Source organism: Cetorhinus maximus, chromosome 21 (genome assembly GCF_964194155.1).
Source record: "Cetorhinus maximus chromosome 21, sCetMax3.hap1.1, whole genome shotgun sequence".
Lineage (NCBI taxonomy): Eukaryota > Metazoa > Chordata > Chondrichthyes > Lamniformes > Cetorhinidae > Cetorhinus > Cetorhinus maximus.
In genome coordinates, this window is record NC_135899.1 from 25,486,357 (window position 1) to 25,557,721 (window position 71,365).

General features: G+C 45.8%; 2 protein-coding genes across 2 annotated transcripts; both read left to right on the forward strand.

Moving 5' to 3' along the window:
• The first annotated feature begins 5,059 nt into the window (after positions 1–5,059).
• On the forward strand, positions 5,060–34,913 carry LOC144695777 (flotillin-1-like). Its single transcript, XM_078566760.1, has 13 exons — positions 5,060–5,595; positions 16,351–16,421; positions 23,163–23,238; positions 23,451–23,541; positions 26,190–26,333; positions 26,600–26,719; positions 27,425–27,520; positions 28,833–28,985; positions 29,685–29,866; positions 31,166–31,211; positions 32,431–32,568; positions 33,553–33,717; positions 33,974–34,913. The coding sequence occupies exons 2-13, from the start codon at positions 16,376–16,378 to the stop codon at positions 34,001–34,003; spliced, it is 1,287 nt and encodes a 428-aa protein (XP_078422886.1). The 5' UTR covers positions 5,060–5,595; positions 16,351–16,375; the 3' UTR covers positions 34,004–34,913.
• Positions 34,914–53,394: 18,481 nt separating this feature from the next.
• LOC144695781 (radiation-inducible immediate-early gene IEX-1-like) lies at positions 53,395–56,564 on the forward strand. The gene is made up of 2 exons (XM_078566766.1): positions 53,395–53,596; positions 55,662–56,564. The coding sequence occupies exons 1-2, from the start codon at positions 53,432–53,434 to the stop codon at positions 55,908–55,910; spliced, it is 414 nt and encodes a 137-aa protein (XP_078422892.1). The 5' UTR covers positions 53,395–53,431; the 3' UTR covers positions 55,911–56,564.
• The last annotated feature ends 14,801 nt before the right edge of the window (positions 56,565–71,365 follow it).

Here is a 71,365-nt window from a genome sequence, read left to right on the forward strand (position 1 = left end):
TTTCCTCATAAGACAACCCTTTCAACCTAGGAATCAACCTAGTGAACCTTCTCTGAACTGTCTCCATTGCAAGTATATGGCTCCTTAAGGTGACCTGTATTCTAGGTATGGTCTCATCAATCTGTACAGTTGTAGCATGACTTGCCTATTTTTATACTCCATACCCCTTGCAATAAAAGCCAACATTCTGTAACCTTCTTAATCACTTGCTATACCTACATTCTAACCTTTTGTGATGTATGTGCAAGGACATCCAGATCCCTCTGTACACAGCATTCTGTCATCTCTCTCCATTTAAATGATATTCTGCTTTTCTATTCTTCCCACAAAACTGGTCATTCTCTCATTTTCCCGCATTTCATTCCATCTGCCAAATATTTGACGACTCACTTAACCGACCTAAATCCTTTTACGGACTCTTTGCATCCTGCTCACAACTTGCTTTCCTACCTATCTATCATCAGTAAATCTGGCTACAATACACTCAGTCACTTCATCCATTAATATAGATTGTAAATAGTTAAGTTCCCAGCACTGATCTAGGTGGCGCACACCACTAGTTACAGTTTGCCAACCTAAAAGTGACCCAGTTATCCCGACTCTGTTTCCTGTTCATTAGGCAATCTTCTACCCATGTTAATATATTACCTATAACACAGTGCTCCCTTATCTTGTGTCGTATGTGGCACCTTATCGAATGTCTTTTGGAAATCAAAATACACCGCATCTGCTGGTTCCCTTTATGCATCCTGCTTGTTACATCCTCAAAAAACTCTAATGAATTTTTCAAACATGATTTCCCTTTCATAAATCCATGTTGTGACTGTCTGATTGCTTCTTAATAATGGATTCCAGCATTTCCCAATGATAGATCTTAGGCTAACTGGCCTAGAGCTTCCTGCTTTCTGTTACCCTCCTTTCAGGGATTTTGGAAGATTATAACCAATGCACCTACTATCTCCGTAGTCAATTCTTTTAGGACGTAGGCCATAAGATCCAGGGGACTTGTCAGCCTTTAGTCCAATTAGTTTACCTAGTACTTTTTTTCTGGTGGCAGCGATTGTTTTAAGTTGCTTCTGCCCTTTTGCCCTTTGATTTTCTCCGATTGCTATTGGGATGCTTTTTGTGTCTTCCGCAATGATGACAGAAATAAAATACTTGTTCAAAGCCTCTACAATTTCCATATTTCCCATTATTAATTCTCCAGTCTCATCCTCTAAGGGGCAATATTCACTTCAGCTACTCTCTTCCTTTTTATATACTTGTAGAAGCTCTTACCTTTTTTTATATTTCTTGCTAACTCTAGTTAACTCACGTCTTCTAATTTCTCTCTCTATTTGTTTTTAGTCAAACTTTGCTGGTTTCTAAACTTTTACCAATCTTCTGGCCTACCAGTAATCTTTGTAACATTGTATGACTTTTCGTTCAATTAGATACCATCCTTAACTTCCTTAGATTGCCAAAGGTGGTGTATCCTTCTTGTAGTCTTTCCTTCTTGAATGGAATATTTCTTTGTTGAGGGTTATGAAATACCTCCTTACATGTCTACCACTGCTTCTCTATCTTCTTATCTTTTAACATATCCCCAGTTCACTGTAGCCAACTCTGTTTTCATAGCCTTGTAATTGTCTTTATTTAGGTTTAAGGCACTAGTTTAGACCCAAGTTTCTCACCTTTGAACTGAATGTGAAATTCACCATGTTATGATTGCTCATACCTAGCAGATCCTTTACTGTGAGACCATTAATTAATCCTCCCTTGTTACACATTACCATGTCTAAAATAGCCTGTTTCCTTGTTTCTTCCAGAACATATTGGGCCTCGGAGTGGCAATCACCATCGGAGGGGGTGGGGCCTTGGGGTGTGTGGGAGTATGGGAACTCAGAGGGTGGGGGGGAAATCGGTCCTCGTGGGGGGACTGGAATAGGGAGGGGGGTCGGTGCTCAGTGGTGGGGTTGGACCTCGGGGGGGTGTCGGTCCTTGGGTGGGGCGGACGTCAGTGGGATGGGATGTGGGGGGAGTTGGTCATTGGTTGGGGAGATGGAGGGGTTTGGACCTTAGGAGGGGTGTTGGACCTCAGGCCGGGTTGGTCCTCGGGAGGAGAGTGGTGGGGGGACACGTTCAGTCCTGGGTGGAAGTGTGGAGAGGTCGGAACGCAGGGTGGGGGTCGGACCTCAGGGGGAAGGGGGTGGGTGTGGTGGGGGGGGTGGGTCTCAGTGGTGAGGGGATGGGTCGGGGGAGGTCGGACTTTGGAGTGGGCTGGAGACCTCAGGAGGGAAAGTGGGGTGGAATCAGGTCGGGTTGGGCCTGCGGGGTTTGGTCTGGGTATGGCGGGGGGGCGCGGGGATCAGGCTGAGTCATGTCAGGGGGGTCAGGTTGGTAGGGGAGGTGTCGGGCCTCAGGCTGGTGTGGGGGTGAGAGTCAGGCCTGCGCAGGTGGAGGGTAATTGCAGGTGGATAGAGCGGTGGGGGGGGGGGGGTGCGAGGAATAACGTGGGGTTGGTTAGTTAGGGGTTGTTTCAGATTCCGCTTGTTATCCCCAACACCCAGTGTGAACTGGTTTTGATACTCTTGCAATGCTTCCCTAATCTCTCCCCAGTTGTGGGCAGCTACTCTTAATTACCAACTTAGAGCACGCATTTGATTGCAGCATGATTCTGACATTAACACAATATACTCTCTGAGCAGAATTTTACGTTCCCCCGCTGGCAGGTTTGTAGTGAGGAGTGACCATTAAATATCTCAGATAGCCTACCCACTGGGCTCCCGCCCGCCCCAGCCCCTCCACAGTTTTACGCTTGGGCGGATGAGGCCTAGACCAGACCTTGCCCCAATTGAGGCCCTTACGTGGCCAATTATTGGCCACTTAAGGGCCGTTTCCCACTCGGGCTGGCGGGAGGAGCTCAGGGGCAGGGTGGAAGCTCGAAAATGAACCGTGTTGAGGCCTCGGGTGGGAAGGGGGTGGGATGGGGGTGGGAAGGGGGTGGGAAGGGGGTGGGAAGGGGGTGGGGTGCCTCCATCAGCAGCCTCTTTTTAATGTCTGGTACCTCCCAACCACTCGCCCTACCTCCACCCCCCCACACCACTCCCCACCACCACCCCAGAAGGTCTGGCCCCTGCAGGTCTTCCCTCCCCCCATGTCCTTTCCACCAACATCCCCAGCCTCCCCCATTTACCTGGTCCTGGACTCCTGGGACTTAGGCTCAGGGGACTGCATCCAGTCCCAGTCCTGACCACTGCTGCTTCTGATGTTGCAGGGATTAGAGAACTGCCAGCCCTCCCTGCAGTGTCAGAAGCTGCAGTAGACAGGACTGGGTCTGCATGCAGGGAATGGAAAACCCACCACTCTAAAAATCCTGGCCTAGGAACTCATCCTTGATCTTCTGAGCTGATAGAGTCTTATAAGTTACTTGGACAGTGTCCCTAATTACTAAACCAATTGAAAAGAGGTCCTTCAACCAAAAATGTTTGAGAAACTCTACACTCTACCATGAGTCTTGATCAGGTGGTGCTGTGAAAAAAGTGCCTGAGCTCCCCCTTCCTGCAGTCTGACAAAAAACAAATTGCAACAACAAATCTACATTACGATCACTGCTAGAAATTTGAAACAAAAATCAGAAAACACAGAGCAAAAACACACCGCCTGCTTCCCACGTAAGCACTTTGCAAAGTTATTATGGGCGGGATTTTACAGTCCTGCCAAACTCAATGGACTTTTGAATGGTTTGCTGCATTTTATGCCGGGGCCATAAAATTCCACCCTATATTTCGATTCTGTCTACTTTCCTGCGCTCCTTTTTAAATGCTATTCACTGGGTCAACCTTGCATGCTAGGGTTTGCTTTTGAAATAGGAACTTGTCCATTCTCTCCACAGATGCAATAAAAAGGTTGGGACTCGCATATCTTGACTCCCATATCAAGGAGCATTTGGAGTAAGATAAGGCAAAAAAAGGACAGCTTACATCAGTTGCCAAGGGCTCAATACTGTAGAAAGCCTATAGGAGTGTAGCAAGTACAGGGGTGAAATTAAAAAGGAAATTAAGAAAGCAAAGAGAGGCCATGAAGAAACATTAACAAAGAATGACTAAAAACAAAGGAAGAGGAAGAAATTAGAATATAGGAGTAAATTAGCAAGAAATATGAATAAAATCAGGCATTAAGTGCTTTGGACAAATCAATGTTTTATAAATACATAAAGAGAAAGGATTACTAAAGAGTAGGGTCAATTAGAGATCAAAAAAGTAACTTCTGAGTGGGAGTGGAAGACGTGAGCATTGCTCCTAGTGAATACTTTATTTTCAGAAAAGAGCGGGACGAAGCAAATATTGTAGTTGAAGAGACGTGTGAAATACTGGATCGGATAAACAGAGTGAGAGAAGAAATACGAAAGTGTTCAGCACCATGAAAGTGGAAAATTCCCCACGCCTAGATAAAACGAATTGCAGGCTGTTAAGAAAAGCAACAAGTGGTACTGTGCCTGGAGTGTCACTGCTCTTCCCCTCCAGGGGTGTGCCTGGAATGACACTGCTCTTCCCCGCCAGGAGTGGCGCTGTGCCTGGAGTGTCACTGCTCTTCCCCTCCAGGGGTATGCCTGGAATGTCACTGCTCGTCCCCTCAAGGGGTGTGCCTGGAATGTCACTGCTCTTCCCCGCCAGGAGTGGTGCTGTGCCTGGAGTGTCACTGCTCTTCCCCGCCAGGGGTGTGCCTGAAATGTCACTGTTCTTCCCCGCCAGGGGTGGTGTGTGCCTGAAATGTCAGGGCGCTTCCCGCCACAGGTGGTACTGTACAAAAACAAAAACAGAAATACCTGGAAAAACTCAGCAGGTCTGGCAGCATCGGTGGAGAAGAGCACAGCTGACGTTTAGAGTCCTCATGACCCTTCAACAGAACTGGTGCTGTGCCTGGAGTCTCACAGCTCTTCCCTGCCACTCCAGGGTTGTCAGTGCTCTTCCCCTCCAGTGGTGGCGCTGTGACAGGAAGACCGGTTCCTCCCCGCCAGTGGTGGCGCTGTAATAAAAACAAAACGTGCTGGACAACTTCAGCAGGTCTAGCAATATCTGGAGGCAGAAGCATTGTAAACGTCTGGAGTCCAATATGACTTCTTCAAAAGCGGTTGCACTATATCTGAAAGAGCGGCTTCTCCCCTCCAGTGGCGGCGCTGTAGCTGGAGGACCTAGGCCCTCCCCGCCGTGAGTGGCACTGTAGCAAAAACAAAAATTGCTGGAAGAACTCAGCAAGTCTGACAGCATCTGTGGAGAGAAGGAGTTAACATTTCGAGTCCAGATGACTCTTGAGTGGCACTGTGACTGGAGAACCGGCCTCATCCCCGACAGAAGCAGCGCTGTGACTGGAGGACCGGCACCTCCTCGCCAGCTGTGGCGCTGTGCCTGGCGTGTTAACGCCCCTCCCCTCCAGTAGCGGCGCTGTGTTGGGAGGCCAGGCCCCTCCCTGCCAGAGGTGGCGCTGTGACTGGAGGATCGGCTTCCAGCTTGTTTGAGCTAAAACTCAATTTTGGGTGTGTCAGTAAGTCTGGAGGAAAACGGAGCTGGAGAAAAGACACAATCGGGGAATTAACAGGAACAGCTGGTGGAAAAGGTGAGTGGAGACTGTCTAACAGAGACACCAGGAACATAGGCCCAGGGATTAGGGACTGGACTTGGATTTGAACCTGAACTTGGGCCTCTTAGCCTAGGAGCTGGAGATTCGGACTGGGGGCTGGGCTCACATTGCACAACAAACCAGGGTCCAAATGCTACGAGGAAGTCGCAACCTGTGTATGAGAAGAAGTAAAGAAATCCAGCACCACTCAGACAGTTTCTTACTGCTACCAGATTGGGTTGTGAGTGATATTTACAATGTTTAACACTTCTGTGGTCACTTTTTGTTTTGCTGTGAATTCTTAAGGCAGGGACTGATAGCACTTCTAGTTGCCTCAGTGCTGCTGTGCTCCTCACAGGGAAAGGTGCAAGAGGGAAGAGAGACAGCAGTTCAAGCAGGAGATGGGGAAAGATTTTGGAAAAACCTGTGGTCTTTGATGGGGGAGAGAGACAGAAGGGCAAAGGGAGGTTTGCAGAAAGACTGGTTAACCGCAAACAGTGGAGTGAAAGGGGGCAGAGAGAGAGAGAAAAGCTTTGCAGGGCTATGGGGAAAACCAGGGGTGTGGGCCTAGCTGAGTTGCTCTTGCAGAGAGCCAACACCAGCAAAGACATGATGGGCTGAATGGTTTGTTTCTGTGCTGTAATCTTTCATCGATTCTATGAGTGTCAGAGTCAGAAGAATGGTTCGGGAGAAGTAGCTGAAGGGCGTTCCTCAGCTGAGGAAGCCAGGGCAATGAGGGCAAGGACCGAGTTAGTATTTTCCCCATTTTGGATAGTTGGGTGCTAGCAGATCCGTTTTGAACAAGCCTTTGGAGTTGATTTGAAAATGAGAGAAATTATGAGTCAAGACATGGGCTAAAAGAGTGATTTGCAGAAAGAGCTGGAATTGCAGAAATTTTTGGTGGTAAAAAGATCTATAAAGGGATCACACGGGGCATTGCAGCACTGACAGTGCAGTCTTGTTCCTGGGTAACAATGGCAGAACACAGGCTGCTCTGCCGAGCTCTTGGCATATAAATTGGAATGGGTTAAGAGTCTGAGTTCCACTGATTTTGACGGTTCATTTTTTATGGAATGCTGGCTGCCAGATAAGCAGGTAGGGCAAATAGCTTTGCCACAGGTGAGATACAGTTTGCATCAAAGCATGCCAAAGCACTGGTTAGAGTATAGGGCTTGCAACCACAGGGAGTCGTTGAGGTGAATAGTATAGATGCATTCAAGGGGAAGCTGTATGAACACGAGGGAGAAAAGAATCAAAGGATATGTTGATGATATGAGGAGGCTTGTGTGAATTATAAACAATAACATGGACATTTAGGGTGGATCGGCCTGTGCTGTGAGTATACTTCGTATTGGTGTCACGGTGTCCGATTTGACCCTGGGGCTGTGCTTTCCACCTCCTTCCCTCCCAATATACTCCTTCAAGACTTCCTACCTCCACCCCTGTAACACTTTCCTTGACTTGACTCATCTGCGCCTTTGTTACCACTGTTCTAGTGGTCCTGCAAAATACCGCGGATGCTGGAAATCTGAAGTGAAAAACAGAAAATGCTGGAAATACTCAATGGGTTGGGGCAGCGCTTGTGGAGTGAGGAACAGTGTTTCAGGGCAGCTTTTTTGAAAGGTCACAACCTGAAATATTAACTCTGTTTCTCTCTCCACAGATGCTGCCAGACCTGTTGAGTGTTTCTGGCATTTTCTGTTCCGATTCGCTCCTGGCCGGCCTCCCATCTTGCAACTTCCTGAAACTTAAGCTCATCCAAAACTCTGATGCCCGTATCCCAACTCGCCCCAAGTCCAGTTCAGCCATCACCCCCTCCTGTGCTTGCTGACCTCCACATTGGCAAAGTCGTGATTTTAAAATTCTCATCCTTTGGTCTTCAAATCCCTCCATGGCCCCACCCCAGACTGTGTAACCTCCTCCAGCTGCATCACCCTCTGGGATCTCTGCGCTCTTCCAATTCTGCCCTCTTTCAGAGCCCCAATTTTCATTGCTTCATTGTTGGTGACCGTGCCTTCAGCTGCCTGGGCCCTGAGCTCTGGAATTTGCTCCCTACACCCTCGGTCTCTCCACCTCGCTTTCGTCCTTTTAAGAGGCTCCTTAAAATCCACCTCTTTCACCTGGTGGGAGGAGGGGGTAGGGTTGCCAACCCTCCAGGTTTGACCTGCAGCCTCCAGGATTAAAGATCAATTATCCAGGACACTGCTGTGTGCAATCCTGGAGAAAAATAGTCAGGACATTAAAAAAAGATTGTCTTTTTTTTGTCATTTTCTTTGAACTTTTTTGCCGGATATAAAAAATATTCAAGGTGGGGAGGGAATAGGCTGTTTGGCTGACAGTCAAGCATCATCCAATTAGGCCACGAATCTTTTTGCTTTCCAAATGACGTAGGAAGGCAATGTGTCGTAAAGGTGGATGTGTTGTCTGACTAACGACTGGAGCCTGGGGGAGAGGGGAGGGGTGGGGGGAGCGTCATGTGATAAAACCCCCCCCAGGAATACATTTAATCACTGTTGGCAACCCTAGGGTACTAAGAGGCTTAGAGGGAAGCAAATAGTCAGAGGCTTAAGGGAAGGAAGGACTAAGAGACCTGCAAGTTTTAAAAGGAAATACTAAGAGATACTCAGACAATGTGGCTCGGTGTTAAATTTGACTTGATGGGCCTCTCAGATGCACCTTGGGACTATGTTAATGGCACTATTGAAATGCAAACTGTAAGATTGCTGCAATGGCTTTGCATCCTTTCAGTGTGGGAAGCACTGGGAGGCTGTGAGGCAATGCTGCTGCTCCAGGATGCATTTTTTTTTAAATGCCAGTGGTGAATGCCAGGAAGTGGGTATAGGTTATGAAAGCAATGCGTGACTTTCTTCTGGAGAATAAAACCGTTTTGTTTCTCAATATGCAAACGTTTATACTGTGCCTTAGGGAGCGGTATGTCCCAATCCTAACAGAATAACCACGACCTTTTAATACAGTTTTGTTTTATTTGTTGGATGTGGGTGTCACTGGTTAGGTCAGCCTTTATTGCCTATCTTCAGAGGGCAGAGTCAACCACGTTGCTGTAGGTCTGGAATCACTTGTAAGCCAGACCAGGCAGATTTCCTCCCCTAAAGGGCATTAGTGAACCAGATGGGTTTTTACGATAATCGACAGTGGTTTCAGGGCCAACATTTAATTCCATCGTGGTTCTGCCATGGTGGATTCAAACCCGGGTCTCTGGATTACCAGTCCAGTGACATTACCACAACGACATTGCCATCACCTCCCCTTATCTTACGACTCTTGTAAGTTTATGTTGAATCAAGTGACTTAAAGTCTTCTGTCCATTTGAGACAGAAGAAAATGAAGGAAATGCTCCTGTCATAAAAGGAAATCTTTTTTAAGTGCTTTGTCCTCGATGATGTCGACCTTCTTGAGTGTTGTTGGAGCTGCACTCATCCAGGCAAGTGGAGAGTATCGCATCACACTCCTATGTTGTGCCTTGTAGATGGTGTATCAATTTCTGGTCAATGGTAACCCCCAGGATATTGATGGTGGAATTCAGTGGTGGTAATGCCATTGAATGTCATGGGGAGATTGTTGGAGGTGGTCATTGCCTGGCACTTGTGTGGTGCAAATGTTACTTGTCACTTATTCGCCCAAGCCTGGATATTGTCCGGGTCTTGTGCATATGGACACGGACTGCTTCAGTATCTGAGGAGTTACAAATGGTGCTGAATGTTGTGCAATCGTCCATTTGCGGAAAAGAATTTCAAATTACTCCCCTCCCTTGTGCGTGCAGAAGAGCTTCCAAATTTCATTTCGTTTTAGGCTATTTTGCCTCATCTCAGCCTCCCCAACCCGTGGAAATAGTTTCTCTCTATCAGTTCCCATTGAAACCTTGAAAACTTCGTCCAAATCATCCCGTAACTTTCTTATTTTCAGGAAATACAGCCCTCGTTTATGCAAAGATGCCTCACTGACATTTTCTCAAGGGAAATTGGGCAATAAATGCTGGCCATGCCAGCAATGAACACATCCCAATGAATTAATTTTAAGGAAAAAGCTCTCCTCATAATTTAACCCTTGGAGTCCATTCTAAATTCGATCAATCTAAAATTGACAGTGCATTCCCTCTAAGGCCAATATGTTCTTCCTAAAGTCTGGTGCCCAGAACTGTTCATAGTACTTCAGCTTTTGGATTTAAATAAATGTCACCTGGATGTCTCCTTAGTCCGATTTGTCAATCCACTGTTGTCCTTTGGTATTTGAATCTTCTGCTGAAAGCACTTGCTCCTTCCTCCTTTACTGTCCACAACCCTTGCTTTCTACTCGAGATGATGTGGAGACTTTGCTCGCTATCAAGGAACTCCGCATTCCTTTTTGACTGCTGAGTGAGTAATGCGACTGCCCCAGTAGTACTGAACAGGACAATCCAGGTTGCTATGCTGCACGGAGTTGAGTTTGACACAAAGGACAATTTCATTACAAACAGTTGCTCGGTAGTGCAGAACTTGAATATTGCTGAAAAGGGAGACATGTTGCCGAAGCCTTTCGTCTTGCACCCATCAGGACAAATGCAAGGGTCCTGATTAGTTCACCATGGCAACACCTCGGCCAATCAGTCAACTTGCCAACCAATCAGGACCCTTTTCCCCTGTAGTATAAACTGTTTTGAAATATTGCTGAAAAAAGAGACATATTGCTGAAGTTTTTTGTCTTGCACTCATCAGGACAAGTACAAAAATGCTAAATTTTAAACAATCACAACAAATTATACAACAGGATAAAAGGGAGTTGATTGGTAACATAGCTCATTTATGCTTGTTAGAAGTGACATACTATATATTCCTATGCAAGGACTGGTTCTCTCCAAACAAAAAGAAATGTTCAAGCCTTGCACCTGTTTTGAATTACCCAAGAGCTTGGGGAGCCTATAATTCTCCAGTGCTTTCTCCATGGAAATGCCTTGGCCAATCAAAGTTGACTTGCCAACCAGTCAGCTCCCTTTTCTTCTGTAGTACAAATTTTTGTGATCATTTGAAATTTGGCATTCTTGCATTTGTCCTGATGAGTGCAAGACAAAAAGCTTCAGTAATTTGTGTCTCTTTTCAGCAATAGACAATTTAATTGACCTCAGCACCCCTGTGGTTTGGGAAAACCAGCCTGGGAATTCCTGCTCCTGACCACTTGTGTAAAAATGAGTGCTTGTGAATGTTGAGCATGCCTGGTCAAAAATCCCTGGTGGTGATGCACGCTATCGAGGCTTGTCAGTGGAGAACGGCTACTGGTTTGGTGGGGATAGAGTGAAGGTTGAATGGTGCCTGTCGAAGGGTGGCACGATAAGCAGTCACCACCTTCAGGGGAGACGGAGAGAAGCAAAATAGACCCCACTTTGTTACCTGAGAGTCTGTTAGACCTTCAAAAGCTTCAGTCAGTTCGTGTTCGGTTGGGACAGATCAGGGTGGCATTGCCTTTGGGTGTCAGCCATGGCTCAGCAAAGTAGCAACGCTCAGCTCTAAGCCAGAAGAATGTGGGGTTGAGCCCCAGTCCAGAGCACAAAATCCAGGGAGAGCTGCACTGTCAAAGGTGCTGTCTTTTGGATAAGCCCTCTCATGATGACATAAAAGGTCCCATGGCCACTATTTCGAAAAAGTAGCACAGGAGTCCTGGGCAGTGGTAATCCCTCAAGCAAGTCTTCAAAAATAAAGAGATTTTTTTTTCAGTATCACATTGCTTTGTGAGGGACCTTGTGCTTAAAATTGGCTGCTGTGTCTACTTCATTACAGCAGTAACTACACTTAGATAAAGTACTTAATTGGCTGTAAAGTATATCAACACGTCCTGATGGTGGGAACGGCGCTATGAAAATGCAAGACTTTCTTCTGGAGTCTCTTAGTTACAGCCTGGAGATGCTGAAGAATCCAATTTTGCACTCTTTACCTTTAATTAGCGGCTCCTCTTATCAGTGTAATGGAAAAGCCTACACTGGTGGAGTTAGAAAATGGTTTAAGTATTTAGTATCTCAGGACACTCCCTCTTAAAAAAGAACTTCTATTGAAAAACCCAAAGGAAGGCCGAAGATATGTGATGAAACGTAGCATGTAGGCTGAAAGCGAGAAAGAAAGGTGATGAGGTTAATCAAGACATGTTGATTAGATATTAAATTCAAATTTGTAAACCTATAGATGGAAGACGGCGAAGAGGGAGAGTGCGAGGGGCAGTGAGCGAGGAGGGAGAGTGCGAGGGGCGGGGAGCGAGGAGGGAGTGTGCGAGGAGGGAGAGTGTGAGGAGCGAGGAGGCAGTGTGCGAGGGGCAGTGAGCGAGGAGGGAGAGTGCGAGGATGCAGGGAGCGAGGAGGGAGAGCGCGAGGGGCGGGGAGCGAGGAGGGAGAGCGCGAGGGGCAGGGAGCGAGGAGGGAGAGCGTGAGGGGCGGGGAGCGAGGAGGGAGAGCGTGAGGGGCGGGGAGCGAGGAGGGAGAGCGCGAGGGACGGGGAACGAGGAGGGAGAGCGCGTGGGGCGGGGAGCGAGAGGGCCGGGAGCGAGGAGGGAGAGCGCGAGGGGCGGGGAGCGAGGAGGGAGAGCGCGAGGGGTGTGGAGCGAGGAGGGAGAGCGCGAGGGGCGGGGAGCGAGGAGGGAGAGCACGGGCGGGGAGGGAGAGCGCGAGGGGCGGGGAGGGAGAGCGCGAGGGGCGGGGAGGGAGAGCGCGAGGGGCGGGGAGGGAGAGCGCGAGGGGCGGGGAGGGAGAGCGCGAGGGGCGGGGAGGGAGAGCGCGAGGGGCGGGGAGGGAGAGCGCGAGGGGCGGGGAGGGAAAGCGCGAGGGGCGGGGAGGGAGAGCGCGAGGGGCGGGGAGGGAGAGCGCGAGGGGCGGGGAGGGAGAGCGCGAGGGGCGAGGAGGGAGAGTGGCGAGGAGGGAGAGGGGCGAGGAGGGAGAGGGGCGAGGAGGGAGAGGGGCGAGGAGGGAGAGGGGCGAGGAGGGCGAGGGGCGGGGAGGGAGGGGGCGCGGGGAGGGAGAGGGGCGGGGAGGAGGAGGGAGGGGGCGGGGAGGAGGAGAGCGAGGGGTGGGGAGCGAGGAGGGAGAGGGCGAGGGGGCGGGGAGGTGAGTGCAAGGAGCGAGGTGCGGGGAACGAGGAGGGAGAGCGCGAGGGGCGGGGAGCGAGGAGGGAGAGCGCGAGGGGCGGGGAGCGAGGAGGGAGAGCGCGAGGAGGGAGAGGGCGAGGGACGGGAAGCGAGGAGGGAGAGCGCGAGGGGAGGGGATGGGAGGGCGAGAGGCGAGGAGGGAGAGTGCGAGGGGTGGGGAGCGAGGAGGGAGAGCGCGAGGAGGGAGAGGGCGAGGGACGGGAAGCGAGGAGGGAGAGCGCGAGGGGAGGGGATGGGAGGGCGAGAGGCGAGGAGGGAGAGCGCGAGGGGTGGGGAGCGAGGAGGGAGAGTGCGAGGAGGGAGAGTGCGAGGAGGGAGAGTGCGAGGAGGGAGAGTGCGAGGAGGGAGAGTGCGAGGAGGGAGAGTGCGAGGAGGGAGAGTGCGAGGAGGGAGAGTGCGAGGAGGGAGAGTGCGAGGAGGGAGAGTGCGAGGAGGGAGAGTGCGAGGAGGGAGAGTGCGAGGAGGGAGAGTGCGAGGAGGGAGAGTGCGAGGAGGGAGAGTGCGAGGAGGGAGAGTGCGAGGAGGGAGAGTGCGAGGAGGGAGAGTGCGAGGAGGGAGAGTGCGAGGAGGGAGAGTGCGAGGAGGGAGAGTGCGAGGAGGGAGAGTGCGAGGAGGGAGAGTGCGAGGAGGGAGAGTGCGAGGAGGGAGAGTGCGAGGAGGGAGAGTGCGAGGAGGGAGAGTGCGAGGAGGGAGAGTGCGAGGAGGGAGAGTGCGAGGAGGGAGAGTGCGGGGAGGGAGAGTGCGGGGAGGGAGAGTGCGGGGAGGGAGAGTGCGGGGAGGGAGAGTGCGGGGAGGGAGAGTGCGGGGAGGGAGAGTGCGGGGAGGGAGAGGGCGGGGAGGGAGAGGGCGGGGAGGGAGAGTGCGAGGGGCGGGGAGGGAGAAAGCGATATTTCTTTGAAGTATTATGCAATTTCAGAGTCACATTGTACTGTTAATATAGAAACTGGATGTAGTTGATCTCCAGGTGTCAAAAGTGTCAGCCCTCAGACCTGGCCCTTTCGGGTCCTGAGCCTCCTGTTTTAGAGAGAATGTCAGCTAAAGAATGAGGCAAATTAGTGCTGTTCAGTGACCAGCCTTCCTGTCAAGTGGAGGCAGTCCTGCATCACAGAAGGAGGTTATTCACCCTGTCATGTCTATGCTGGTTCTCTCAAAGGTCGGTTGTTCTTAAATCCATATCCCCACCACATTTTAACTTGTAGCCCAGTGTCGTCTTCTAGGGCCCATTCTTGACACAGTCCTGACTGGCACATACCCAGTGGTGGTGGTGGTCGAGTTAATTGTTCTTGTAATGTAGAACCTGGCACCTCTCCAGATCCATTACCTTATCTCCCTGATAGTATTCTGCCATCTGCTTGGATGAAGCTAAGGCTGAATGTTAAAAGCCTGTAGATTACATGGAGACTAAAGGAAGGAACTTCTGAAAGGCAGAAAAGAAAGACTTGCATTTATATAGTGCCCATTATGACCACTGGATGTCCCAAAGCGCTTTACAGCCAATGAAGTACTTTTGAAGTGTAGTCACTGTTGTAATGCAGGAAATGTGGCAGGCAACTTGCACACAGCCAGCTCCCACAAACAGCAATGTGATAATGACCAGATGATTTGTTTTTGTGATGTTGATTGAGTGGTCATTATTGACCAGGATACTGAGGCTAACTCCCTCTGCTCTTCTTTGAGATCATTCCATCGGATCCTTTGCATCCACTGAGCGGCCAAGTACTGGTGGTTGGAGAGGTGGGTGGGTCTCTGTTTAACATCTCAACTGAGCGGCCCCTCCGACAGTGCAGCACTCCCTCAGTACCGCAGTAGGATTTTTGCGCTCAACACCCAGGAGTGGGCCCTGAACATACAACCTTCTGACTTGGAGAGAAGAGTGCTACCAACAGAGCCAGGCCTGATGCTCACGTAGTGGGCCCGAATGGGTTAGCCAGGCCCGATGGATCTTGACCGCCAGCGAACTTGTCAACCCTGGGGAAGTGCCTTGGCCTAATCCCCTCCCCCATCCGGAGAGATAGCGATTGGCCACAGGATCACCGATCTCCCTGTCCCCCACCCCCACCCCAGCAACACCCAGGCAACCAACTCTCGAGACAAGTTGTGGCAGCTAATGATTTTCCCTGCCTGTGTGGCAACCTGTAAATTCTCAACCACTTAAATCTTTGTGAGTGAGCATGGGAGCAGTGGCAGTGGTGATATAATGAGTGGCGGTGTGCTGAGGATGGTGAGCCCTGATTTCTTGAGGGACAGTCAGAAGTCTGCACCTGCCAATTAGAGTGGGACTCTTTACTTGGAGTTCTACATTGCAACCAAAGTATCTTTTTAAGTGGTGGACCCAACTCTCTTCTAAAACTCCCTCTTTCAGTGCTTCCAGCAGAGATGCTGGCAGACTTTGTTCTTGCTGGTCTCTCAGCTTGCACCCTCTATAATCTGGAACTCACCCAAAACTCTACTGCCCACACCTTAACTCGCATCAAGTTCCGCTCATCCGTCACGCCTTGTGTTTGCTGACCTACACTGGCTTCCTGACTTCCACCGCCTTGATTTTAAAATTCTCATCCTTGCTTTTGAATCCCTCTGTGGCCTCGCCCCCTCAATGTCTCCATGATCTCCTACGGCCCCACAACCCTCCAAGATAGCTGTGCTCCTCTAATTCTGATTCCACTGTTGGTGGCCGTGTCTTCAGCTGCCTGGGCCCCATGCACTGGAATTCCCTCCCTAAACCTCTCCGGCTCTCTCCTCCTTTAAGACGCTTCTTAAAACCTACCTCGTTGACTGAGCTTTTGGGCACCTGTCCTAATTTTTCTTTATTCATCCATTGGGTGTGGCTAGGCCAGCATTTATTGCCCATCCCTAACTGCCCTTGAGAAGGTGGTGGTGAGCCGCCACCTTGAACCGCTGCAGTCCATGTGGTGTAGGTACACCCACAGTGCTGTTAGGGAGGGAATTCCAGGATTTTGACCCAGTGACAGTGAAGGAACGGGGATATATTTCCAAGTCAGGATGGTGAGTGGCTTGGAGGGGAGCTTCCAGATGGTGGTGTTCCCATGTGTCTGCAGCCTTTGTCCTTCTAGATGGTAGAGGTTATGAGTTTGGAAGGTACTATTGAAGGAGGATTGGTGAGTTTCTGCAGTGCATCTTGTAGACGGGACACAATGCTGCTACTGTGTATCGGTGGTGGAGGGAGGGAATGTTTGTGGATGGGGTGCCAATCAAGCAGGCTGCTTTGTCCTGGATGGTGTCATGTTTCTTGAGTGTTGTGGGAGCTGCACTCATCCAGGCAAGCAGGAGTATTCCATCACACTCCTGACTTGTGCCTTGTAGGTAGTGGATAGACTGTGAGGAGTCAAGAGGTGAGTTACTCACCGCAGTATTCCTAGCCTTTGGCCTGCTCTTGTAGCTACTCTATTTAATATGGCTAGTCCAGTTCAGTTTATGATCAGTGGTAACCCCTGGGATGTTGATATCTGCATATGTGGCTCAGTGCCAAACTCTGTTTGAACGCTGATATGAAGTGTCTCGGAATATTTTATTCTGTTAAGGGTGCTATATAAACATAAGTTGCTGTATTGCCCTGGTGTGTCTGGTTTAATGTGACATGACAACTAATTCACAAGTTTGCCCTCTTTCTTTCAGGATTCTCTGACTCTGACACTTCAACATGTCTTTCCAAACATGTGGTCCCAATGAGGCGATGGTGGTTTCAGGTACGGTAACACTGCCTCCATTCAGTGTGTAATCAGCTCAGGCCCTTTGACTGCAGCTGAGCCTGGTTCTCTTCTCACCCAGCAATCCACCCCTGTGCGACTATCACTGGTCTGAAATCAGGAGCGGGAGCGCTGGCTAATTCTTGGTGAAGTCTTCACCCCAAACTCTCCTCATCCTGGGGCCCATTGTTGTACCCTGAAAGGTGAAGAGCAGCTAAGGAAGCAAATATCGGGACTCAGCCATTGAAGGAGGCAGAGTGAATAGAAAAGAGGAACAAAAGGAACACACATTTATGTAGTCCCTTTCTCAACATTCCGAAAAACTTCGCAACCAGTGAAGTACTAACTGATGTGTAGTCACTGTTGTGAAGGTCCCATAAACAGCAATAAAATAATAACCAGATAATTTGTTTTTAGTGACTTTGGTTGAGGGATACATACTGGCCAGAACACTGGGGTGAACTACCCTTGTCCAAAGTAATGGCCTGTGAGATCTGTCACATCTAAGCTGAGAGGGCATTATTAGGATATTAGGAAATGTTAGGACAGATACCCAAAAGCTCAGTCAAAGAGGGAGGCTTTAAGGAACATCTTAAAGGAGGAGAGGGAGAAGTTTAGGGAGGGAATTCCAGAGCTTGGGACCCAGGCAGCAGAAGGCATGACAACCAATGGTGGAACAATTAAAAGCAAGGATGAGGCAGAGGCCAGAATTAAAGGAGCACGGATATCTCGGAAGGTTGTGAGGCTGCAGGAGATCACAGACACAGGGAGGGAATGAGGCCACAGAGGGATTCAAAAGCAAGAATGAGAATTTTAGAATCAAGGCGTTGGAAGCCATGAAGCCAGCGTAGGTCAGCAAACACAGGACGTGATGGATGAGCAGAACTTGATGCGAGTTAGGATATGGGCAGCTGAGTTTTGAATGAGCTCGGGGTTACGGAGGGTGCAAGCTGAGAGACCAGCAAGGACAAAGTCTGCCAGCATCTACACTGGAAGCATTGAAAGAGGGAGTTTTAGGAGAGAGTTGGGTCCACGACTTAAAAAGAGACTCTGGTTGCAGTGTAGAACTCCAAGTGCTACCTGAGTGTAGAGATTCCCACTGTAATCAGCAGGTGGAGACCTCTGACTGTCCCTCAAGAAACCAGGACTCACCATCCTCAGCACACCGCCATTGGCTATATCCCATGCTCACTCAAAGATTAAGTGTTGAGAATTTACTGGTTGCCATACAGCAAGGAGAATCATTGGCTGCATGCTCCACCTTGGTTGAACTCTGTTCTCATCTGTAAATCTGCATTTCCGACAGTGCAGCATGCCCTCAATGCGCCTAGATTTTGTGCTCAAGTCTCTGGAGTGGGACTTGAACCCATCCATCATCTTCTGACTCAGATGAGAAGACAAGGCTGTGGGGGTGGGTGGTGTGGGCGCATCTGGGAGTGGGGGAGGCAGTTGCAGTTGCTGTTGCTGCTGGCTCACCCTCTTAGGTTCATGAACAAGGAAAATAAGTTGAGGGAATGCAGGGTGCAATTGTCTTAGAGAAGGAAGCAGTTTTGTTCAGTTATCCCAGATTTGCGAGAGTACTCTCCCCTTTTATGACTTGGCCTCTATCACTGAGCAATTATTGTGTGTTTGGACGAAGCACTGTACCAGTAACCAGCCCCACTTCTGTTTACAGTGGCAGAGATACAGTCGCCGTTTGATTCTTTAATTGCTGCATCTTGTGTTAATGCCCATGCTTCCTGTTCACCTGCCTCTGCTGTTCTCCTAAGTCCTGTTCGCCCATCACCCAATGTATTCTCTGGCCAACGGTGGCTTCCCGTTCTGGAGACAACTCAGTTATAAAATTCTCATCCTTATTTTCAAATATCTCCATACCCTCTCCCACACCCCCAACCCCACTATCTTTGTGATCTCCACCAGTCCTCCAACCCTCCGAGATCTCCTCTAATCCTGGCCTCTTGGCACGGCTGATTTTCATCGTTCCACCATTGGTGGCTGTGCTTTCAGCTGTCTGGGCCCCAAGCTCTGGAATTCCCTTCTTAAACCTCCCTGCCTCTCCTTAAGATGCTCCTTAATTCCTCTTAACTGTTATAGTTTCTCCTTGTGTGCTTTGGTGCAAAATTTTGTTTGATAACCTTCCTGTGAAGCATGTTAGGACATCTGTGGGCAGCTGGAACAGCAACATGAGAGTTATTGAAGCTAAGAAATCTGAGGCATTTCGCCCAGGAGCTTCCTGCCATACAAACCCTTGTTTTCCATGTTCCCACCAACAAGATGGTTGTTAACAAGTGCCGACTTTTCTACGATTTTTTTTTTAATGACTTGTGGTTTGCAGTGCCTTTTTAATGTAAGGAAGAGTGATTGAAAGAGCTTGCATTTATATAACTTCTTTCACTGCCCCAGGATGCCTCAGAAGTGTTTTACATTCAGGTACTTTTGTGAAGTTTACACACGGTTGTAATGTAGACAGCATGGCAGCCAATTTGCAACCAGTAATGTGGCAATGACCGGATAACCTAATTTTTTAGCGATGTTGGCTGGGCGATAAGTATTTGGTTCAGGACCCCAGGGATCACTCCTGTGCTCCATTTCGAAATCTTTCGGCATCTTTCACATCCATCGGAGAGGGCAGATGGTCCTTCAGTTTAACATCTTATCCAGAAGCCAGAACCTCCAACAGTGCAGCACAGGAGAGTAGAAAATCTGATAGAATGTTGACAAGTCAGTTAACTCGCCAAGTTAGTTAATCAGCTCGGTTGTGCATGTTATTTGACTCCTAGTCCTGTCCTGACTTGATGTCCACAAACAACAGGGGTTCAATGGAAAACCATTGGGAGAAGCAACCTGCTCACCCCTCTTAATTTCAGGGTTTTGAGGTTAAATTGCAGCACTTCTGTGGCAGTCGCAGCTATGTGACTAATCCTACAGCTTTCAGGTAGAACCTCACTATTCACTAGGCTAATGGTGCTGAGCCAGCGTAGAGAGAGATATAGGGGGACAAGCCCTGGAGTTTAGAGGTTGAATAAGGCGTGGCTTGCTGAGGTGTGTTTCAGAGTTAAAAAGGGGCAGGAGTGACATTTAGTCCATTCCTTGTCATACCCCTGAAATATCAAAAAGAATTAGCATGGAGCAAGTACCTTTCAAAAGCAAGGAGGGCTTTGTTGCAATGAGGTCTTGAATCTACCAATTCCCCAGTCGCTGTGACCCTGTACTTCACCAGCTCTGACCCAGGTTGATGCCAGTTGGAAGTTTTAAAAACTATATAATTGCAATCCAGAAGTGATGCGTCCAAGACTCAGTGGATCGGGGGAAAGCTCTGAGTGCGTGAACAAGGATTTGCCCAGAACATGTGGAATATTTGGTATCCAGTACAACACTGTCTATCGGAGCTCAGTATAGAAAATCTTGGGAATGGCTGAAGTCAGAATGTGCCCAATCCCCATCCGAGTCCTGTAAAAGTCAGGTTGGGGGGGGGTCCTGCACTCGCTCACCCAACCTATTGAACTGCGGGGGGAGGGCCATCTAAAAGCAGCCACGTAAAATAATTTGCTGATCAGGTTTAACAGTGGAGGGAACCCATATATATCTGCAGTGACCTGCCATTCCTGTAAGATATGAGGATAAGTGTTTGCAGGTTTTTCCGTAATCTTTCCGTAGTCCGACTGACACCCCCCCCCAACGTAACCGCTTCTAAACAGCCCTCTGCGTTGTTTTAAGGAATTGGAGAATATTAAAAGGGTTACAGAACAGAAGGAGGCCGTTCGACCCGTCATGTCTGTGCCACCCCACCTCTCTGCACGAGCAACTTGGCTAGTCCCATTCCCCTGCCCTTTTCCCTGTAGCCTTGCAGACTTTTCCCCCCTCCAGATAATGATCCAATTTCCTTTTGAAAGCCACGATTGAACCTGCTTCCATCCCACTCTCTGGCAGTGCATTCCAGACCCTAACCACTCGCTGCATAAAAATGTTTTCCCTCATGGTGCCTTTGATCCCTTTGCCAATCACAAATCTGTGCCCTCTTGTTCTCAATCCTTCCACCAATGGGAACAGTTTCTCCCTATCTACAAAAAATGCTGGAAAAACTCCGCAGGTCTGACAGCACCTGTGGAGAGAAAGACTGAGTTAATGTTTCGAGTCCATATGACTCTTCGGCTCTGAAGAAGAGTCTTACGGACTTGAAATGTTAACTCTGTCTTTCTCTCCGCAGATGCTGTCAAACCTGCTGAGTTTTTCTAGCATTTTTTGTTTTTGTTTCAGATTTCCAGCATCTGCAGTATTTTGCCTTTCTCCCTATCCACTCTGTCCTGACCCCTCATGATTTTGAACACCATTCGCAAATCTTCTCTTCTCTAAGGAGAACAGCCCCAGCTTCTGAATCCTGCCCGAATAACTAAAGTGTCTCAATCACAAAGCGATTCTCATAACTCCTCTCTGACATTCCTCCAATGCCTCTACATCCTTTCCAAAGTGTGATGCCCAGAATTGGACGCAGTACTCCAGTTGAGGCTGAACTAGTGTTTTAGAAAGGTTTCCCATAACCTCCTTGCTTTTGTACTCTAGCCTCTGTTTATAAAGCTTAGCATCCTGTATGCCTTATTAACCCACTTGTTGACCTGCCCCGCCACCTCCAGTGATTTGTGCACATTTACACAAGGCTCCTTCAGCAGTACCTTCCAAACCTACGACCACTAGAAGGACAAGGGCAGCAGGTAGATGGGAACACCACCACCTGGAAGCCCCCCTCCAAATCACTCACCATCCTGACTTGGAAATATATTGCTGTTCCTTCACTGTCACTGGGTCAAAATCTTGGAACTCCCTTTCTATCAGCACTGTGGGTGTATCTACACCACATGGACTGCAGAGGTTTGAGAAGTTGCTCACCACCACCTTCTCAAGAGCAACTAGGGATGGGCAATAAATGCTGGCCTAGCCAGCTAAGCCCACATCCCGTGAATGAATAAAAAAAAGAAATACCCCCAGGTACTTCTGCTCCTGCACCCTTTTTAGAATTGTACCCTTTCATTTATATTGCCTCTCCTCGTTCTTTCTAGCAAAATGTATCAGTTCGCACTTCTCTGTATTAAATTTCATCAGCCACGTGTCTGCCAATTCCATTGTATGTGTCCCCTTGGAGCCTATCACAATCTTCCTTGCAGTTCACTGTACTTCCCAGTTTTTTAAACTTCCCACAATCATCGCAAACAAGTCATGTCCTATATGCTGTGAGACCTCAGAAGTTGCATTCGAGCTCAGCAGGCTATGATAAATATTGAAGTGGACTCGGAGTCAAATGTCCCACTGCTGGATACAGTATCAGCTGCCATCGTCTTGGAAGCTTATCCCCCACCTCTGCTGCTTCGCCCCACTCGCCATTAAATATTTCACCGTTCCTTCACTGTCGCTGGGTCAAAATCCTGGAACGCCCTCACTAACAGCACTGTGGGTGTACTACACCACATGGACTGCAGCGGTTCAAGAAGGCAGCTGACCACCACCTTCTCAAGGGCAATTAGGGATGGGCAATAAATGCTGGCCTAGCCAGCGAAGCCCACACCACGTGAATGAATTTTTAAAAAGTTGCATAAGTTACCAAGCTGGATCCTCAAGACCATCAGGTTTTTTCAGTTTCTGACGTATCAGTGTGTCTTTTCTGTTGTGATGTGATAATTTTTTGTAAACTTTTGCAGCAGTGCGAGTCCTTTGCTTCGGTAACATGAGCTTTTGGAGTTTGGGGCGGGGCTTATCAGGAGCATTTGTTTGCAGAGGTTCATGTATTTGTCATGAAGGAAAATTTGAAGATAGCCATTTTAGTGACCCGCCTTGCCCCTTTTGCCAATTGGGAGCTTCTAATACATGGATTCATACAACCTGGAAGGGAGGCCATTTCGCCCATTGTGCCTATGCCAGCTCTCTGTAAGCCATTTAGTCCCATTCACCTCTTTTCCCTACAGCCCTGCAAGTGTTTCCATTTTCTGGAGAATATTTTTGCTAAATATATATCTACAGATATATGTTCCTATTCAACCCCTCAATACGAACTATTAGATCGCTTGACACCGCAGCCTTTTGCCTTGTTGCTCGTACCTTTCAAAGGCTGAGGGGAGGTTGGAATGGCACCAGGAACGAAGGACTTCATTTATTTGGAGAGAATTTCAAAGCTGGTGGTCTTCTCATTAAATCTTCCCTCAATCTTCTTTGCTCTCAAGGACGTGTTTCAGTTTAGGAACGGTTTTTGACAGATTAAATAAAAAGAAACTGTTACCGGTGGCAGTCAGGTCACTTGCCAGATTTAAGGCAATCATCAAAAAAGTCGGAGGAGAGATAAGACGAAAAAATTTTTATGCAGCAAGTTGCTAAGATCTGGAGCCCACTGCCTGAAAGGTTGATCCAGTAATTGGGACATTCCAAAAGGGAAATGGGTAAGGGAGAAACTTTCAGGGTTATGGGGAAAAGAGTAGGGGAGTGCGATTAATCAGAGTGCTCTTTCCAAGAGCTGTCTCAGGCATGAGGGGCTCAATGGCCTCCTCTTGTGCTGAACCATTCTATGCTGCAATTCAGAGTTCCTATCGTGTCCTGCCTTTTCCTCCTCCTTCACGGACTTGGTGGTCTGTCGCAGCAAGAGCTTTTCCAACGGGATCCGTGGTTGGTAACTGGAGGTCCTCATGCAATTACGCAAATTTAGCCGAGGCATTCACTGTCATCCTTTTAACGTGCACTGATTTCTCTGGTCTATTTCAGGATTTTGCCGATCCCCGCCGGTGATGATTGCTGGAGGGCGAGTGTTCGTTTTGCCATGTGTGCAACAGATTGAGAGGTAACATCCCAGGGAGGATGATAACTGAGTGGGGGCAGTGGGTCAGACATTGAGCTGACTGACTAAGTGGGGGGAAAGGAACTAGCCACATTTCCATTCTCCCATAACATAATTTTGTCAGCAGTCTGATCTCTCTCTGGAACTGTTGTGGCTTCTAACCTGTTCTCTGTCTCTCTCTCTCACACACTCTCTCTCTCTCTCTCTCTCTCTAGGATTTCCCTGAGCACTCTGACACTGAATGTGAAAAGCGAGAAAGTGTATACGCGTCATGGTGTCCCTATCTCCGTCACAGGAATTGCACAGGTACAGTTCTGGCTGGATTGCTTTTCAGCCTAGCATTAAAGGGCAGATTATTGGAGCTGCCTCATTCTGCTCCCCACTCACACCCCACCCCATCTCGACCTCATTAAAATGGATCAGCCTCAATGACTGGTCAACTAGGAATGTCTTCAGCAGGAGGGCTGTTGTTTTTACAAATCGAGTGTGTGTGTATATTAAAGATATTAAATCAAATTGTTTTGGCTCTTCTTCTGAAGGTGCTAATTCTCACTTGTAATCCACATGAGCAAACACCGATTACTTTCTGCTACTTCACACCAGTAACAAATCTCTGCTGCCAGCCCAGACTGTGCATGTTAATAATCTGGTTCAGTTTGCCCCATTGGTGAGAGGCTCGGAAGATAACTCTTCCCAAATGTGTCAACGAATGACCAGTTTTTTTTTAGCAGTGTTGGTGGAAGGATATATATTTTGGCCAGGACACTGTAGTGAACGCCCAGCTCTTCTACCAAATAGTGGCCATGGGATATTATTTATCCACCCGAGGTGGCAGACAGAGCCTCGATTTAATGTCCTGTCTGACATTGCAGCACTCCCTCAGCCTGGACACTGCACGTGTCAGCCTTACGAACATATGTACATATGAATTAGGAGCAGGAGTTGGCCACATGTCCCCTCGAGCCTGCTCCACCATTCAATAAGATCATGGCTGATCTGATTGTAACCTCAACTTCACATCCACCTACCTCCGATAACCTTTCACCTGCTTGCTTATCAAGAATCTGTCTAGCTCTGCCTTAAAAATATTCAAAGACTCTGCTTCCACTGCCTTTTGAGGAAAGGAGTCCCAAAGACTCGCTACCCTCTGCAAGAAAAGAATTCTCCTCATCTCTGTCTTAAATGGGCGACCCCTTATTTTTAAACAGTGACCTCTAGTTCTAGATTCTCCCACAACAGGAAAAATGCTCTCCACATCCACCCTGTCAAGACCCCTCAGGAGCTTATATGTTTCAATCAAGTTGCCTCTTACTCTTCTAAATTCCAGTGGATACAAGCCTAGTTTGTCCAACCTTTCCTCATAAGACAATCCACCCATTCCAGGTATTAGTCTGGTAAACCTTCTCTAAACTGCCTGACTTGATTTTGTACTCAAGTCTTTAACGTGGGACTTGAATCTAGAACCTTCTGACTTGGAGGAGTTCGCTGCCAGCTGCACATTGCAACCAGAGCGTGTGTTGGCAATGAACAGATTTGATTTGCCAAACACCCTGCCTCCTGAGAATTCTCTCTCTGCCTTCATCCTCTGTTAATGGATTCTCCTGACTGCTTTGAAGACTGAATTAAGATCCACATATGAAGCCTCAACAGTGCATTAGTAACTACTCAACAGTAATTAAAATAAAAATCAGCCCTGGGCTGCGTTACCGTGTTTCCTGCACTGCCTGTTAACTGTCCTCATTTTAAACTGCACCTGTATGAGTCAGTGTGGGTTTGATGCCCCCATATCCTGTTCTGAATCAGGCCATCTGAGGTAGCAGCAGAAAATGTCAGATGTTCTCAAAGTCAAGATGGATCAAAGCCTTTCAGGGAATTCCAGTGGAGAAAACACCTTTCCGGTCGTCATTTCTTGTTTAGTACAGAATTCTAGCAGATCAAAACCCGTTTTAATACTCCCGCTTTGCAGTATTCCGACTTGCTCTTCCCCATGCAGCCAGGACTCCTTTTGAGCTTCACTGAACAGTCATTGAGTTTGTGATGCAGGCAGCCCTGACAAACACCTAATTTAGTTTGCGATAAATGTTTGGATCAGTGTATAGCCATTCATTAATACGTATCCAAACAAGACCAGAATCTGTGGTGTTTTAATGATATCACAGGATGGAATCCATAATTAATACCAGTTGATGGGGTGTTTGGACAATATAGCTGGGAGGATTTTAGAGGCATTGGAAGTCAGAAAATTGGCAAAGTATTCGGCTTGGATCAGGAATTCTGCATGGTACGAGTGCATGGACAAGGATGTGATCCATTGGAAGCTGTACAGGAGGAGCATTTGGGAGTGAGTATAATCTGTTGGAGTCTGTACATTAGGAGTGATTGAGAAGCCATTGAGATCTGTACAGCGGGAATGAATGGGAATAAATTTGATCTACTTGAAGCTGCACAGGAAAAGCGATTGGGAGTTAGTATCATCTGTTGGAGTCTCGATAGTGGGAATGATTAAGTGTTTTGAACCTTTGGGGATCTGTATAGTGGAAGTTATTTGGAAAGAATTTCATCCATTGGATTGTGTAAAGTGGGAGCTATTGGGATTTAGTACAATCTGCTGAAATTTGTACAAATGGAATGCATAGGCATCAGGGATTTGATCCTTTGGAATCTGTTCCCTAGAAGTGAGTGGAAAGGGGTTTCATTCATTCTTTAAGGATAAGAGCACCTGAACTCTAGTATGGTGAGGGTCAATGTGAAGAGGTTTGATCCACTAAGATCGCGTAGAATTGCCTTGTTCTATCAGGATTAACCCTTCTTCCCATCTCTTCCTGTTTACAGCTAAATGCTTCACTCTGGGGAACATTTCTGCTGGGTCTTTCTCTTTAATTTTTTGTTCTATGGAGCTGATCCCTGTTTGGTTTGACCTTCCCCTTCCCCTGAGTGATCTCTTCTTCTTACAGGTGAAGATTCAGGGGCAGAATAAAGAGATGCTGGCTGCTGCCTGCCAGATGTTCCTGGGAAAATCAGAGATAGAAATTGGGCAGATTGCACTGGAGACACTGGAGGGTCACCAGAGAGCCATCATGGCTCACATGACTGTGGAGGTAGGATTGATCCCCGAATTCTCTTCTGTTCACAACCCTGACCTCGGGGACCCTCCTCCTTTTGCCTGGGTTTCTCCACTTGTTAAAAAGTTCTTGGGTGAACGAAAACATCAAGCACGAATTCGGTAACCCGGCCTGGGGCCAGGCGTCAAGCCAGCCTCACTTGTGGCACACTGGGTGGGGGAGTGCGGTCTTTCAATAGTCAATGAGACTATTTACCATTTTGTTTTTCTCACTTGCCGTTCTTGCTTCCGTTCTCTTCCCAGGAGATCTACAAAGACCGGAAGAAGTTTTCTGAGCAGGTTTTTAAAGTGGCTTCCTCCGACCTAGTCAACATGGGCATTGGGGTGGTCAGTTATACCCTGAAGGACATCCACGATGACCAGGTAGGGCTGGAGGGCAAGATCCTCCGTTAGTTAGTGCCCTTTAATACAATCCAGTGCATGTTCACTGTGATCTACCCCTCACTCATAATGCTGTCTCTCCAGTGTATATTCACAGTGATATGCCCCTCACCTTTAATACTCTCTCCAGTATATTGGCACTGAGATATACCCCTCACCTTTAATACTCTCTCCAGTATATTGGCACTGTGATATGCCCCTCACCTTTAATACTCTCTCCAGTATATTGGCACTGTGATATGCCCCTCACCTTTAATACTCTCTCCAGTATATTGGCACTATGATATGCCCCTCACCTTTAATACTCTCTCCAGTATATTGGCACTGTGATATGCCCCTCACCTTTAATACTCTCTCCAGTATTTTGACACTGCGATATACCCCTCACCTTTAATATTCTCTCCAGTGTATATTTGCTGCGATACACCTCTCACCTTTAATACTCTCTCTATTATATTGACACTGTGATGTACTCCTTGTCCTTAATTTATTGGTTGCACTGCAGAGTGTTAAGTGCAGTGACAACACAATGGTAACTTGTTTGAGCAGTGTGCAGAGGGATTGCCCCTTCACCCCCATGTCTGTGAAGTGATGTGTTTTACATCTCAAGTGCTCTCTGAGGTCCTTGGACTCTTTATTGTCACAGTATCAGACTTGCTGTTCTAATTGCGTTTCCTATCTCCACAGGGTTACCTGCACTCGCTGGGGAAATCCCGTACAGCACAGGTGCAGCGCGATGCCCGGATCGGAGAGGCCGAGGCCAAGCGAGACTCTGGCATTAAGGTACCTGATTTGCAGTAGAGGTGGTGGGGGCCTGAGGGATGGAGCTCAACTTTTGATTTGCCTTCCAGTAGTGGTAGATGTGGATCGGGATTGATTGAGCGATGCCCATAATCAGTGGGATTTCTGTCCAAAGATTTTTTGGTAAATTTTGTGCCCATTTGAGGCTTGGAAGTTGAACATTTTGATAGAGTAGACCTCCCTCTACACTGCCCTGATCAAACACTTCCAGGTCAGGTACAGCAGGGAGTTAGGTACAGAGTAAAGCTCCCTCTACACTGCCCTGGGAGTGTTTGATGGGACAGGTACAGCACGGGGTTAGGTACAGAGTAAAGCTCCCACTACACTACACTGCCCCATCAAACACTTTCACAGCAGGTACAGCACGGGGCTAGATGCAAAGTAAAGCACCCTCTACACTGTCCCATCAAACCCTCCCAGGGCAGGTACAGCACGGGGTTAGGTACAGAGTAAAGCTCTCTCCACACTGTACCCATTAAACACTACCCGGACGAGTACAGCATGGGTTAGACACAAAGTAAAGCTCCCTCTACACTGTCCCATCAAACGCTCCCAGGGCAGGTACAGCACGGGTTAGGTACAGAGTAAAGCTCCCTCTACACCGCCCTCATCAGACACTCTCAGAGCAGGTCCAGCACGGGGTTAGATACAGAGTGAAGCTCCCTTCAGTGTTATCTAACAGTGCACTTGAATTCCAATCTCAGAAGGAGGTTGTTTATGACCCCATTTGATATTTTACACGTCCAGCCCCAAGTTGTGTTCCTTCCTGTGGTCAGAGAACAATTTCACTGAGCTGGATAGAGGAGGGGATCCATGTTCCTCAGTGACACTCCCTAAAACTCTGAGTCAAATCATTTATATTTCAGATAATGTCTTTCACCAGCTGGAATTTCCCAAACACTTTGCAGCCAGTGAAGGACATCTGGTTACTGTTGTAGTGCAGGGAATTGTGGTGGGCAATTTCTCCGGAACAAGATCCCACAATGGGGGTGGTGGCAGCAAGAGAATTGTTTGCAATCGAACGGAAGCTGCATTGTCAGGCAAGTACACTGCAAGGCTGACCATGGGGTATAATGCACATGGCCTGTATCGAGCCCTGTGTGTCCTCGCTGCTTTTAAAATTTTTTTAATGGGATGTGGGGGTCGCTAGCTAGGCCAGCACTTATTGCCCATCCCTAATACCGCTTGAGAAGGTGAGCTGCCGCCTTGAACCACTGCGTGTTGGTACACACAGAAACACTTGGAGTTTTAGTAATGAAACTGACCTTTCACCTTTGAACCCTCCACCGGTCAGGAAGCCAAGGCCCAGCAGCAGAAGGTCTCAGCACAATACGTGAACGAGATCGAGGTGGCCAAAGCGCAGCGTGATTACGAGCTGAAGAAAGCCGTCTACGACACGGAGGTGCACACGAAGAAGGCTACTTCTGACCTAGCCTACCAACTGCAGGTCAGTGAGGTCGGGGTGGTGGAGGTCAAACAGGCTTGGCCTACCAGCTGCAGGCCAGTGAGGTTGGAGGGTCAAGCAGGCCTGGCCTACCAACTGCACATCAGTGTGTTCAGGAGCCGGGGTGGCGCAGGCAGGCCTAGCATACCATTTGCAAGTCAGGGGACAGGTATCACACAGGTTTGGACTACCAGTTGTGTGTCAGGTGGTAGGGGTAAAGTAGGCTTGGTCTACCAGCTGCAGGTGAGTGATATCAGGGGTCAGGTAGGACTGGCCTACCAACATCAGGTCAGTGAGCTCAGGGTCAGGTAGACCTAGCCTACCAACTACAGATCAGTGAAGTTAGGGTGACAGGTCAATCAGGCTTGCTCTACCAACTGCAGATCAGTGAGGTCAGGGGTCAGGTATCTTGGCAGGCTTGGTCTGTCAGCTGCAGGTCAGGGAACAGGTGTCAGGCAGACTTGGATTGCCAACTGCAGGTCAGTGAGGCCAGTGGCGGGAGGGTGAGGGGGTGGGTCACGGGACAGGTATCGGAATAGTAGAGCCTGGAGGTAAGAAGGGCAAGGATGAGGGTGTCAGCAGCAGACGAGCTGAGACAATGGATGGAGATGGGGGAAGGGGTGGGGCTGGTGGGGGAGGTAGGTCAGCAGCATTGGCAGAGGAGGCCAGAGTTAACCCTGTTCCCCTCATCATGCACCGCAGGTCGCCAAGACCAAGCAACAGATTGAGGAGGAGAAAATGCAGGTCCAGGTGGTGGAACGGACCCAGCAGATCCAGGTCCAGGAGCAGGAAATCCTCCGGAGGGAGAAGGAACTGGAGGCTAAGGTCAAGAAGCCAGCGGAGGCAGAGCGTTACCGTCTGGAGAAACTGGCTGAAGCCGAGAGGTACAAGTGACCAACTCGAGATCGGGAGGAACTGAGGGGAGCGAGAGGGGGAATCAGACAAGGGTGAAAGGTTCTTGGGTGATTGATGCAGGGAGACCTGAGTAATCTCAGTAATGGGGATGGGGTGAGTTACTACTTTTTCAGAAGCAGTCTCTGGTGATCGAGGATGACTTGCTTCCACTCCATTTTAATGAGTTCTAAAATAGCTGCTAAATCCTATGCATGAACTGCAGCCTCTGCCACACATGGGGCAGGTGGTGCTTAAAGGGTTGGGTAGATGGGTTGTCTGGAGGTTTGTGCACTCCCTCTGATGCCTTGACTTCACCTCTGCACGTTCCTGATAAAGGCTCTCAATGTGTATGGCGCCTTCCCAAATGAGCCTTCTCCACTTTGGTTGGTCACAAGCCAGGGTCTCCTGTGGATCAGTGGGGATGTTTGATCTCTTCAGGGATGCTTCAAGGGCATCGCTAAAACATTTCTGCTATCCTCTGGGAGCCTCCTTCTGTGACTGAGTTCCAAGTAGAACAGTTGCTTCGGGAGTCTGGTGTCATGCATATGAATGACGTGTCCCACCCAGCAGAACTGATTTTGAGTGATTAGTGCCTCAATGGTTGAATGACGATGCTGCTGTTGGGATGAATTGCACTGATGGCCAGAGATGGCAGTGAGAAGCTCTGGGTGACCAGGTACAAGATAAAAGTAACAGTGTGGATAGCTGTAGGACTTCTGATGGTGAACAGTTGTGTCACTGGGGGCAGGGGAAGCCAAGAGATAGCCGCACGCTTTCCAGTGTGGGGCGGAGGAGATGCAGGAGGTGAAATCTCTCTCTTTTTCCCTCCCCCACTTCCTTGTGTCCATGGATGGTGCAAAGTGCAGAGACATGCAGGAAAGACAGTAGAGTGAGTCAGGGAGCCACCTCCTAATGATCCAGGGCACCAGTGGTGCGGTGGGGCATGAAAGTCACCTGCTGCTCTTCAAATAGTGTCGTGGGATCTTATTTGCATTCACCTGAGAGGACAGACTTGACCTTGGTTTAAAGTTCCATCTGCAAGACCGTACCTCTGATGTTGCAGCCTTATCTCAGTGCTACACTGGAGTGTCAGCTTTGATATTTGTGTCACATCTCCAGATTGGGGACTTGAGCCAAGACATCAATAGGACGAAATGGTGCCTTCGCATCAGGTCCTGCCCTCAGTGTGGAATGAGATCTCTTGGTCCTGCTTTATCTGCCATGTCTGTCTCTTCCCGCAAGGGAATTCTCTTTTCATCTTCTTTCTGTTTTGTCTCCTTTCTTTCTAGGTTGAAGCTCATCATGGAGGCCGAGGCAGAGGCTGAATCCATACGAGTGAGTAATGTCCTCCTCCATGTGGTACTGAGCCTTGCTCAGGCACCATGTGGAGACTGCATTCAGATTGGATGGACTGGGCTTGTGTTCCCTCAGTGAAGAAATATCTTGGGGGGAAGAGCAGAGGGAAGTGGGCTTAATTAGATAGCTTTTTCAAAGAGCCAGCACAGGCAGAATGGGCCAAATGGCCTCCTTCAATACTGTTTGATAATACAACTCCAATTATGGTATTTAGAATGAGATTTGTTTTTGCACAGGGGGCAGTGAAAATCTGGAATTTTCTCCCCTCCTTCAAAATAGGAGGAGAGGGTGTCGTAGCAGTAATGTCTCAAGGGCTAAAGTAAAAGCAAAATACTGTGGATGCTGCAGATCTGAAATGAAAACAAAGCCCTGGAAAAACTCAGCCAGTCTGCTGGCATCTATGGAAAGAGAAACAGTGTTAACATTTTGAGTCCAATATGGCTCTGAGGAAGAGTCATATCAGACTTGAAGCGTTAACTCTGCTTCTCTCTCCACAGATCCAGCCAGACCTGCTGAGTTTTTACAGCGCTTATTGTTTTTATTTGTCTCAAGGGCAATTAGAGATGGACATTAAATGCTGGTGTAGCCAGCGACGTGCACACCTTGTGAAATGGGGGAAAAAAAGATGTCACTGGATTCGTAATTCAGAGGCCCCAGGCTTATGCTCTGGGGACACGGGTTCAAACCCCACCATGGAAGCTCGTGGAATTTAAATTTAGTTAATAAAATCTGGAACTGAAAGCTAGCCTCAGTAATGTAAAAATTCATTTGGTTCACTCATGCCCTTTGGGGAAGGAAATCTGCCATCCTTACCTGGTTTGGCCTGCATGTGACTTCAGATCCACAGCAATGTGGTCGACTCCTTTGACTGCTTCTCTGAAATGGCCTAGCAAGCCACTCAGTTCAAGGGCAATTAGGCTTTTCCAGCAAAGGCCACTTACCCATGAAAGAATAAATTAAAAAAGTAATATTAGGTGCTGGGGTAAATTTTCCAGTTTAAAATTAGCAGATTTTTATTGGGTAAGGGTATTGGGGAGTATTGGTTAAAAGGTGGAAAAGTGGAATTAAGATACAGACCAACCATGATTGAAAGGTTGTCGGGGGGTGGGGGGAGGGGGGGGGACGGTCACGAGTTCATTGATGGTGGGTAGTTCTGGTTGTTTCCGAATCCGCATACTGTGATCTGTTTCCTCCATAGGTGAAGGGAGAGGCTGAGGCCTTCGCTATTCACGCCAAGGCCAAAGCTGAGGCTGAGCAAATGACCAAGAAAGCCGAAGCTTTCAACGAGTACAAGGATGCTGCCATGGTCGACATGGTGCTGAGTAAACTGCCCGAAGTGAGTGCTCTAGACAGCAAAATGTTGCTGGACTTGTGGCTGCGGACTTGCGTCAAGCCTGAAGCTGTTGTCTGGAGAGGATCTTGTCTAAAATATTCTATCAGTCCCACCTCCCACCACCCTCCCACCCAATCTGATCTTAGCAAAGGTAGTGAGAGTGCGGAAAAGATTTTCGAGAATGGTTCCAGGAGTGAGGGACTTCCCATGAGATTGCAGAAGCTGGAGTTGTTCTCCTTGGAGAAGAGAAGGTTGAGGGGGTTAGTGCGGGGGCAGGTGGCAGGGGGATTTACTGGAGGTGTTCAAAATCAAGAGGGGCCTACACAGAATAGATGGAGAGAAACTGATGGGTTGAGAACCAGAGGACATAGATTCAAGGTGATTGGTAAAAGAACCAACAGCGACATGGGTAATACCATTTTTACTCAACAACTGGTTAGGACCTGGAATGCACTGCCCGAGAGTGCGGTGGAGGCAGATTCGATCGTGGCTCTTTCAAAAGGGAATTGGATAAGCGCCTTGAGGGGGGACAAAAAATTGCAGCTTGCAGGGAAAGGTTGGGACTAGCTGAGTTGCTCTTCCAGGGAGCCAGTGTGGACGCGATGGGCCGAATGGCCTCTTTATGTGCTGTAACTATTATATTCTCCTGGATGACACTTGCTGTGGTGTCCAGGAAATTAATCTTCAATTCCCCAGGCTAGTTTTGGGGAGTTGACAATCGCCTATTTGCACCCCACAGCATGATGTTTCTCTCTCTCTCTCTCTCTCTCTCTTACCCCAGCATGATTTTTCTCTCGCTCTGTCACCACCTACAATCCCCCCTCCTCCTCCTCCCTTCATCATCATCATCCTGAATGCTGATTGAATAATATGTTTGTGTGGCATGTGTGATCTGGCCAATAAGTATATTGAAGCTGTTGATATTGGAATAGGCATGCATGTTCTCTGAAGCACTCATTTCACTTGCTGTTGTTTTTTTTCTCGAAGGTAGCAGCTGAGATTAGCCAGCCGTTCACCAAGGTTAAGAAGATCACCATGATCAGCAGCGGGAATGGAGAAGTGGGAGCGTCCAAACTGAGTGGTGAGATACTGGACATCATGACCAGGCTCCCTGAGACCATCGAGAAGCTCACTGGAGTCAGCATTGTCCAGGTGAGGTCAGGAACATGACTGGAAAAAACCAGGAAAAAACACTGTACTTTCCCACCCCCACCGGGACTGGGTGGGACAGTGGGTTCAGACACTGTCCTTTCCCCCTGTGGGACTGGGTGGGGCAGTGATTTGTGTCTCATGGATTTAGCTGTCTGACAGCGGCTTGTGTTTACGAGTTTTGTGGAAGAAAGTGACAACATTTAAACTCCAAATTCTCTCTCCACTTGTCTCTCCCCACATCCTGTTCTGCATGCAGGCACCCACAAGACCCATCCGGATGTCCTAAACTGATGGCGCGAGCGAGTGAGAGTGAATGGAAGGGGCGCCACGTGTCATCGTCCAAAGCCAGCGCAGCCTGAGTGCAGGGTTGCGGGGGTGGGTCCGCTTCTGCATGTATATTTGTCTATGTCTTTCTCATCTAACCTTATGCTCTGCTCAGTGTTGTCCTGTCGATAAATCTTAATAGAAGGAGATGTGACAGATCTGGACAGTCATCCCTGTAGGTCATTGCAATCCAGCTTTATTTTTCTCAATCGTGTATCTGCTTTGAAAGGTCCGACCTGTTCTACCTTGTGCGTTTTATCGTTTTTTTTCTGGTCAGTCTTTTTGAGCCGCAATGAAGTCAAACGTTTCCACACTTCGTAACTGGAATCTTTCTATCGGGATTATGAGAGTAAGTCAGGGAAGGGGGAGCCATGTTCTTAGCTTCAGACACCACAAACTGCCAGCGTGGTTTTAATTCTGGTGAAGATGGAGGTGGGGAAGCTCAATAATGTTTTAACATCTATTTTTTTTAAAAGAGGCAGTCCCTTACAGAAAACATTCTTGCCTTTGACCAAACCCAAATTTTAGCTAGTTATGTCATTCACTTTGGGATTTTATTTCCTTTGTCAGGACACTTTACCATGGTCCTCTAAAAATTCACTTCAGCTGTTTTCAGCATTAATCTAGTTTTTGAAAAAGTATATATACTTCAGCCCAATTTAATGACTGTTAAAATAGCTCAAAAATTACTGTTAAAGGACCTTCAGACCCCTGTTGTCTTTTGAAATATGTTGTGTATATATATATAATGCCGAGTCACCTTGTTGCCTAATCCTTCTTGGTGGAGCGTTTAGAGACTCTGGAGGTTACTGACAATTCAAAAAAAAACTGTCCAGCTGCTCTAACAAGATGAAATAAAATATCTCATCTGTCTTGTGTCTGCTTCTGTTATTTATTCACTTGGGGTGGAGGGTAAGGTGAACTAGTAGCTCTCCCTTATGTTCTGAATCTCTGCCCTCCCACAGCCCCAGGAGTCACTGGCGCATGGTTAGATGATGAGAGATTTTACAGAAACTGTGCTAGAGAGGGTTAAAGGACAATTTGATTGAGGTTTTCAGGATCTTGAAAGGAATTGGGAGGGAAATAGGAAGAAGATCTTGTTCCACTGTTGGGGAAAGTGTAGGGCAAGGGGACATAGGAACAGGAGGCCATTTATCACCCTCCTGAGCCTGGGCCGTTATTCAGTAAGATTGTGGTGGATCTGTGATCTAACTCCATATACCCCATCTTCCCCTTCATATCCCTTAATGGCTCGGGTTAACAGGAATCTGTCAATCTCAATTTTTTAAAAATTAGTTATTGATCCAGCAACAAATGCCATTTGTGGAAGAGTTCCAAAATATCTACTACCTGTTTGTATGTACGACTGTTCCCTTACTTCACCCCTGAAAGGCCTCTGGATAATCCTTAGGCTATGCCCTCTAGTCCTAGATTAACTGGCAGAAATAGTTCATCTCCATCTACCTACCAGTTTCACTCAATACCTTGAAAACTTTCAAATCGACCTTTATCTTATAAATTCTAGGGAAGACCACCCTGTTGTGTGCAATCTCTCCTCATAATTTAACCAGAGTCCAGGGATCATTCTGGTAAATATATGCTGCACTCCCTCCAAGGTCAATTTATCCTTCCTAAGATGTAGTGCACAGAATTGCTCAGTGTTCCAGATATGGTCTAACCAGGGTTTTGTGAAGCTGAGGTGTGACTTTTACCCCCTTGGATTCTAGTTCTCAAGATATAAAGCCTAGCTTTCCATTTGCTTTTTTGAGGTTTTTTTTGCACCTGTCCATGATATTTTAATGATCTGTGTACATGAAACCCCCCACAAGTCTCTTTGATTTTTCCACTGTTTCTAGATCTTCACCATTCAAAAAGTACCTTGAGCTATCCCTTTTTTAAGGTTTAAAACCATTGACTATATTTGAATCCATTTGCCACAGCTGGGACTGAATAGCTTCCTCCTGTTCCTACGTTCCATCATTTTGTGTGTGTATGTTGGATGGGATCTTGAACTTTGGGAGGCATCATGTCCAAGACTGCTTCTCAGGAACTCATTGGATGTTCTCACACACATGTTCATTTCCCAGCTGGATCAGGGACTGTAGTCACTTGGATGACTTTTTTTTCCCTCCATTGATGTCCTTCACCCAGGTTTGTTGAGACCTCCTCACCTATTCAATCCATCCCAATAGACATTACTTGAAGGGGCTTGCTGAATTAAATATCTCCCCAATTCATTTTCAAGTCATTAAAAGCGGAATGTTCAATGACTCGGAGCTGCTTTTCTGTAATAGGTTTATGTTTTTCCTATTTTGAGATGAGTAATAAGTCAGGTGCCTTTTAAAACTAAGCAGCAGCTTTGGAAGTTCATGGTCCCTTAAGAGGTTGGGATGGTGCAGGGTCTCTTTAAGAGTTTGGGATTTATGTGAAGCGTTCACAATCCGAGTAGAGGGGAAAAAAAATCTGACTTGAAGGTTGGGGAAATGAAATTAAACATCTGCGGTTAGAGGGGGCTGTGGAGGCACGCATGTGCGGAATATTCTCCCAAGACTGCACCAATCTCTTAAAGGGACCCTGCACCACCAGAACTGCCCTAACCCGTATGGCCGATTGGGGCCTTTCCTAACCGCGGGGGATTGTGATAGCCTCAGGCTGCCATTGACTCCCATTTATTAACACAGTCAATAGAAACTGTCCAAATAAAGAGAAAATGCTGGAATTACTCAACAAGTCTGTTGAGAGAGAGAGTCGGCTAACGTTTCAGATCGAGATGCCTTTTCATTAGAGCTTTCCACTGTTTCTCCCGCTCTTCCTCCCAGTTTCAGATTTGAGGGTGAAGCTTTCTTGGCAGCAATTGCACCAGGTGTGTTTTAGTGATTGCCCCCAGACGATTACACTCGTATTCACTAATGAATCCCTGAAGATTTTTGCTCTAACTGTGTAGTGCCATGCACTTGCCAGCAGAGGATGGCGTTGCATCATTTTAATCGTAAAATGCGTCAAAAGGCTTGAGAAAGAGAACATTTGACTCTTTAATTCATTCAGCCAGCGAGAAAAGATCTCCCATTGCAACAAGTGGCTTCTGAAATGACTAGGGTTTTCACTTCCTCTGCCAAATTCACTGGTCCGAGCATCTTTTACTTTTTTAACCGCTGGCCTTGCTGTTTTCCCTGCATTTTTTTATCCGCTTGAGTATTTGAATTTCTAAAAAGGTACAAGTTAACATTCCACCAATCTTTCCGGCTGTCCCACCCAATCACCATAACTCTGCGTATTTTTTTCTCTCCTCCTGCCTGTTTTTATTACAGATTTACAGAACAAAGTGCTGGAAAAAAACAGGTCTGGCAGCATCTGTGGAGAGGGAAAGAGAGTTAATGTTTTGAGTCCAATATGACTCTTTTTCGGAACTCGGGACCGCAAATTTGTGTTCCCTGCCTCCTTCTGCCACTGGAAACAGCTTCTCCTTATTTATCAAAACCGTTGGATGATTTTGTTTCATTCTTTCGTGGGAAGCGGGCGTCGCTGGCTGGGTCAGCATTTATTGCCTAGACCCAATTGCCCTTTGAACGGCACTTCGATCAAATCTCTTAACCTTCATTAGACTCTCTACATGGCAACAGGATTACCCTTCAAAAGCAGTTGACTGACTGTAAAACCCTCTGGGAAGTTGTGAAAAGGGTGCTATATAAATGCCAGTTATTGCCTTTAAACCTTCGGCTGCACCGAGGACGCTGTGAATGGGTCTGTTTGAAGAGCCAGTCGAGTAATGCATTGACCATGGCCATTTCTGGGTTAAAGTGTCTGTTGCCGCTAGGTGGATTGTAACGATGCAGGACGCACCTAGTCGGCCGGATATTCCTGCCGGCGCCGGGCATGCGCAGTTAGGGCGGTGTTGCTCTGTGATGTCATTTGAGGCGCCAGTGCGGGCAGCCGCCAGGACCAAAGATCGTCACGCCGGGGCTGCGGTGCCCTTTTCAACGCGGAATGAAGCAGGCTTCCCAACTGCATATGTCCGACGCCCCGGATTTACGTTGCTGAATCGACAAACGAGCGATAAGCTTCACCCTCCACTCTGCAAACTCCAGCGCGGTGCAAACCAAAGAAACACCCTAATTAATATTTGCTGTGAAGTTAGACTCAGTGCTGGCACTGAGAGCAAGAAACTGTAGCACACACACACACACACACAGATAGACACAGACACTTGTTAAATGTCAAGTGTTCAGAACCACTGGCCTCAGCAGACTTGGCATCTGCGCGGACCAGGGCGCAGGTACAGGCGGCTATTTTGCGTTGGCAGGGGACACAGTGCTGAAAGTACATTAAAAATCACAAGCAAATTCTTCACTAATTCATTGTGTCAGTAGCGCCTGAAGAAATCTTAAATTCCCAAATGTGAACTTTTCACAATGAGACAAAGAGATGGAAAGGAAGACGGGAGCTCTGGAGAAGGGTCATATGTACTCGAAAACTTAACTGTTTCTCTCTCCACAGATGCTGTCAGACCTGCTGAGTTTTTCCAGCATTTTCCGTTTTTAATTTCAGATTTCTGATATCCGCAGACAAAAAGTATTTTGCCTTAATGCATATAGATGGAAAGGAGGATTGGTTTAAGAAAGAGAGAGGGAAAAGCACATAAAAAGGGTAAGTAAATATTACATTTGTAAAATCTCCAGCAATAATTGAAAGCTGAAAAAGTTAGCTGCTCAGAACAGCCTCCAGTTTCACCCATGGTCTGCAAAAGTGCTGCATCAGTGCTGTTGTGGCTGGCTTGGCCACGTCACCCAACATCCGTCATCAAGGCCTGTAAGTTCCCCTCCAAGCCACTCACCACCCTGACTTGGAAATATATCACTGTTCCTTCACTGTCACTGGGTCAAAATCCAGGAATTCCCTCCCTAACAGCACTGTGGTTGTACCTACACCACATGGATTGCAGCTGTTCAAGAAGACAGCCCACCACCACCTTCTCAAGGGCAATTGGGGATGGGCAATAAATGCTGGCCCAGCCAGCAATGTGTGCACCCCATGAACAAATTAAAAAAGAAGTCATCTAGTGGCTTTCTACTAGATGTGGAAGAAGAGGGCGACTAATAATTATAGGTCTGATAAACATAGGACTGTGGCTTTAAGAATTATCCAGTGTTGTAAGATCACATGACCTGTGTAAACCAATGGGTTAGCAGTGTGGGGAACCTCTTGGAGAGAGTTCTTTAGTTATGAAGTTTGATGCACACATGTAGTTGCTGCTGCTGCCTTACAAATACCGTTAAATGTGTCCACCAAGCAAAGTTGCCTTGAAGATCAACTCTATAACAGTGACCCAAGATGAACTGGTGCCAAACTGTCAGTAGGAGATCTCTAGTTGGTCAACCAAGGCTGGACCAAAGCGAGAACATTGGCCGTGGGCAGGAGAAAATGGAGTGCATTGTGTGCGGTGTAGGCACATACGCATCTGATCCTGGCTCCTTTCCTTTTAGCTACAGGAGCATCAGAGGTGGCTGCAGCTAGAGCATCAAATCCCACTTCAGATTTCTGCTTTATTTTTGGGGATAATTTTGCTGAGTTCACAACACATTGCAAAATGTGCAAAATGGAGATAGTGATTGAAGTTCTAAGTGACAGTCTTCTGAAGCATGCTGGAAAGGTTTTCTGGTGGTAATTCCTGCAACTAGAGTTGATTGTTAATAGGGCTGTTCAGCCCAAAGTCACGGTCTTGAACCCCACATTAGGTGATGATTTTTTTGCTTCATATTGACTTATCGAGGAATTTGTAGAAAATAGAATAAATCTTTTTGACAGCATCTGCAAAAGGCCCTATTAAAAAAGCAATAACCTGCTGTGTTTCTGATGAGAATTTTAAAAACAATGACTGACAAGTGAACAGAACATTTTGGGGAACAGTCAATCCTAACATGATTCTGTTTAAGTTTATTCCCTAATACAGGTTTCAGTTTGCATCTTGAAACTTAATTTAGGATGCCTGTCTAGTTGCAAATGATAAAGTCGCAGACTGATTTAGCGACTGACACTGTATCTGTGCATTTGCAGGAAGTGCTACCCCATGTCTGCAAACACCTCTCTACATCCTGGACAGAAGATTTGATTTTACTACTCTCTGTGATACAGGAGCAGCAGACATTGTGTCCGTATCCCAGTGTTACTGGATCTCTAAACAAATATAGACCAATGGCCAAACTAATTCCTCAGCTAGACTCCTTGTCTGCTGTCTGAAAGCCATGCTCATTTAGCAATTCCTGACTCAAATCAGTTTTGGCTTCAATTTTAATTGAGGCTGCGTTTGTTTGTGCTGCACATGAGAGTAGCCTCAGGGTCAATCAGGCTATGGAGAGCTTGGCCGAGAAAGTTCAAGATATGAAACTGAGTGGCAAAGAGGAAGGAATTGAACTTCACTGGGAGGAACATCAGGAAGAACTGAAGCTGTTTTGTGAAACGGACAAGGAACTGATCTATGTGATGTGCCTTGTTGCCACTGGGTCACCAGTCCCACAACTTCATGCCCATAGAGGAAGCTGCTCAGATGTACAGGGTAAGATCGCTTGGCTAGTGATGAGAAGAGTGGTCATATCCTTGCTGCATGGCCGGAGTCTCACTCTCTCCGCACGCTGCCTTTAGTGGCTGTGGTAGGGAAGAAACCATCACCCACCTCCTTCTGGATAGTGTCTTTGCAAAGCAGGTCTGGAAATAGATGCAGCGGTTTTTGTTGCAGGTCATCCCTAGCAGCTCTGTAATACAGGACTCTGTACTCTACAGACTGGCCCCAGGGACACACACCGAGATAAACATCAACTGTGTCTACAGACCATCATTTCAGTGAAAGACGCTCTTTGGTCTGCCCGAAACTTGTTGGTCTTCCAGTGCAAAGAGTTATCCCTGACTGAGCATTGTAGACTGGCACATTCCAAAATCCAGGACTACGTGCTGAGGGACGCACTAAAGCTTGGGGCAGCCGCCGCAAAGGCGCAATAGGGGAAAGGTCGCTGTCTAACGCCTTTCAGCCATAGTGCACCGAGGGGTTGGGAATTGTATAGACCCCTCGGGCTGTATGACACATTGAATATATACAGTGAATATTACATGCGTCACAATTGTATTGAAGCACCTGAGTGCAACATGATAATAAATGATAATATTTTATTAGCTTCCCTAATTACTTGCTATATCTGCCTACTAGCCTTTTGCGATTCATGCACTAAGACACCCAGATCCATCTGACTCTCAGAGCTCTGTAATCTCTCACCATTTAGATAATATGCTTCTCTTTTATTCTTCCTGCCAAATTGGACAATTTCACATTTTCCCACATTATACTCCATTTGCCAGATCTTTGCCCGCTCACTTATCATATCTATATCTTTGTGTAGCCTCCTTTTGTCCTCTTCACAACTTACTTTCCTACCTATATTTGTGTCATCAGCAAATTTGGCAACAATCCCATCCAGAATGCAACATGATCTATGTAGACAACTTAAATACCATTGCACTTTCTGTGATAGACATTTTAAAATGTTTTGTAATGTTCTTTCGGATATTTTATGAATAAAGTGTACTTTTGCAAAAAAAAAATTCTCCCACAGCTGCTCATGACTTCTAGGCCAGTCATTCTGGGTGGTGACATCAACTACATCTTCGATGCAGCTGGATTATCTGGTACGGCTGACAGCAGACTGGACGCCACATCCAGACTCCTGGTGGAAACAGTAAAGGATACCAAGCTGCATGGTGTCTTCAGCAACCCAAAATTCTATAAATTCTGCAGATTGGAAGGAAGCAAATACAAGCGCACTATTTAAGAAAGGAGAGAAAGAGAAAACACGGAACTACAGACCTGTTAGCTTAACATCAGTAGTAGGAAAATGCTAGAATGTATTCTAAAGCATATGATAACTGGACACTTAGAAAACAATGGTAGGATTGAGTATAGTCAACATGGATTTATGAAAGGGAAGTCATGTTTGGCAAACTTGTTGGAATTACTTCAGAATGCACCTAGCAGAATAGATAAGGGAGTACCAGCAGATGTAGTGTATTGAGACTTTCAGAAAGCTTTCGATAAGGTCCTATGCAAGAAGTTAGTAAGCAAAATTAGAGCACATGGGTTTGGGGGGAAATATACTGGTATGGATTGAGAATTGGTTAATGGGCAGAAAACAGAGAGTAGGAATAAATGGGTGATTTTCAGTTAGGCAGGCTGTGACTAGTGGGGTAATGCAAGGATCAGTGCTTGCGCCCCAGCTACTCACAATCTATATCAATGATTTGGATGTGGGGACCAAATGTAAAATTTCCAAGTTTGTTGATGACACAAAGCTAGGTGGGAATGTGAGTTGTGAGGAGGATGCAAAGAGGTTTCAAGGATTAGATAGGTTAAGTGAGCAGGCAGGAACATGACAGATGGAATATAATGTGGAAAAATATGAATTTAGAGTACATCTTAAATGTCGAGAGATTGGGGAAGTGTTGATACGAGCATAGAAAAAAGGAGCAAGAGTAGGCCATTCAGCTCCTTGAGCCTGCTCTGCCATTTAATAAGATCATGATTGATCTGATAATAACCTCAAATCTGCATCCAGCTTACCCCTGATAACCAATCACCCTATTGCTTACCAAGAATCTATCCACCTCTGCCTTAAAAATATTCAAAGACTCTGTTTCCACCACCTTTTCAGGAAGAGAAAAAATTTCACCTCATCTGTGTTTTAAATGGGCGACCCCTTATTCTTGAACAGTGACCCCTAGTTCCTCCCACAAGAGGAAACATCCTCTCCACATCCGCCCTGTCAAGACCCCTCAGGATCTTATAAATTTCAATTAAGTTGCCTCTTACTCTTCTAAACTTCAGCAGATACAAGCCTAACCTGTCCAATCTTTCCTCATAAAATAATCTGCCCATTCTAGGCATTACTCTGGTAAACCTTCTCTGAACTGCTTCCAACGCATTTACATCCTTCCATAAATAAGGTGACCAATACTGTACACAGTACTCCAGATGTGGTCTCACTGGTGCTCTGGATAACTGCAGCATAGCCTCCCTATTTTTGTACTTAATTCCCTTCACAATAAATGATAATATTCTATTAGCTTTCCTAATTACTTGCTATATCTGCCTAATAGCCTCTTGCAATTCATGCACGAAGACACCCAGATCCCTCTGAATCTCAGGGCTCTGCAATCTCTCACCATTTAGATAATATGCTTCTCTTTTATTCTTCCTGCCAAATTGGACAATTTCACATTTTCCCACATTATACTCCATTTGCCAGATCTTTGCACACTCACTTAACATATCTATATCCTTTTGTAGTCTCCTTTTGTCCTCTTCACAACTTACTTTCCTACCTATATTTGCGTCATCAGCAAATTTGGCAACCATTCCATCCATCCCTTCATCCAAGTCACTTATATAAATTGTAAACAGTTGAAGTCCGAGCGCTGATCCCTGTGGCACACCAATTGTTACATCTTGCCAACCTGAAAAAGGCACATTTATGTCAACTCTCTGCTCCTTGTTTGCCAGCCAATCTTCTATCCATGCCAATATGCTACCCCCATACCATGAGCTTTTACTTAACACAATAACCTTTGATGTGGCACTTTATTAAATGCCTTCTGGAAACCTAAGTACAGATTACCTTGAACTTATCCAAGTGCCCTGCTATAGCCTCTTTAATAATAGCTTCTAACATTTTCCATATGACAGAGGTTAAGCTAACTGGCCTGTAGTTGCCTGTTTTTTGTCTCCATTTTTGAATAATGGCTTTACATTTGCTATCTTCCAATCTAATGGGACCTTCCCCGAACCTAGGGAGTTTTTTTAGAGAGAATACAGAAACGTTTAACTCACCCGCTGAATTTGATTATTATATTGTTAAACATCATTATAGTAATTTAGCTGATGCTTTTAACCAAAGCAAATTCGTAACGATGATGATAAATGCTATTTTGAAGGCGCTCCTGTCATAGGTCTATATTTTTAGAAATCTTGCTGCAGGCCGGATGAAATCGAGCAGCGGGCCGGATCCCACCCACGGGCTGTAGGTTCCTCACCCCGATTTAGGTCGCTTATTGCCACAACTTGCATTTATATAGCTCCTTTAAAGAAGTAAAACATGTCAAGGTGTTTCACAGGGGCATTATAAAACAACATTTGACACTGAGCTGCATAAGGAGACTTTGAGTTAGACAACCAAAAGCTGGGAAATAGGCATAAGTTTTAAGGAGTGCCTTAAAGATATCTAGAACTAGGGAACGCAATTTAAAATTAAGGGGTCTCCCGTATAAGACGGAAATGAGGAGGAATTTCTTCTCTCAAAGGGTCATTAGTCTTTGGAATTCTCTTCCACAGACAGCAGTGGAGGCTGGGCCATTGAATATATTCAAGGCTGAGTAATATAGAGTTTTGATTGTCAAAGGAGTCAAAGGTTATTGGCGGGGGTGGGGGCTGGGGGTGCAGATAACTAAATGGAATTAAGGCCACAATCAGATCAGCCATGACCTTACTGAACAGCAGAATGTGCTTGATGGGCTAAATGGCCTACTCTTGCTCTTAATTTTATCCTTTTATGGGATGTGGACATCACAAGCAAAGCCAGCATTTGTTGCCCATCTTTAATTGCCCCAGAACTAAGAGTCAACCATATTGCTGTGGGTCTGGAGTCACACATAGGCCAGACCAGGTAAGGATGGCAGATTTCCTTCCCTAGGGTGAACCCAATGGGTCTTTACAACAATGGATGACTTCTCCATGATCACTATTACTGAGACTAGCTTTCAATTCCAGATTTATTAACTGAATTTAAATTCCACCAGTTGCCATGGTGGGATTTGAACCCTGGGTCAACTAGCCTGGGCCTATTCCAGATTGCTAGTCCTGTGACATTACCATTATGCTACCACCTCCCTGCATCTCCTATTTCTTATGGTCTCATGTTCGTAGGAGGAAAGAGAAGTAGAGAGTCAGGGAGATTTAGGGGAGGATTTCCAGAGCTTAAAGCCCAGGCAAACGGAAGGCAGGGCCACCAATGGTGGAGCAATTAAAATTAGCGATGCTCAAGAGGCCAGAATTAGAGGAGCAAAGATGCCCTGGAGGGTTTTAGAGCTGCATTTTGGAGGAGATTACAGAGATAGGGAGTGGCAAGCCCATAAAATGTTCTGAAAACAAGGATGAGAATCTTAAAATTAAGGTGTTGCTTAACTGAGGCCTTAACTGTAGATAAGTGAGTACAGGGGTGATGGGTGAATGGACTTGGTGCGTTAGGTCACTAAGCAGCAGAGTTTTGGGTGACCTCAAGCTTACGGAGGGTAGGATGTGGGAGACCAACCAGGACACAAATACAATAGTCAATTCTTGAGGTAACAACGGCATGGATGAGGGTTTCAGCAGCAAGTGAGCTGACAATGTTTATTCATAGACTCATAGATGTTTACAGCACAGAAGGAAGCCATTCAGCCCATCGTTTCTGCATGTCCGGTGGTTGTTTGGTCAGAAGCTCATCTCGGGGTTAAATATGATAGCAGGGATGCCAAACAGACTAGTTCAGTCTCAGACAATTGCTGGGGAGAGGAATGGAGTTGGGATCATGAGAATGAAGTTTGCGATGGGGACTGAAGACAATGGCTTCAGCCTTTCCAATTGGTTTCATTGGACAAAGGCTCTGCTTATCCAGCACTGGATATCAGTCAAACAGTCTCAATCATTTTGAGACAGTGGAGGGGTTGAGAGAGGTGGTGGTGAGGTGGGGCTGGCTGTCACCATAATGTAGATGTGGAAACTGATGTTGATGCTGATATGGAGAGTGAGAATGGATGGGTGTAAAACAACAATTCTACCCCATCCTGTCAGTTCATGGGCTGGGTTAGGTTAAAATTGATCTGACTGTTATTCCAGATTAACTACACTAAATGTGGAGAAACCCAGCATCATCTCAACATTGTTGCTTGCATTCGGATGTAGATTATTCTTAAAGATTGTTCCATTAACCAGCTGTCACCTTGTTTGGCTTCACAGCCTCGGAGATGCCTCCCTGCTGAGAAGGACATGGCCAAGAGGCTCTTTGTGCTCCTGCTCTCCATTGTTATCTTCCAGGTATACAGCGCTGTGGAGCTACGGGAAGATGAGCCGGCTCTGGTCTCTGAGGGACTGGAGCTGGAAGCGAGGATTGATCCCACCCTCCCTCTCTCGCTGCTTTTGAAGTCGGATTCTGCCGCCCTCTCCTCAATTACCTCCCCACGAGGAGTTGGAGCCAATACCACGATTCATTCTATTTGACGTCTACTGCAGACAGACATTTGAGGGGCAGGTTCACAGCTGAACTAATATCAGTAGGAAACTGCAAATCGGTAACCGTCTGTTTTACCTCCTATCACTGGGTCAATAACCTGCCTGGCTCCCCTCCACCTGTAGCAGAATTCCAGCCAGGCCAGAGACCTCCTATCACTGGGTCAATAACCTGCCTGGCTCCCCTCCACCTGTAGCAGAATTCCAGCCAGGCTAGAGACGCGACCATTTTGCAAAATAGAGCAGTGATTGTCTGTTGTGGCTGGGTCGAGAGATCAATTCTATTGACCAGGTCATCACCAAGATCCGACTGGCACACTTCACCGATTTGCAGCCCACAGTGGCACCTCGCTGGGTGAGTGGGTTCATTCACCCCCTGGAGCAAAGAGGACAGGCTGGCACCCGTTAATCTCAAGGCACTAGAGGACCTGAGTTTTATTTTTGAAGCTGTAACTCAAGAAAGGTGCTCTAGAATAGTGGTTCTCAAAGTGGGATCTGTGATTTCTCCCGGGGAACTGTCGAGATTTTCCAGGGGATCTGCAATCTAATGTGAATGGGACCCATTAACTGTGATGGCACGGGTTGGGCGTATGCTGTTAGTTGTTTCAGTTATTGGTGGTGTTCCAGTAGCAGAGATGCTGCACCTCAGACAGTGTATCAGTAATATTCCAGTGCAAACAGGCTGGTAAACAGTAGAGGGGAGAAAATACCTCTCAAACTCACTGAGTAGGCGAGCAGTGGAGTTTTACACCTGAAAAGGTGGCAGTGATTTTAACAGGAGCCATTGAGCCTAATCCCACTCCAGGAACAGCTGGGAGATGTCAAGCGCAGAAATATTCAACAAGCTTGTTACTGATCTTGTCACGCTATCTTACAGTTGGAGCGAAAACCTTTATCTTCCCATCACCAGTCACATCAATGTTCACTATATCACAACAGTCCCGGCCAAATTTTATGCAAGACACTTAAACAGAACACTCGTGAACTTTATACATTTTCATCTCTGAATGTAAAGAGTTTGTTGTCTTATAATTTAGATGAAGGTCCATGATTACCAATCCATTTGGAAAGAGGCCTTTCAACCAAAAAGGTTTGAGAACCGTTGCTCTAGAGCTGATTGTCAGGATTGTAAATGGTATAGAAAGTGATGGAAAGTACTGTTTTTAATTACCAACAAATGCACATGACAATGAAGAATGATATTGAATGGTAATTGAAACAACACAAATATGTAGGCTATTTATTCATACCAGGAATATCTTTGACATAATTGTTTATTTTTGCAATATTTTATTCTTGAGAAGAGGGCATTTTTCAAGAATTTTGGTCTTATGGGTGAGATCAGCTCTGGAAAAAACCATCCTGTTTAAGGTTGCATAATGCTGTACTGGGAATTGAGAAACTTTAGTTTGTATTAGTACATTGCTTAAGAAAAAACAAAATATATTCTCGCTACTGAGTGATAATCTAGGAAGGAAACAACGGAAAGGGACAAAGAGTTCTGTACAAAGTGGGAACTCCCCACCTGCTACCAAATTATTGTCCACACGATGTGCATGACTATCTATTCCAGCAGTTAAGCCAATGTCTTCACATCTGACTTCAAAGTATTCATGGTGAGATGATGATTAACTGAAACCCCAGGCAACGGAACTAGGTGAAGCTACATCCTATCTCGATGACATCTGTCCTCAGACACTGAGTGTTCCTGGTATCAGTAGTGACTGTGCTTCCCACAGCACTGCAGTATGCTGACACTGAGGCTACTGGGTTTTAATGGGGCTAACCCTAAATTTGCGCTCCAGGACTATGATGGGGGAACAAAATTATGGAATTTTTCATAATCTGGAAGATTTTGTTAGTTCATCAAAGTAATTTAGTTTATTCAGTTGCATTGTCATATTTCACTATATTTTAATTGGTTTAAATTAAATTTATTTAAATTTTATATTTATCGTTTTGTATCTAAGTTTTGGGGTTGATGTACCAGAATGTACTGTTAAAGATATCAATAAATAAATGAGGTAAAGGATGCTCACTATTATTTAGGTGCAAACTGAACAGAAACTCTAGGTGAGTAGAAATATGGAAATCTGAAAGTTGGGCATCCGAGAAGCACTGCTTCTCCTTAAGTTACTCAGAAATGGCCCCTCACCCTCTGACTCAAGGTTCAAATGCATTGAACAGTATAACATTCCTGTATTTGAGCAGTATCTACAGACTGAGCTAGGCACAGATACTTGGGGCTTTTCTGTTTCAATCTAAGTATGCTTTCTGAACAGCATGATGTGTCTTAATTACTGCCAAACAACCTCTTTAAGATTGAAAATTGTCCTTCACCATTCAGAGTTGAACGAATAAAATTAGAACCTTTAAACAAAATAAATAACATTTTACTTTTTTCTTTTTATCTCTCTCAATCCAATCTTTCTTTCCTTCTCTTTCACTTTTTTGTCCCTAATTTGATGTTAATTTCACTATTGAAAATTGCACTTCCTGGTTTATAATCTGCACTGCTCATAACCAATCAGATTGAAAAATTGTTAAAGGTGACACAGTTGCTGAATCCCACATGCCCTGTAGAGAGTGCCACACCACACCACACCATGTTGATGTCCCGCTCCCCATCCATAAGTGCATGATAACAGGTAAGTTAGTTATTTGTTTATTGCTTACAGTAAATTCTGACCCATAATGTGTCTGACATGGTTAGAAATTCTTAGTGGGAAAGTTCATCCCTAAGTACTTATGCAGTATAACTGTGTGCAAGTTAAATTCGAATATTTAAATTAAAAAAAAGCATTTTACTTTTTTTCCCCTTTTTTCTCTCTCTTTCTCACCCTCTCTCTCTCTCAATCATATCTTTCTATTCTTTGACGTGCCTATTTTAAAATCCCTTAAATATTGCTTTCCTCCATTACAGCAGTGAGCCTACTTCATTGGCTGTGAAATATTTTGAGACTTCCTGAGGTGGTGAAAGCTGTGATTATAAATACTTAAAGACAGAAAATGCAGGAAATACTCAGAAGGTCTGGCAGCATCTGTAGAAACGAAACAGCGTTCACGTTTCAGGTTGATGTCCTTTCGTCAGAACTGTTTGTTTTCTTTCAACTACAAGAATGTAGCATTCCTGTATGAATTTTATCAATCTGAATGTCTCTCTAGTTTGACACTGGTGTTGACGCAGCTTTTCTGTCGGATGTAGGCGTGATGGTGGGGCTGGGGGGTGGGGAGGGGGGGATGGGTGGGAGAGGGAAAATGGTGAGCATTGAATTTGGGCCATTCTGCATGGTTATCGTGTATCAAATGGTTTCAGACAAGTGCCATAACTTCAAGAAAGAATGTTGATGCAATAAAATATCTTATTTATTAAAATATTCATCAGTTATTCGTTGAATGTATTTTCATTAAACAACTTATGGAACCACTGTGAGTCACAACATGAAAGCATTCTAGTCGAAATAGTATAGCACGGCACCCTCTCCAGGGCACCTGTTACCTGTGAATAGACCAAACAACAAGTAAAATTGAAGTAAATGAGAATCAGGAGGAAAACTCTCCACTGGTTGGAGTCATTTCTCACACAAAAAAGGTACTTGTGGTTGTTGAAGGCCAATCATCTCAGTCCCAAGACATGTCTGAAGGAATTCCTCAGAGTAATGTCCTTCCCTTCATCATAAAGTCAGAATTGGGGATGTTCACTGATGATTGCGCAATGTTCAGCACCATTCGCAACTCCTCAGATACATGTCCATATGCAGCAAGACCTGGAAAACATTCAGCCTTAGGCTAATGAGTGGCAAGTAACATTTGTGCCACATAAGTGCCAAGCAATGACCATCTCCGAGAAGACGGTGAATACCCACAGCCTTATGATCTTCAACGGTATTACCATCACCGAATAGTCCCAGCATCAACATTCCATTAACAGGAAGTTAACTGCAAGAACAGGTCACAAATGGGAAATTCTTAACATTTGCAAAACACAGGTCAGGAGTGTGATGGAATATTCCCACCCTCCTGGATGAGTGCAGTCCCAACAAAGATCAAGAAGCTTAACAGGATCCAAGACAAATCAGCCTACATGATCAGCTGGGGGAGGCGGTGGCGTAGTGGTATTGTTGCTGGACTAGTGATCCAGTGACCCAAGGTAATGCTCTGGGGACCTTCGTTCAAAACCCACCATGTCAGATGGTGGAATTTGCATTCAATAAAAATCTGGAATTAAAGGTCTAATGATGACCCTCATTGTCGATTGTTGTAAAAAACCCATCTGGTTCACTAATGCCCTTTGGTGAAGGGAATCTGTTGTCCTAACCTGGTCCGGCCTACATGCGGTTGACTCTGAAATGGCCTAGCAAGCCACTCAGTTATATCACACCGCTACAAAGTCACAAAAAAGGAATGAACCCGGATGGATCAACCTAGGCACCAGAAACGACAATGGCAAACTCAGCCCTGTCAACCCTGCAAAGCCCTCCTTACTAACATCTGGGGGCTCATGCCAAAATTGGGAGAGCTGTCTCACAGACTAGTCAAGCAATAGCTTGACATAGTCATAGCCATAGCCATCCTCACGGAATCATACCTTACAGATAATGTCACTGCAGGAGTTCCTCAGGGTAGTGTCCTAGGTCCAACCATCTTCAGCTGCTTCATCAATGACCTCCCTTCCATCATAAAGTCAGAAGTGGGGAAGTTCGCTGATGATTGCACAATGTTCAGCACCATTCGTGACTCCTCAGATACTGAAGCAGTCCATGTCCAAATGCAGCAAGACCTGGACAATATCCAGGCTTGGGCTGACAATTGCCAGGCAGTAACTAAGAGAAAATCTAACCACTGCCACATGACATTCAACAGCATTACCATCACTGAATCCCCCACTATCAACATCCTGGGGGTTACCATTGAATGGAAACTGAAGTCGCCATATAAATACTGTGGCTACAAGAGCAGGTCAGAGGCTAGGAATCCTGTGACGAGTAACTTACCTCCTGACTCCCCAAAGCTTGTCTGTCATCTACAAGTGGTGTTCAACATGGAGGAGCACTGATTGATCAGCTGAGGCAGAGTGGTATGCAGTAATCAGCAGGAGGTTTCCTTGCCCATGTTTGACCTGATGCCATGAGACTTCATGGGGTCCAGGGTCAATGTTGAGAACTCCCTCCCAACTGTATGCCATTGTGACTTTGTAGTGGTGTGTTATAACTGGGTGGCTTGCGAGGACATTTAAGAGTCAACCACATGTAGACCTTCTGCTGGGTCTATCCTGCCGGTGGGACAGGATATACCCGAGGATGGCGATGGTGGTGTCTGTGATATTATCTGTAAGGATGACTATGTCATGCTTGACTAGTCTGTGAGACAGCTCTCCCAATTTTGGCATGAGCCCCCAGATGTTAGTAAGGAGGGCTTTGCAGGGTCGACAGGGCTGAGATTGCCATTGTCATTTCCAGTGCCTTGGTCGATGCCTGGTGGTCCGTCTGGTTTCATAACTTTTTTGTGACTTTGTAGCAGTTTGATATAACTAAGTGGCTCGCTGGGCCATTTCAGAGTGTATTTAAGAGTCAACCACATTGCTGTGGGTCTGGAGTCACATGTAGGCCAGATTGGGTAAGGACGACAGATTTTCTTCACTAAAGGACATGAGTGAACCAGATGGGTGGGGGGCAGGGGGGGAAGGCAATGAAGGGAGGGAGGCCAGGCAGGGATTTGGAAACAAGGATGAAAATTTTAAAATCGAAGACTTGCGCCTTACAGAATAAAACTGAAATTTGTTGCACCAGAGCCCAGGGTTTCCCTGCTCTGCCCTCCCCAGAGATTGTTGACTGAGAAAAATCACCCAGCATACAACAGTCTCTGTCCTTTCAATAGTGGCACAGGTTTGTTTCAGAAGCAAGGGTAAGCAGGCAGAGGAGATCGTTTGAGTGTCTCAAACCAAAATGACTCCTCCCTCCGCCGCCTAGAATGGGTTCGTTTCTGCTGCAGGAGGGAGTTTGAATTGAAGAGCAACATGACAGGAGCTCCAGTGTAGATTTCCAGAAGACTGTGCGCTCTTCTTCCCAGGATTTCAGTCACTCCCAGGGTCCTGAAGTGGGATTTGCCAGAAAATATATTACATTTAGAAGGTCTGACGTGCATTTGGACGACAATCACCAACGTAATGGGCGGGACCAACGAAGGTTCCCACTTCAACTTGACTGGGGGCGGAAGAGCGTTACTGAAGTGACAATGCGGAAAAAGCAAGTGAGGCTGATGCTATTGGGTCGGGGACTGGCCAGCAAAGGACCAACCCACCAGAAATCGTACAAAAAGGGGCTGAGGAAAAGAGGCTGCACATGCATCACAGAGAGGATCCAGCAGAACTAGATCCTTCCTACACGCCAGGAGTCTCACCCCCTCTGCACGATGCCCTCGAGGTGGCTGTGGTGGGGAAGAGACCGTTGTTCACCTCCTTGTGGATTGTGCCTTTGCAAAGAAAGTCTGGAGAGAGATGCAGTGGTTGCTGTCGAGGTTCATCCCGAGCAGTTCTGTGACACAGGACTCTGTGCTCTACGGGCTGTTCCCAGGGACACACACCGAGACAAACATCAACTGCAGCTGGAGGATCATCAACTCGGTGAAAGACGCGCTTTGGTCTGCCCGAAACTTGTTGGTCTTCCAGCACAAAGAGTTGTCCCCGACCGATTGTTGCGGACTGGCACAATCCAAAGTCCAGGACTACGTGCTGAGGGACGCACTAAAGCTTGGGGCAGCTGCCGCAAAGGCGCAATGGGGAAGGGTCGCTGTCTAAGACCTTTCTACCACAGCGCACCGAGAGACTGGGAACTGTTTAGAGCCCCTCGGGCTGTACAGATCAAAATGAAAGGCTGTAAATGATTGTAATATTGTTTGTACTGATGCACCTGGTGATACATTTTGTAAAAGTTTAACCTGGATTGTACCCTTGTAATGTTGTTTTTGAAATGGTTTTGAATGTGATTGAAGATTTTTTATGAATAAAGTATATTTTTACAATAAAAAAAAAAATCAACTCTTGTTTATGTTTATTTTTAATTGTTATTGTTTTTTATATAAAGCGAGGGGATCATGTGTTTGCCGAGGAATTGCATCGGTTGCCCCGGAGCGCAGAGTGGAAAGTTCCCCGGCCCAACTCAGCCGCTGGTTTTCACTTTCGAGCCCATTCCGGAGCGGCTCTGCAAACTCCGACCTCTGAAGAAGCGATCGCGCCGAGTCCTCTATCCGCCGCAGCAGGTACAACTCTCTCCTTGTAGCCCACAAAAAGGAAAACGGGCGTTCCTTGCACACGAGCCCCCTTTCAGGACGTCCCGGCGCCTGTTTTTATATACACACAGCCCAGGAAGGAGCTACTTTGCATTGTTGAAGTGTAGTCACTGTTGCAATGGGTGGTGGTGGGGGGGGGGGGGGGGAACAAAGGCAACCAAATATGCGCACAGTAAGATGCCATAAACAGCAATGCGTGTGATGACCAAATAATCTGTTTCGTGATAAACGCTGGGCCAGTAAATAGTTTGTGAATATTTGATGAGACTGCCTAAAATATCTTACTATGTTTAATGTGATATAGAATATAATTTAATTAATTGGTTTAAAATAAAAGCAAAAAACTGCGGATGCTGGAAATCCAAAACAAAAAACAAAAATACCTGGAAAAACTCAGCAGGTCTGGCAGCATCTGCGGAGAGGAACACAGTTAACGTTTCGAGTCCGAATGACCCTTCAACAGAACTAAGTAAAAATAGAAGAGAGGTGAAATATAAGCTGGTTTAAGGGGAGGGTGGGACAAGTAGAGCCCGATAGAGGGTCAGTGATAGGTGGAGATAACCAAAAGATGTCACAGACAAAAGGACAAAGAGGTGTTGAAGGTGGTGATTTTATCTAAAGGAATGTGCTAATTAAGGGTAGAAAGCAGGATGAGCAAGGTACAGATAGCCCTAGTGGGGGTGGGGTGGGGTGAAGGAATCCAAATAGGCTAAAAGGTAGAGATAAAACAATGGATGGAAATACATTTAAAAATAATGGAAATAGGTGGGAAAAGAAAAATCTATATAAATTATTGGAAAAAAAAGGCGGGGATCGGAAAGGGGTGGGGATGGAGGAGAGAGTTCATGATCTAAAATTATTGAACTCAATATTCAGTCCGGAAAGCTGTAAAATGCCTAGTCGGAAGATGAGGTGATGTTCCTCCAGTTTGTGTTGAGCTTCACTGGAATAATGCAGCAGGCCAAGGACGGACATGTGGGCATGAGAGCAGGGTGGCGTGTTGAAATGGCAAGCGACAGGGAGGTCTGGGTAATGCTTGCGGACAGACCAAAGGTGTTCTGCAAAGCGGTCACCCAGTCTGCGTTTGGTCTCTCCAATGTAGAGAAAACCGCATTGGGAGCAGCGAATGCAGTAGACTAAATTGAGGGAAGTGCAAGTGAAATGCTGCTTCACTTGAAAGGAGTGTTTGGGCCCTTGGACGGTGAGGAGAGGGAAAGTAAAGGGGCAGGCGTTGCACCTTCTGCGGCTGCATGGGGAGGTGCCGTTGGAGGGGGTTGAGGTGTAGGGGGTGATGGAGGAGTGGACCAGGGTGTCCCGGAGGGAATGATCCCTGCGGAATGCCGCCGGGGGGGTGAAGGGAAGATGTGTTTGGTGGTGGCATCATGCTGGAGTTGGCGGAAATGGCGGATGATGATCCTTTGAATGCGGAGGCTGGTGGGGTGATAAGTGAGGACAAGGGGGACCCTATCATGTTTCTGGGCGGGAGAGGAAGGCGTTAGGGCAGATGCGCGGGAGATGGGCCGGACACGGTTGAGGGCCCTGTCAACCACCGTGGGTGGAAAACCTTGGTTAAGGAAGAAGGAAGACATGTCAGAGGAACTGTTTTTGAAAGTGGCATCATCAGAACAGATGCGACGGAGGCGAAGGAACTGAGAGAATGGGATGGAGTCCTTACAGGAAGCGGATAATATCACCACCTTCAACACCTCTTTGTCCTTTTGTCTGTGACATCTTTATCTCCACCTATCACTGACCCTCTATCCAGCTCTACTTGTCCCACCCTCCCCTTAAACCAGCTCATATTTCACCTCTCTTCTATTTTTACTTAGTTCTGTTGAAGGGTCATTCGGACTCTAAAGGTTAACTGCTCCTCTCTGCAGATGCTGCCAGACCTGCTGAGTTTTTCCAGGTATTTTTGTTTTAATTAATTTGTTACTGCCTTCAATACCCCACTGTTAGTGTCATAGATATAGATATATTAACCTGCAATACTCCCTCACGTCTAACATATCTGGTGTTCTCTCTCTCCCTCTAGGTTAGGAAGTCAGTTCCTAAAAAGAAGGACGTGACCAAGAGGCTGCTCCTGTTCTTCCTCTCCGTCATCCTCTTCCAAGTGTACATTGCGACTGAAGACGAGCTGAGCCTCCCCACTCCGGACCTGAGCGCTTCAGTGCAAGTCTCAGTTCCGATCCCGCCCCCTTCCTGCTCTCCAGACTCTGGCGTGCTGTCTGTCATGTACCTCCCCGCATTCGCAGGGGCTGAACCTAACTACACCCAGCAGTAACTTGCAAGAGGACACTTGCTCGTGACGACAGGAGTCCCCTTCTGCGGGATCAAAACTCTGCAATGACTGGTTTTCTAGGGACATGTATTGTAATTATATACACCAGGTAGTTACTCCATGTTGATGGAACTGTTTAAAAACTGACCCCTGTTTCACCCTTGTCGATATGTTGTGTGGTTGGGAGCTCTTCCACCTTCAGATCACGGGACCTTGAAAGCATCTGTAGGCCCATTGGGACTGACACCTGAACCCAGAAGTGGATGTAGGTTGCATTCTCGTAAGCCTTAAGGAGTTCAGCACTTTAAAATCATCTAATCCTGTTGCTGATGTTACTGCCATGAATGATTCATTTGTTTCTCATCCATTGCAACTTTTATTTATTTTTTGAACTATATATATTTATTGCATTCATTTATTTGAGTTTTATATATATATTAAAGGTTTAACTTGTCTTACCTTGTACTGCAAGGCTCACCTTCACTTGGTGGTTACCTTGATGATCTCAACAGTTGGTTGGGGAGAGAAAACTAACTTTGTACCAAAGTTTCTGACTGTAGATGGATCAACCACGCATGTCCATACATGTTTGATTTTTCTGTATGCTGGTATGTTCTATGAACAATATGACTCGTTGCATTAAAATACATTGTAATTCTAAAAGTCTGGTGGTCTGCTGTGCTCTATAGAAATTATCTTTGGTTTTTTTTTGTTGTCTGGGGAAATGGAGAAATATTTCCAAATCCTTGGGTTTACTTTTGATTTTGCTTGAAAGTCTTTGGAATGAACTATTTGAGTTGGAAACGTGAACTGTAAAAGGAGATGCTGGAACAGTGACCCGTATGTTCACAAATCTTTGAAGGTGACAGGACAAGATGAGAAGGCTGTGATTTTTTTTAAAAAAAAGCATATGGCCTCTTACGGGAGAATCTAGAACAAGGGGTTACGGTTTAAAAATAAAAGGTCCCCCATTTAATGCAGATGAGGCAAAAAATTTTTTTGAGGGTTGTGAGGCTTGGAATTCTCTTCCTCCAAAGGCGGTAGAAGCAGACTCTTTGAACATGTTTAAGGCAGAGGTAGGTAGATTCTTGATAACCTTTCACCCCTTTGCTTATCGAGGGTAGGCAAGAATATGGAGTTGAGGTTACAATCAGATAAGCCATCATTTTATTGAACAGTGGAGCAGGCTCAAGAGGCCGAGTAGCCTACTCCTAATTCGTACGTTCATATGCTCCTTTTGGTTCTATGGGCAGCATTTTCCTGTCGGCGAGCAGGGGATGGGGCCCACTCGCCGACACATAAAATGACGCGCGGTGACATTGGGCGGGTGGCCCAATGTCACCGCACGTCATTTAGGTTTTCAGTTCAGCGGGCGCGCAGCGAACTGTCAAAGGCCTATTAAGGCCATTTAAAACCTTATTAACTCAATTTAATGAGCTGCCCATCCAACCTTTCGGTTGGCGGGCAGGCGAAGAGCCCAGGCAGCTTTTGTATTTTTCATGAAACCTCATCCACGGGCAGGATGAGGTTTCATGACGTGTTTTAAAATCTATGAAATTTATTCTTTGACATGTCCCAGCTCATGTGATAGTGTCACATGAAGGGACATGTTTTCAAAGTTTAAAAGTCCTTTATTTAAAAGTTTAACACTGAAACAAATCTCCCTGAGGCACCTCCATGCCTCGGAGATTGCTGTGCTCTTTTGCGCGCATGCGTGAAAGAGCACAGGGAACCACTCAGGGAACCCCCACCCATACAGGGAGCGCTCAGGGCTTTAATTGGCCCCCCACATAAAATGGCGCTGGTCGGGTTCGTGCTCGCCCCCTGACGGGGACATTTCTGGCCTATGAATGAAGGAATGTGCAAAAGCGAGGAAGCTATGGTAAACCTTTAGATCACTGGTTAGACCCACAGCTAGAGTACTGTGTTCAGTTCTAGACACCACACTTTCAGGAGGATGTCAAGGTCTTGGAGAGGTGTAGATGAGATGTGCCAGAATGGTAACAGTGATGAAGGCCTCCGGCTATCTGGAGAAGCTGGAGCTGTTCCCTTTCGAGCGGATAAGGTTAAGGCGAGATTCGAATGAAGAAAATGGAGGAAGATGTTTCCAGGTGAGACAAAAAGGTAGGTGTCACGGAAAACGAAGTGAACACTCAGACCCAGGAGGTTTGTCTCGGAAGCCTTTATTAAATCGTGATATCACGGAGAGCCCAGCAGCATACAATGGAGCTAGCTGACACTCTGAGGAAGCATCAGAGTACACACATAGTTATAGCAAAAAAGTACATATCTTTTGGCATGCACACAATAGTTCTTTTAGTTTACAACCACATCTGACACTTGCACAACCCATTTGGCGCCCATTAGTCTGGGAAGGTAGCTGATAGCGCGACTAGTCTATTATTTTATGTGCTAGTGAGAAAACGGATGGGCCTAGTTTCAAGGACACTTCGTTGTAATATTCCATTATATAGTTTAACCACTTAACCCTTTGTTATCCTGTATATGTATTTTATTCTCCCACAGTAGGCAACCAGAGGATGCAGGTTTGAGGTGATTGTCAAAGGAATCAGAGATAACATGGTTTTATTTTAGCAGTGACTAATTATGATCCGAAATGCACTACCTGAAAGGGTAATGTCATCGATGAATTAGGACCTGTGAATGTTGCAGATTCCAAGCTGCTAGTGCTTGCTCCATGTTTCCTTCTGTGAAAGGAGATTTACTGGGTGTCACCCTGGACAGAATTTACATCAACAACACTGGACAAAACTTCAAGACCAAGGTGAACCTGATCCAGAAATGTGCTGGGGGAGCACAGCCAGAACATTGTGCACTGCAACAGCGGCCCTGGTCTACACTGCTGCAGAATAATGCTCTATCATGTGGTCCTGGAGCTGCTGCACACAAATTCTGGTCGCTCAACTAAAAAGCGCCATGAGGACAGTGTCGGGGATGCTTAACCCAAATGAATGGCTCCGGGTGCTGTCCCACACTGCCCTGCCTATCTGTCATTCACTGTGGCACCCCTGTTCCATGAGGTGGGAAAAAGTCATGAGGAAAACCGACCTTTCCACTCAGAAAGGCTTGAAAAATCCAGCAAGAAAGCACTTTGGGGTGTGGACAATGAGGCTGCCTGTTCTATAAATAGAGGATGGGGGACAATCCAAAGTGAGATTGTGGTCATGAGTTCTAGACCTTGGAACACATCATATCAACTTTCCAACAAAGACTTGTTTCAAGAGGCATCTCATTCCTCCACTCATCATCCCAAGTGGTCATCAGCTGGATAGCCAAAGTAGACATCCCATTATAAAGCCTTCTCTGCATGCAGGAAAAGAAGGCTCCATATGATCAGGGACAATGATTTAGCTGACAGGACTCTCAGCTAGGTCCTGAATTAAGTAACTAGATTTCAGAGATTCTCACAGCGCAGCAGAAGGCCATTCATGCCTGACCTGGTTCTTTGAAAGAGCTATTCAATTGGTCTCACTCTTCCTGCTCTTCCCCTTTTCAAGTAGTTACCTAATTCCCTTTGGAAAGTTACTATTGAATCTGCTTCCATCACCCAGTGCATCCCAGGTTATAACAACTTGCTGCAATAAATAATATTCTCCTCATCTTGCCTCTGGCTCTTTAGCTGCTTATTTTAAATCTCTGTCCTCAGGTTATCGACCTCCCTACCAGTGGAAACAGTTTTGCTTTATCTAACTTGTTTAAAACCCTTCACAATTTTGAACACCTCTATTAAAATCTTCCCCCTAACAATCTCTGCTCGAGGTAGAGCAATCCATTCTTCTCCAGGCTCTTCAAACAACAGAAGCCTCTGGTATGATTCTACTAAATCTCTTCTGCACCCTTTTCAAGGATCTGACATCCTTCCTAAGTTGTGGTGCCCAGAATTAGAGACAATGCCCCAGTTGAGACCTAACCAGTGTTATGTATTCAGCATAACATCCTTGGTTTTGTATCCTATGCCCCCATGTATTAAAACAAAAGATTTTTTTTTTTTGAGTTTATTCTTTCACAGAATGTGGACATCGCTGGCTAGTCCAGCATTTGTTACCCATTCTTAATTGCCCTTGAGAAGGTGGTGGTGAGCTGCCTTCTTGAACCACTGTAGTCCATGTGTTGTAGGAATACCTACAGTGCTGTTAGGGAGGAAATTCTAGGATCTTGACCCAGCAACAGTGAAGGAACGGCGATTTAGTTCCAAATCAGGATGATGCGTGGCTTGGAGGGGAACTTGCAGGTGGTGGTGTTCCCATGCATCTGCAGCCCTTGTCCTTCTAGCTGGTGAGGTTGTGCATCTGGAAGGTGCTGTCGAAGGATCTTTGACGGGTTGCCGTAGTGCATTTTGTAGATGGTACACAATGATGCCTCTGTGCTTTGGTGGTGGAGGGAATGAATGTTTACTCAATACTTGATCTCCTATTAGGGAACCAGACAGGTCAGGTGACAGAAGTATGTGTAGGCGAACATTTTGGGTCCAGTGACCACAATGTCATTAGTTTTAAGTTAATTATGGATAAGGATAGGTCTGGTCCTCGAGTTGAGATTCTAAATTGGAGAAAGGCCAATTTTGTGGAAATGAGAAAGGATCTAGGAAGAGTGGATTGGGATAAGTTGTTTTCTGACAAGGATGTGTTCAGTAAGTGGAAGGCATTCAAAGGCGAAATTTTGAGAGTGCAGAGTTTGCATGTTCCTGTCAGGATTAAAGGCAAAGTTAACAGGCATAGGGAACCTTGGTTTTCAAGGGATATTGGCGCGCTGGTTAAGAAGAAGAGAGAGGTGTATAGCAGGTATAGGCAACAAGGAGCAAATGAGGTACTTGTAGAGTATAGAAAATGTAAGAAAATACTAAAGAAGGAAATCAGGAAGGCAAAAAGAAGACATGAGGTTGCTTTGGCAGATAATGTGAAGGTAAACCCGAAGGGTTTCTACAAGTATATTAAGAGTAAAAGGATAGTAAGGGACACAATTGGTCCCCTTGAAGACCAGAGTGGTCATATATGTGTGGAGCCTCACGAGATGGGGGAGATCTTAAACAGTTTTTTTGCATCAGTATTTACTCAGGAAACTGGCATAGTGTATAAGGAAGGAAGGGAAACAAGCAGTAGTGTCATGGAACATATAGAGATTAAAGAGGAGGAGGTGCTTGCTGCCTTACAGCAAATAAAGGTAGATAAATCCCCTGGGCCTAACATGATATTCCCTCGGACCTTGAGGGAGACTAGTGTAGAAATTGCAGGGGCCCTGGCAGAAATATTTAAAATGTCCTTAGCCACGGGTGAGGTGCCGGAGGATTGGAGGGTAGCTCATGTTGTTCCGTTGTTTAAAAAAAGCTCCAAAAGTAAACCAGATAATTACAGGCCAGTGAGCCTGACGTCAGTAGTAGGTAAATTGTTGGAAGGTGTTCCGAGAGATTGGATATACAATTATTTGGACAGCCAAGGGCTGATTAAGGATAGTCAGCATGGCTTTGTGCGTGGTAGGTCATGTTTAACGAACCTTGTAGAGTTTTTTGAGGAGGTTACCAAGAAAGTAGATGAAGGAAAGGCTGTGGATGTTGTCTACATGGACTTTAGTAAGGTCTTTGACAGGGTCCCACATGGGAGGTTAGTTCAGAAGGTTCAGACATTTGGTATCCATGGAGAGGTTGTAAACTGTATTCGAAATTGGCTGTGTGGGAGAAGACAGAGAGTGGTAGTGGATGATTGCTTCTCAGACTGGAGGTCTGTGACTAGTGGTGTGCCTCAGGGATCTGTGCTGGGACCATTGTTGTTTGTTGTCTATATCAATGATTTGGATGATAATGTGGTAAATTGGATCAGCAAGTTTGCTGATGACACTAAGATTGGAGGCGTTGTGGACAGCGAGGAAGGCTTTCAAAGCTTGCAGAGGGATCTGGACCAACTGGAAAAATGGGCCAGAAAATGGCAGATGGAATTTAATGCAGAAAAGTGTGAGGTGTTGCATTTTGGTAGGACAAAGCAAGGTAGGACATACACAGTAAATGGTAGGGCACCGAGGAGTGCGGAGGAACAAAGGGATCTGGGAGTTCAGATACATAATTCCCTGAAAGTGGTGTCACAGGTAGACAGGGTTGTAAAGAAAGCTTTTGGCATACTGGCCTTCATAAATCGAAGTATTGAGTATAGGAGTTGGGATGTTATGGTGAGGTTGTATAAGACATTGGTGAGGCCAACTTTGGAGTATTGTGTGCAGTTCTGGTTGCCTAACTACAGGAAGGATACCAGTAAGATTGAGAGAATGCAGAGAAGATTTACTAGGATGTTGCCGGGTCTTAAGGAGTTGAGTTACAGGGAAAGATTAAACAGGTTAGGACTTTATTCCTTGGAGCGTAGAAGAATGAGGGGAGATTTGATAGAAGTTTACAAAATTATGAGGGGTATAGACAAAGTAAATGCGAGTAGGCTCTTTCCACTTAGATTAGGAGAAATAAACACGAAAGGACATGGCTTTAGGGTGAAAAGGGAAAGGTTTAGGGGGAACATTAGAGGGAACTTCTTCACTCAGAGAGTGGTGAGAGTGTGGAACGAGCTACCATCTGACGTGGTAAATGCGGGCTCACTCTTAAGTTTTAAGAATAAATTGGATAGATACATGGATGGGAGAGGTCTGGAGGGTTATGGACTAGGTGCAGGTCAATGGGACTAGCGAAATAATATTTTGGCACAGACTAGAAGGGCCGAATAGCCTGTTTTCTGTTCTGTAGTGTTCTATGGTTCTATTGGTGGATGGGGTGCCAGTCAAGTGGGCTGTGTTGTCATGGATGGTGTGCAGGATCTTGAGTGTTATTGGAACTGCACACCAGGCAAGTGAAGAGTATTCCATCACATTCCTGCCTTGTGTCTTGTAGATGGTGGACTGATTTTGGGGAGTAAGGAAGTGAGTTACTCACCTCAGAATTCCAAGCCTCTGACCTGCTCCTGTAGCCACAGTATTTATATGGCTGGTCCAGCTCAGTTTCTAGTCAGTGGTGACCTCCAGGATGTTGATAGTGGGGGGACTCAGTAATCCCTTTTGTTTCTTTAGCAGCCTTTTCAACTGGTTAACGCACTTCAAAGGTTTGCACATATGAAACAGCAGGTCTTTCTATCCCTGAACTCTCTTTGAAATTTCATTTCTATTGTCTCTCATTATTCTTCTTTACAAAAATGCAACTTTTTTGAGGGTGATATATTAAATGAGTAGGATATATACAGAACTTTTCATACTCATTTGTAAAACTTCTGAATGGTTAAAACAATAGTCTAATCAATGGAGAATTGCAAAGGGTCACCACCCTCTGAGTGAAGAAATTCCTCCTCATCTCAGTCTTAAATAGCTCACCCCTTATTCTGAGGTCATGCCCCCTAGTTTTAGACTCACCAGCCAGAAGAAACATCCTATCCACATCCACCCTGTTACACCTTGTAAGAATTTTGTAACTTTCAATGAGGTCACCCCCCGTTCTTTGAAATTCTTGAGAATACAGACCCAATCTCCCCAAACTCTCCTTACAAGACAATCCCACCATCCAAGGGATTAATCTGGGGGGTGAACCTCCATTGCATACCTCTGTGGCAAGTAGATAAGGGGACCAAAACTGTATACAAAACTCCAGGTGAGGTCTCACCAAGGCTCTATACAACTTCAGCAAGACATCTTTACTCCTATATTAGCGAACAAACTTTGACACAGAGCCACATAAGGAGATTTTGGATCAGGTAACACAAAAGTTTGGTCAAAGAGGCAGGTTTCAAAGAGCATCTTAAAGAAGGAAAGTGATGTAGAGGGTCAAAGAGGTTTCGGGAGGGCATTCCAGAGCTTCAAGCCTAGGCAATTGAAGGCACGGCTACCAATGGTGGAGGAATTAAAATCAGGATATTTAAGAGGTCAGGATCGGAGAGGTGCAGAAATCTCAGAGGGCTGTAGGGCTGCAGGAGGTTACACAGATAGGGAGGAGATAAGGCTATGGAGAGATTTGAAAACAAGGGTGAGTGTTTTGAAATCGAGACATTGCCAGACCAGGAACCAACATAGGCCAACGAGCACGGGGTGATGGGCGAACAGGACTTGGTGTAATTTATGACATGGGAAGAAAAGTTTTAACTTAGTTCAAGTTTACAGCGGGTGCAAGATGGGAAGGCCAGCCAAGACAGCATTGAAATATTTAAGTCCAGAGACAACAAAGTCATGAATGAGTGTTCGAGCAGCAGAGGAACTGAGGCAGGGGCGGAGCTAGATGATGTTACCGAGGTGGAAATAGGCGGTCATTGAGGACGAGATCTATCTGTCAGTCTATCCATCTATCTATTTAACAGGAAATGACTCTTTCAAGGTTCATATCTTTTTCCTCAGAGTAAGTTATTTGTATAGCTGACTAATTTCCAGCCTCACATCACTACAGACCTTCTTAACACAGTCATCCACTTCCTGGAATATGCAATAACGTCCATTCCTGTAGATTCCTGTAGCCAAGATTGTGTCAGCTTGGAAAATCCACTGCTGTGTGAAATCTACAAAGAGACATGACAGCTTTCAGAGAGGGCAATGTGAACAAGCTTGTTATTCACCCAGGAACACATCAAGCTGCACCATTTGTGTTTCTTTCTCTCTTCCCTGTTTCTGATCACTCTTTCCAATTGTTTCAATCGCTGGCAAATTCCAAACTCACCTCAGACTGATCCTTGGTTCCAGATATAGAATCAACAACAAACATGGGAATCTCTAAATTGTTACAAATAAGCACATCTCAGCAAGAGGCCATTTGGCCCAACAGATCTAACAGATGCTATCTGAGAAAGTGAGAGAGTTCATTCTTGAGGGATTGTTAGGGAAGGTGGAGGATATGGGGAGGGATCACAAATACAGCGAATATGATTGAAGGACAAAATGCTGGAAATGCAGAGGGTGTGGATCAGTAGATTTGAGGTATGACCCGACCAGTGAGAGCTGAAACTTCATGGAAGGAGGCGGGATGATGGCAGTATTTTCCTGCTCTCCAGCCTGGGTCACCTGATCGGGGTTCTCTCTCGGCTGAGCGCTTCTTCTCCACTTGATTTTCCTATAACCCTTGCACACGGGCGACCCGATACCCCAGGAAAATCCATTCCAGGGAAGTTTCCAGACACTGATGGCACAGCTCCTGGAAAAGGGGCGTAACGGATGAAATTAAACTGGTAAGTGGCTTGGTTCAGATCGATCATAACTAGGAATGACCCACAACGGAAAGGGAAACAGAGAGGTGCCCAGTCTCTGTCTGATCCCATATAACTCCGTAAGCTCTATTGGCCAAATTTAAAATTATCCCCATTATATTTTGCAATATTAAATGTGAACTAGAAAAAAAAGGAACTCTGGGGAATTGTGTAATCCAGAACTGTTGGAGTGTTGGTCCTGATGGGATTGGGTGAGCAGATGGTTCTGTCCTCATGGAAATGAAAGAAGTTACACCTGAAGACAAACCCAATCTTCCGCTGGTCCAGCACCGCCTTGCACTGTCTGTAAAGCTGAGCTTAATCAGAACTCTGCTGCCTGTATCCTAACTCACACAAATTCTGATCACTCATCATCGGCGTGCTCGCTGACCTACACTGGCTCCTGGTCTGGCAATGTCTTGATTTTAAAACTCCCACCCTTTGTTTTCAAATCTCTGCGAACCTTATCCTCCTCCCCTATCTCTGTAACTTGCTCCAGCCCTACAACCCTCTGAGATCTCTGCACTCCTCCAGCCGTATTGTCTTGCCCATTGACAGTCTTGGGCCTGAGCTCTAGGTTCCCCTTTCTAAACCTCTCTGCCTCTCCACATCACTCTCCCCTTCAGAACAGGATTTTGGTCACCTGTCATAATACCTCCTCTTGTGACTCAGTTTCAAATCTTGTTCGATCGTCGCTCTCCTGAAACACCTTGAGATGTGTTACAGTGTTTATATAGTGTTTATAAAGGAATAGTGTCAGAGGACTGGTGGACAGCTAATGTGATTCCTATATTTAAAAAGGAAGGCAGAGCAAGTCCATAGAAATAGAAATCAATTAGCTTAACATTGGTGGTGGTAAAGATAATAGAATCCTTAATTAAATATGTAATCGAAATATAGCTAGAACCTGAAAATATAATAAAGGATATTCAGTATGGATCCTAAAAGGGAAGGTCGGGCTTAACTGATCTTCTTGAATTCTTTAAAGAAATAGCAGAATTTAACAGATACAGGTAATGTAGTAGATGTAATATATTTAGATTCCCAAAATGTCTTTGATAAGGTGCCACAAAATTGATTCCTGGCCAAGGTTTTATTCGGTTAAAGGTGCCATATAAATGAAAGTTGTTGTTGTTGGTTGCTCTGTTCCAATCCATCATTTTTCTTCAACCAAAAAAAACACGCACACAAAAAAAGCAAACTTGTTGCTCCTTCAGCGCAGTGGCAGTTGGACATGGCTGTCTTTCTGCATTACCTTCATGAGGTTGCCACTGTCGATAGGTTGCCACATATTAACTTATGCAAAAGCATCAACTACTCTCTGAAAGGCGAAGTATTGCAACTGATCAGCTCACTGGGTGTTACTAACATTTTCCCATTTTTATTTCAGGGCTGAAGTGATGCCTATAATCGGCCAGAGTCACATAGCAACAAAGAAAACTAACAGCACAGAAAGAGGTTATTTGGCCCATCATGACTGTGCCATCCTGTGACACAGATTGTGCAATTACTTAATTATGTGCGACTAAATTTATTGTTCATTCCCTGTTCTCTTTGGCCTACATTGGCTCCACCCAACACCTCATTTAAAATTTCTCAACCTTCTTTTCTAATTCCTCCATGGCCTCATACCTCCATATCTCTCTATTCATTCTAGCCCTTCAACCGTGTGATATCTGCCCTTTTCCAATTCTGGCCTCTTGCAATTCCCCCTTTTTAATCATTCCACAACTGGTAGCCATCCTTTCAGCTACCCCGGGCCTAAGCTCTGGAATTCCCTGCCATAACTCTTCTGACTCTATGCCTTTCTTCAAGGCACTCTTTAAAACCTACCTATCTGATCAAGCTTTTGGTTATTTAGTTTTCATTTGTTCATGGAATGTGACCATTACTGTCCCCATCCCTAATTGCTCTTGAGAAGGTGGTGGTAAGCCACCTTCCTGAACTGCTGCAGTCCATGTGGTGTAGGTACACCTGCAGTGCTGTTATGGAGGGATTTCCAGGATTTTGACCCAGGAACCGTGAAGGAATGTTTATATAGTTCCAAGCCAGGATGGTGTGTGGCTTGGAGGGGAACTTGCAGATGGTGGTGTTTCCATGTGCCTGCTGCCCTTCTCCTTCTAGATAGTAGAAGTCAGGGGACTGGAAGATGCTGTTGAAGGAGTCTTGGCATGTAGCAGCAGTGCATCTTGTAGAGGTCATACAATGCTGCCACTCTGTGCCAGTGGTAGAGGGAGTGGATATTGGGAGTGAATTCTTAAGGTGGCGGATGCGATGCTGATCAAGTAGGCTGCTTTGTCCTGGATGGCGTTGAGCGTCTTGAGTGTTGTTGGAGCTGCACTCATCCAGGCAAGTGGAGAATATTCCATCACAGTCCTAACTTGTGCCTTGTAGATGGTGAACAGGCTTTGGGGAATCAGGAGGTAAATTATTTGCTGCACAATTCTCAGCCTCTGACCTGCTCTTATAGCCACAGTGTTTATATGGTTAATCCCTTTCAGTTTCGGATCAATGGTAACCCCCAAGATGTCAATGGGAGTTTCAGCATAGGTAATGCTGTTGAATAACAGGAAGAGATGGTTAGATTTTAGATATGCTTGTCCTTATGTGGCCCAGTGTCAAACTTTGGCGAATTTTTCCCCTGTGAAGCACCCGAGACATTTTACAATGATAAAGGCACAATATAAATGTAAGTGGTTGTTGTTTAGGGACAGAAGCTTGTAGTTCCATGGCCAGCATGATTGACCCTTAATTATTGCCTTAATTGGTGATGTAGGTCAGTCTTAAGTCATGAGAGATGAACAAAAAATGTTGGCCTTTCCGGTGAGATTCACATCGTGAGAATTAATATTTACTGTACATGGGAACTGGTTGGACACTGCCCTTTCACTTCCTGGTAAGGGTTCAAAAGAAGACCAGAGGGGACGAAAGAAAATTTTGTCCTAGGTTTACATGAAATAGGCTATAGGTCACAAAGAGTATGAAATTGCCCTTAAACTAAGATTCAGAAAAGCCACAGGATGACTGATATGAAAGCCGGAAAAAATGTTAGTTTGAATTACATACTGTTCGCAGCACAGAAACAGGATGGTGAGTCCAAAAGGCTTGTCCTCATAATTTAACCTTCTACATCTTGTTGGATTATACCTGTCCCGTGAGTGCATGATTCTACCACTGAAGCCAGAAATGTATGGAATTCCTTTGAGCACTCCTCAACCCAATGAGTAAAAAAAAATTAGCAAGATTTTTTTTCACATTTGTTGAATGATGGTAAATTACATCACATCTGTTAAATCGTTCTGGCTAATCGCCTTGACTGATCTCATACTCACAGTGGTTAAAAAGTTTTGGATTCCAAAGAACCAATTTATTGAGGTCAGAATAATTTGCATTTTTGAAACCTTACAGCCAAAATGCAAATTCGCTGACAATCTATGGGCTCATGATTCCAAGAATAAACACATGGTACTGTGGCAATTGTGGCAGGATGAGAGAGCTCAATGAATTGTTATTGCATATCAAACAGTAAGGCCAAATTGTAATTGCATAATATTATGTAGTCTTTATTACACACAACCAGATCACTCGACCCATTTGGTCCAGGCTGGTGTTTCTACTTTGCATGAACTTTCTTCCACCCAACTTCATCTACCATCAGGAACATGTCCTTCTATTCCCTTCTCCCCTATGTGCTTATCTAGCTTCCTCTTAAATTAATTTATGCTTTTTGCCTCTATCAATCCTTGTGATTTGAATTTGAGTATGATGGCTTTTGAAGCAAACTATGCCCTTTCCTATGTCTACCCTGTTGATGCCCTGGATAATGTTAAAGGGTCACCCTCAGCCTTCTCTTTTCCAGAGAAAAGAGCTCCAACCTGTTTAATCTTTCCTAATGGGGATAGCCTCTTAGTTTTGGTATCATTCTAGTAAATCATTTTGGACATTCTCCAGTGCCTCTGTACCATTAATTATAATATGGAGACCAGAACTGTTCACAGCATGCTAAGTATGGTCTAATTAAGGTTCTCTGTAATTTTAACATCAGACCTCTGCTTTCAATCCTGTCCCCCTAGAAATGAAACCTATGCGGTGCTTTCTTTGCTTTTGCTTTTTATGGTCTTATTAACCTGTTGCTACTTTTAGTAATTTGCGCATCTGTATCACCAGCTCCCATTGTTCCTCTACCCCATTTGGACTCATATTTTCAAGATGGTTATGGCTTCCTCATTCTTCCTACCAGATTGTATCAACTCAGACTTACTTATACTTTACAAATTACATGCTCATCCTCCAGTTTTATTAATGTCTTTCTATGCTTTGTTCTGGTCCTCCTCTGATTTAACTGTACCTTCCAATTTAGTGTCATCCACAAAATATCAAATTGTACTTCCAACTCTCGAGTTCAAATTGTTTATATAAATGGCAAAAATCTGTGGTGATTCTTGTGGAACATCACTTACCTTCTTCTGCCAGCCTGATTAACTACCTTTAACTCCGACTCTTTGTTTGCTGCTTTGTAGCCAGCTTGCTATGCATTCTGTTCTAGTCCCCTCACCCCACATATTCTGACCTTAATTATGGGTCTACAATGCAGTACCTTATCAGAGGCCTTTTTGTAAAGCCAAATATATTACATCAACTACATTACCCACATCTGCCCTTTCTGTTACTTTTTCAAATAATTCAAAAATGTTTATCAAGCATCATCCCATTTTGAGTCCATGCTAATTACTCCTTATTTAATTTTCAAATTCTCAATGACTTTAACCTAATAAGCATTTAGCCAGGAGTCTAGTGTGTGGTATCTTATCAAAGGCCTTTTGGAAATCTAATATTACATCTACTACATTACACTTATCTGATTTCTGTGATTTTTTAAAAAAGAATTCAATAAAGTTGTTGAAGCATGACCTTTGAATCCATGCTGGCTGCTTTTTATTAAACTTTAACTTCTAGATGTTTTTCAATTACATCTTTGAGTGAGCATTCCATTGTCTTTCCTACAAACAACATTAAGTGTATTGGTCTATATTTCTTGGGATTTGTTCTATCTCCCTTTTCAAATATAGGAATCACATAATCACACCAGTCCTCTGACACTATTTCCTTATAGAGTGCCGTTGACACAGTAAAATACCGCAAGGTGTTTCAGGATGCGATTTTCAAGCAAAATTTAAAACAGAGCCACAGAAGAAAGTATTGGGACAGGTGACCAAAGCTTGGTTACAGTGGTTGGTTTTAAACAGTGTCTTAAAGGATGAGAGATGAATAGAGGTCTGAATTGGAGGAACCCAGATATCTCAGAGGGTTATTGGGGTGGAGGGGAGAGTCAGGCCATGAGGGGCTAGAAAACGCAATAATTACAACTGAATCTTCAACCACCAAACTCTCAGGCAGTGCATTCCAGATCCTAACCACTCGCTGCATGAGTTTCTTTTGCTAAACATTATAAACCTGTGTCCTCTGATTCTTGACCCTTCCACAATGGGAAAGGTAGCCCATTTAATTGGCACTCCACTCACCACTTTCAACATTTACTCTCTCCACCACCGATGCACAGTAACAGCAATGTGTACCATCTACAGGATGCACTGCAGCAACTCACCAAGGTTTCTTTGACATCTCCTTCCAAAGCCATGACCTTTACCATGTAGAAGGACAAGGGCAGCAGACGCGTGGGAACACCACCACCTGAAAGTTCCCCTCAAGTCACTTACCAACCTGACTTGGAACTATATCGCTGTTCCTTCACTGTCACTGTGTCAATATCCTGGAACTCCCTTCCTAACAGCACTGTGGGTGTACCTACACCACATGGGCTGCAGCGGTTCAAGAAGGCAGCTCACCACCATCTTCTCAAGTGCAATTAGGGATGGACAATAAATGCTGGCCTAGCCAGCGACACCCACATTCAGGGAAAAAAATTAAACTACTCCGCCTAGATCCCTCATAGTTTTAAGCACGTTTATCAAATCTCCCACTGCCCTGAGAAACTCCTGCAGTGATATTCTGGAGCTGAAATGATTGGTCTGCAATAACGACACTATTTGCCTTTATGTTAGCTATGACTCTAATTGTTGGAGAGTTTTCCCCCTAATTCCCATTGACTTGAACCTGGCCAAAGTTCCTTGATGTCACACTCAGTCAAATGCTGCTTTGATGTCAAGGGCAATCATCCTCACCTCACCTCTGCAATTTAACTCTTTTGTCTACTTTGGGACCAATGCTATAATAATATCTGGAGCCAAGTGA

Coding starts and splice junctions, on each gene's coding strand:
- LOC144695781 (XM_078566766.1), top strand. CDS start 53,432: ATGTGTTTGCCGAGGAATTGCATCGGTTGCCCCGGAGCGCAGAGTGGA. Junction 53,597..55,661: donor TCCTCTATCCGCCGCAGCAG/GTACAACTCTCT, acceptor CTCTCCCTCTAG/GTTAGGAAGTCAGTTCCTAA.
- LOC144695777 (XM_078566760.1), top strand. CDS start 16,376: ATGTCTTTCCAAACATGTGGTCCCAATGAGGCGATGGTGGTTTCAG. Junction 26,334..26,599: donor TGGCTCACATGACTGTGGAG/GTAGGATTGATC, acceptor TTCTCTTCCCAG/GAGATCTACAAAGACCGGAA. Junction 27,521..28,832: donor AGCGAGACTCTGGCATTAAG/GTACCTGATTTG, acceptor TCCACCGGTCAG/GAAGCCAAGGCCCAGCAGCA.